The following is a 72,089-nucleotide window of genomic DNA, read 5'->3' on the forward strand; positions in this document are numbered from 1 at the left end:
TCACCGCTCATCAAAGGAACTTCCCTTTGCAACAGAGACCACTACAGGAAGACACATCCAACCAATATGCCAAATTGTGGAGCCCAGTACAAGTAGATACATCACCAAAACATTCCTGCACCCAAGGCTCAGGGAACATTACAGAAGAGCCAGAAAGATTGTAAGAGCCCGAGGACCAGGGTGTTAGCTGTGAGATTGTGTCTCCTAGTAACAACAGAAGCTACACCATCAAGTCTCCCCAACATGACTGTCCAAATGCAATGTAAACAAGGGGACAGCAATAAACATGCCAAAACAGATGAGGAAAAGCCCAGGAGGCCTCAGCCCTACACAAAGGACTACAGGCAACTGAGGAAAGCTGGGAGCCGAAGAGGTAGCCAGTGCCAAATGATCCTGAAAACATACATGCTAGCAACATTATACAGTCTTGGCCTTTGTATTTAAAAACATATACGTATACAAATACATAGACAAACAAAAGAACAATTAGTTTTTTTTTAAAAAAAGGCCATGAATTTGAAGGAGAGCAGGGGGTGTATAGGAAGGCTAGGAGAGAAATATTGTAATTAAATTATAATCAAAAATTTTAAATTTCAAAAGCAAATAACCTAGGATACGTTATGACCAGGTATGGCATCTCGCCAAACCATTTCAACAATGAGAAACATACGAGTTTCTCTTGAAGATTCTGCTATAACAAGTTACTACTTTAGAAGTAGTTACATCTGAGCAGAAAACAAAAATAACTCAAGCTGGCATCCTCTATTCCAGACGTAATCACACTTATGACCACCTTGTCTAAGGGGAAACAGCCATGAAACTCCCAAGTGTAGGGAACACCAAGTGCAGGACCCACACAACAGCAGGGTGTAGAGGCATGGTGGCTCTTTTCTTTAGTTTGGTGTCACTCAGAGTCAAGCAGGAGATAAAGCACCATCCAGTCCCTGGCCAGAGGAGCCACTGTGAAGGCAGATGACAACTTCTAAGCCTCCTCTCCTCTGCTTGGGAATGTGAAATCAAGCCAACACTTGCACAGCTGTGCACCAAAGAGCAAGCAAAAGTGACTTCGTTAAATTTGTGCCTTTAATATCCAGCAGAAATCGACTAGGGGAAGGGCTGGAGAGGTGACTCAGAGGTTAAAAGCACTGGCTGCGCTTTCCAGAGGTCCTGAGTTCAATTCCCAGCAACCACATGGCAACTGACGACCGTCTGTAATGAGATCCGGTGTCTTCTTCTGGCTGACAGGCATCGATGCAGACATGTATATGAAATAAATAAAAAACACCATGTACGTACTAAATAAAACAATCTTAAAAATACCTACTAGGGAGTCTTGCAGCAATTAGCTGGAGTCCTGATTATATAGGGAATTTTCTTCATGGATGAGTTGCCTGTCAGCTATTCCCAACACAGACATTTTTATACTGTGGAGTAAACTAGAGTGAACACTGTTGCAAGCCTTCTAGCTGCTCTCAGTGGCAGAGTGGTTTTAAGGCCCTGAGCTGTTTGCTGTTTACCTCTCTCCCTGGCTCAGTATTAGAGAACCAAAATGCTCCAGAACAAAGATTTTTGAATGATCTTTGAAATAAACACGATTGAGTAACTACAAGGGAAGTCCTCCTCATGCCCAGTGTACTTTTCACAAGCCTAAACAGCACCTAACAATTTACCAATATATTTAATGTTATGGTGTGGGTTTTTTAAAAATGTATTTAATATTTAGAGCTGTTTTTATAGAGTCATATTAAATATTTAAGTAGAAGTATGTTTTTTTTCCATTTTTTATTGAGAAAAGGAGAAAAAAAGAAACAAGTTTCCACCTCCTCCCAGCCTCCCATTTCCCTCCCCCTCCTCCCACCCTTCTCCCCCTCCTCCCACCCTTCTCCTCCTCCCCCCACTCCTCTCCCCCTCCCTCTCCAGTCCAAAGAGCAGTTAGGGTTCCCTGCCCTGTGGTAAGTCCTAGGTCCTCCCCTCTCCATCCATTTCTAGGAAGGTGAACATCCAAACTGGCTAGGCTCCCACAAAGCCAGCACATTACGTAGGTTCAAAACCCCGTTCCATTGTCCTTGGCTTCTCATCAGCCCTCATTGTTCGCCATGCTCAGAGAGTCCAGTTTTATCCCATGCTTTAAGTAGAAGTATGTTTTTTAACCCAAATGTTTCTAACTTACACACATAACCTCAATCACTATCAAATCCACCACCAAAGTTAATCCTTCGGTATAATCCATAAACCTACATTGATATACCACTATCAAAGTGCATGGTTTACATCATGGCATGTTCAAATATCATAACTTTGGGTTGGACAAAGAGACATAGTCAATACATGTATTCATCATTACAGTATCATGGAATTTCAACTACTCTTAAATTCCTTTGTTGTTGGTTGTTCTTTCCCCACATTTTTGGCAGCGGTTTGTATTCTGACCATTCTAAGAGGTGTGCAGTGGTTTCTCATTGATCATTTAAATGCCATTCCCCTAAAGGGGATATGGTGTGGAGTTACTCCTCACTGGCCTATTTCTCTTTGTCTGTGTGTCTGTTATTTCTGGTCTTGGATTCATTGTTTTGATTGGGGTTTACTGTTTTGTTTTGTTTTTTGAGATAGCGTCTCTGTGTGTAGCCATGGCTGCCCTGGAACTTGCTCTGTAGCCCATGCTGACCTTGAATGCAGTGATCTGCCTGTCTCTGTCTCTTGAATGCTGGGATTAAAGGTGTGTGCCACTACCACCTGGCTGGGTTTACTCTTTTGGTATGGCTTTATTTTAAATCCACTTGACAATTGTGTTCTTAAAGTTGTTTTATTAGATTCAACTTTTACAAATGTTCTCCCAGGCTTTGCCATGATTTTCGTTCTTGTATTAGTGTCTTTCACTGAGTTTGTAATTGAAAGTTGATTATACATCTGTTTAGTTAGAGTTTCTGTTGCTGTGATGAACACCATAACCCAAAGCAACATGGGGAGGAAAGAGATTATTTTATTTTACAGTTCTTAGGTCACACTCCATCTCTGAAGGAAGTCAGGACAGAAACTCAAAGCTGGAACCTGGAGGCAGGAGCTAATACAGAGGCCATGGAGGAACAAATGCTTACTGACTTGATTTATATGGCTTGCTCAGACTGCTTTCTTATAGAACCCAGGACTACCACCCACAATGGGCTGGGCCCTGCCACATTAATCACTAAGAAAATGCCCTACAGACTTCCCTACTAGTCAGTTTAAGGAGGTATTGTCTTAATTGATAGCCCCTCTTCTCAGATGACTCTAGCCTATGTCAAGTTGTCATAAATTAGCCAGCACATCACACCAACTGTTATTGTTATAAATATAACCTGCTGGGTCTGAGTTTGTTGTCTCTGTTTCAAGGACAACCACTCTGAATTGGGCAACCAGTAAGGGGACGCTAATTCTCCTTTGCACTGCAGTCAATAGCTGCTTGTAGTTCTTTGTTTAAGGGTCAGGTCTGGCAAAATCTCCCCCTTCCTTGTTAACATGTCCATTGATGTTGCTGTTGCTGCTGGTCTTGTTGATGCAGCCATTTCTAGGAGAGACTGTTTCACACTCGACTTTCTGGTATTCTGGCTAGTACAATTTTGTAGCCTTTCTTTCAGGATATTCTCTGAGCCATAGATGCAGGAGCTTTGACTTAGATGACCCATTGGGGGCTAGGTTCCCCACCATTCTTTGACTATATTTTCCAGGTCTATTAATGTCTTTATCTTAGTCCCATGACCTTGTTATCTCTCCCTTTGCAGATGCCCCATTATCTCGACTATAGTAATTTAAATTGAAGCTTAGACTGTAATTACCAAATTTTCAGTTAGCTCCTCTTGTTTTACTTGTTATGTTGAAATACTGTGGTGCTTGACAGCGTAACCCCTTCAACACTTTGTGGCGTGAAGGCATGAAAGAGTTTCCTCAGGAGAAGCTGGACCACAGTGCAAAGGGTCTCGCCATACCAGGCCTAAAACAAATTAAAATATCACCCATTCCCATATCTGAACAAAGAAGAGTGTCAAGACAAAGAAAGAGAAAGGACTAAAGATGACAGCTGTCAGGAGCCGTTTCCTCCTAAAATTATTACAGGAACCATCGTCCTGAGGAGTCTGCAGAGAACCCCACTTCCCAATTGTATTGAGAATCTTTCTATTGACAGAGCCTACCCCACACCCAATTAGCTGTTAATAGAGAGCTACCCGCCCCGACTGAACGTAACCTCCTGGCCTATGTGACGTGGACCACGCCGCAAGATTGGGTGGGTTACTCAGACAGCATCACAGGCCACCCCCTGTCCCTGATCTACAGGAGCCCTTTTGCACCTCCCTCCTTACCTACCCAAGACCGTGTGCTCTGTACCCATTTATAATGAGGCAATAGTGGGATAAAACTTCATGCTGGCAATTGACAGACGTAAACAGCCAAAACGTACCATGACATGTTCTTAATACTACAGATATCATGTAGGCAGGCACTATTTCTTCAACCTGACCAAAATAGTCAAATAGTCAAATACAATAACAGAATATATAATAAATAGGTATGCATATGGCTACTTTAATGTAAGTGTTTCAGATAGGAGTTTATTTGAAAGCTTATATTTTATATACTATTCCTTTTAATTTATATGTAAATAAATGCAATTAATAAAAATAATCAGAAACTTTCTGTGACATTAAGTAATTAATTGTGGAACAAATTGAATTATTGACCTGTAAAAAATATAATTTTGAGTTGTTTCCAAAGTGGTACAGAAAATCATTTTCTTTCTCATTTTTATTATATTACCATACAAAATATATATGATGTTTTCTTCAAAATATAAACATACAAAGATTATGAACCTCACATATATTTTGCTAAAATACAATGCCATATTTCTTTGATTTCAGAAGACTAAAAGATTGTCATCTGCTTTTTACATTTTTTTTTATTGAGAAAAGAAGAAAAAAACATAAACAAAAATCAAGTTTCCACCTCCTCCCAGCCTCCCATTTCCCTCCCCCTCCACCCACCCTTCTCCCCCTCCTCCCACCCTTCTCCTCCTCCCCCCACTCCTCTCCCCCTCCCTCTCCAGTCCACAGAGCAGTCCTGGTTCCCTGCCCTGTGGTAAGTCCTAGGTCCTCCCCCCTCCGTCCATATCTAGGAAGGTGAACATCCAAACTGGCTAGGCTCCCACAAAGCCAGCACATTAAGTAGGATCAAAACCCCGTGCCATTGTCCTTGGCATCTCATCAGCCCTCATTGTTCGCCATGTTCAGAGAGTCCGGTTTTATCCCATGCTTTTTCGGTCACAGTCCAGCTGGCCTTGGTGAGCTCCCCGTAGATCAGCTCCACTGTCTCAGTGGATGGGTGCACGCCTCATGGTCCCGACTTCTTTGCTCATGTTCTCCCTCCTTCTGCTCATCATTGGGACCTTGGGAGTTCAGTCCAGTGCTCCTGTGTGGGTCTCTGTCTCTACCTCTATCCATCACCAGATGAAGGTTCTATGATGATATGCAAGATATTCGTCAGTATTGCTCTAGGATAGGGTCATTTCAGGTTCCCAATCCTCAGCTGCCCAAGGAACTAACTGGGAACCTCATCTTGAGCACTTGGGAGCCCCTCTAGGGTCAAGTCTCTTGCCCACCCTAAAGTGGCTCCCTTACCTAAGAATTGTGGTTCCGTGCTCTCCTATCCACCTTTCCTTTATCCCAATTCTCCTGTTTCCCCAAGTCCCCCCTCCTTCCCTTCTACCTTTTCTCTTCCCATCTCCCCTTACCCCCATCAACCACACCACCAAGATCCCAATTTTCTCCCCGGCAATTTGGTCTACTTCCCTTAGCCAAGAGGATAACTATATGTTTTTCCTTGGGTTCACCTTCTTACTTAGCTTCTTTAGGTTCACCTATTGTAGACTCCGTGGCCCTTATTTATGGCTAGAAACCAATTATGAGCGAGTACATCCCATGTTCATCTTTTTGGGTCTGGGACACCTCACTCAGGATAGTGTTTTCTATTTCCATCCATTTGCATGCAAAATTCGAGAAGTCATTGTTTTTTACCGCAGCGTAGTACTCTAGCGTGTATATATTCCATACTTTCTTCATCCATTCTTCCATTGAAGGACATCTAGGTTGTTTCCAGGTTCTGGCTATTACAAATAGTACTGCTATGAACATAGTTGAACAAATACTTTTGTCATATGATAGAGAATCTCTTGGGTATATTCCCAGGAGTGGTATTGCTGGGTCCAAGGGTAAGTTGATCTCGAATTTACTGAGAAACCGAAACACTGACTTCCACAGTGGTTGCACAAGATTGCATTCCCACCAGCAATGGATGAGGGTACCCCTTCCTCCACAGCCTCTCCAGCAAAGGTTATCGTTGGTGTTTTTGATTTTATCCATTCTGACAGGTGTAAGATGATATCTCAAAGTTGTTTTGATTTGCATTTCCCTGATTGCTGAGGAAGTTGAGCACGACCTTAAGTGTCTTTTGGCCATTTGAACTTCTTCTGTTGAGAATTCTCTGTTCAGATCAGTGCCCCATTTTTTAATTGGGTTAATTAGCATTTTAAAGTCGAGTTTCTTGAGTTCTCTATATATTTTGGAGATCAGACCTTTGTCTGTTGCGGGGTTAATGAAGATCTTCTCCCAGTCAGTAGGTTGCCTTTGTGTCTTAGTGACAATGTCCTTTGCTTTACAGTAGCTTCTCAGTTTAAGTAGGTCCCATTTATTCAATGTTGCCCTTAATGTCTGTGCTTCTGGGGTTATACATAGGAAGCGATCTCCTGTGCCCATCTGTTGTAGGGTATTTCCCACTTTCTCTTCTATCAGGTTCAGTGTGTTCGGGCTGATATTGAGGTCTTTAATCCATTTGGACTTGAGTTTTACGCACGGTGATAGATATGGGTCTATTTTCATTCTTCTACAGGTTGACATCCAGTTGTGCCAGCACTATTTGTTGAAGATGCTTTCTTTCTTCCATTGTATACTTTTAGCTCCTTTATCAAAAATGAGGTGTTCATAGGTTTGTGGGATAAAATCCGGGTCTTCTATATGATTCCATTGGTCGACTTCTCTGTTTTTATGCCAGTACCACACTGTTTTCATTACTGTAGCTCTGTAATAGAGTTTGAAGTCAGGGACGGTAATGCCTCCAGAAGATCCTTTATTGTATAGGATTGTTTTGGCTATCCTGGGTTTTTTTGTTTTTCCATATAAAGTTGGTTATTGTCCTCTCCAGATCTGTGAAGAATTTTGATGGGATCTTGATGGGGATTGCATTGAATCTATAAATTGCCTTTGGTAGAATTGCCATTTTTACTATGTTGATCCTCCCAATCCAAGAGCAAGGGAGGTCCATCCATTTTTTGGTATCCTCTTCAATTTCTTTCTTCAATACCTTAAAGTTCTTGTCAAATAGATCTTTCACTTCCTTGGTTAGATTTACCCCAAGATATTTTATGCTGTTTGTGGCTATTGTGAATGGTGAAGCTTCTCTGATTTCCCTCTCTGCTTCCATATCCTTTGTGTATAAGAGGGCGACTGATTTTTTGGAGTTGATCTTGTATCCTGCCACATTACTAAAGCTGTTTATCAGCTGTAAAAGTTCTTTGGTGGAGTTTTGGGAGTCGCTTAAGTACACTGTCATATCATCTGCAAATAACGAAAGTTTAACTTCTTCCTTTCCAATTCGAATCCCCTTGATCCCATTATGTTGTCTTATTGCTATTGCTAGAACTTCAAGCACTATATTGAAGAGGTATGGCGAGAGTGGACAGCCTGTCGTGTTCCTGAGTTAAGTGGGATGGCTTTGAGTTTCTCTCCGTTTAATTTGATGTTAGCTGTCGGCTTGCTGTATATAGCTTTTATTATATTTAGGTATGGCCCTTGTATCCCTAATCTATCCAAGACTTTTAACATAAATGGATGTTGAATTTTGTCAAATCCTTTTACAGCATCTAATGAAATGATCATATGGTTATTTTCTTTCAGTTTATTTATATGCTGGATTACATTGATAGATTTTCGTATGTTGAACCAGCCCTGCATCTCAGGAATGACGCCTACTTGATCATAATGGATAATTTTTCTAATGTGTTCTTAGATTCGATTTGCCAGTATTTTGTTGAGGATTTTTGCGTCGATATTCATGAGTGAGAATGGCCTGTAGTTCTCTTTCCTGGTTGAGTCTTTGAGTGGTTTTGGTATCAGAGTAATTGTGGCTTCATAAAAGGAATTTGGTAATGACCCTTCTGTTTCTATATTGTGGAATACATTAAGGAGTATAGGTATTAGGTCTTCTTGGAAGTTCTGGTAGAATTCCGCATTGAAACCATCTGGTCCTGGGCTTTTTTTGGTAGGGAGGTTTTTGATAACAGCTTCTAATTCTTCGCGACTTACAGGTCTGTTTAGATTGTTCACCTGTTCCTGGTTTAGTATTGGTAAATGGTATTTATCTAAAAACGTGTCCATTTCTTTTACATTTTCCAGTTTTGTGGCATACAGGCTTTTGTAGTAAAATCTAATGACTCTCTGAATTTCCTCTGTGTCTGTGGTTATGTCCCCCTTTTCATTTCTGATCTTATTAATTTGCGTGTTCTCTCTTTGTCGTTTGATTAGTTTGGATAGGGGTTTATCAATCTTGATCATTTTCTCCAGGAACCAGCTTTTTGTTTCATTGATTCTTTGGATTGTTTTCTGTGTTTCTATTTTGTTGATTTCAGCCCTCAGTTTGATTATTTCCAGTCTTCTACTCCTCCTAGGTGAGTCTGCTTCTTTTTTTTCTAGAGCTTTCAAGTGGGCTGTTAAGTCTCCAATATGTGCTTTCTCTGTTTTCTTTAGGTGGGCACTTAGTGCTATGAACTTTCCTCTCAGGACTGCTTTCATAGTGTCCCATAAGTTCGAGTATGTTGTTTCTTTATTTTCATTGAATTCAAGGAAGACTTTAATTTCTTTCTTTATTTCTTCCTTAATCCAGGTATGGTTCAGTAGTTGACTGTTCAGTTTCCATGAGTTTGTAGGCTTTCTGGGGGTAGCATTGTTGTTGAATTCTAACTTTAATCCATGGTGATCTGATAAGACACAGGTGGTTACTAATATTTTTTTGTAACTGTGTAAGTTAGCTTTGTTACCGAGTATGTGGTCAATTTTCGAGAAGGTTCCATGAGCTGCAGAGAAGAAGGTATATTCTTCCCTCTTTGGGTGGAATAATCTATAGATGTCTGTTAAGTCCATTTGCTTCATTACCCCCATTAATTCTCTAATTTCTCTGTTAGGTTTCTGTCTGATTGACCTGTCCATTGGTGAGAGAGGAGTGTTGAAGTCTCCTACTATTAGTGTGTGTGGTTTGATGGCTGCCTTGAGTTTTAGTAATGTTTCTTTTACGTACGTGGGTGCTTTTATATTAGGGGCATAGATATTCAGGATTGAGACTTCTTCCTGATGAATTGTTCCTGTTATGAGTATAAAATGTCCCTCTCCATCTCTTCTCATTGATTTAAGTTTGAAGTCAACTTTGTTAGAAATTAGTATGGCCACACCTGCTTGTTTCTTAGGTCCATTTGCTTGATAAGCCTTTTCCCAGCCCTTTACTCTGAGTAGGTGCCTGTCTTTGTGGTTGAGGTGTGTTTCTTGTAGACAGCAGAATGTTGGATCCTGTTTTCGTATCCAATCTCTTAGCCTGTGCCTTTTTTATAGGTGAGTTGAGCCCATTGATATTAAGTGATATTAATGACCAGTGGTTGTTAACTCCGGTCACTTTTTTAGTAGTAGGGTTTGTGTGTTTTCCTTCTTTGATTTGCGCTGGTGAAGGGTCTCTAGATGTCTGAGTTATTGTATGCATTGTTGGACTCCTTGGTTAGTGATTTTCCTTCTATTATTTTCTTTAAGGCTGGATCTGTGGCTACGTATTGTTTAAATTTGTTTTTATCCTGGAAAATTTTGTTTTCTCCATTTATAGTGAACGAAAGCTTGGCTGGATATAGTAGTCTGGGCTTGCATCCATGGTCTCTTAGTTTTTGCAGTACATCTATCCAGGACCTTCTGGCTTTCATGGTTTCCATAGAGAAGTCAGGTGTAAGTCTGATAGGTTTTCCTCTATAAGTAACTTGCCTTTTTCCTTTACAGCTCTTAATGTTCTTTCTTTATATTGTATATTTTGTGTTTTGATTATTATATGGCGAGGGGATGTTTTTTATTGATCTAGCCTATTTGGTGTTCCGTATGCTTCTTGACCCTTCATAGGTACATCTTTCTTCAGGTTGGGAAAGTTTTCTTCTATAATTTTATTAAGTGTATTTTCCGGACCGTTGAGCTGCACTTCTCCTTCTTCTACTCCAATTATTCTTTGGTTTGGTCTTTTTATTGTGTCCTATATTTCCTGAATGTTTTGTGATGAGAGTTCTTTGTACTTGCTGTTTTCTTTGATCAGTGCGTTTATTTTCTCTATGTTATCTCAGAATCTGAGATTCTTTCTTCTATCTCTTGTATTCTGCTGGTTATGCTTGTTTATGTAGTCTCTATTTGTTTACCTAGATTTTCCATGTCCAGCCGGCCCTCTGTATGTGTTTTCTTCTTTTCCTCCATTTCAGTTTTCAAGTGTTGAACTGTTTCCATTATCTGCTTGATTGTTTTTCCTTGGTTTCCTAGGGTATCATTCACTGATTTACTCAATTCCTCAAACTTTCTGTTATACTTCTCATCCATTTCTATAAGGGCGTTTTTTACATGCTGTTTAAGGGTGTCAATTACTTTCATGAAGTCAGTTTTTTCTACTTCTTCTTGATTAAGCTGTTCATGTCCTCCTGTTGTGAGGTCACTGGCTTCTGGTGGTTTCGTGTTGTTTTTCAGATTGTTGGGAGAATTCCTGCATTGGCGTCTGCCCATCTCTTCCTCCCAATACTCCCCTTTGGATCTTCTTTAACAGGATCAGGTCTTCTTGCCGACTGATGTACCTTCCCAGTGATGTCACTCCTCAGAGATGTTTCTCCACAATGATGTTTCACTTGGGGCCCAGATCGAAACTCTGCTGCTTGGTTAGCTCGCGAACAAAGGGCCCACCCTGCTTGCTGCGGGCAGGCTATGGGAACAAAGGAGCTGCAGGCCACCCCTTTGTCCTCCCAGTTCGTGTTTGGTCCCAGCGCCCTAGCAGGCTTCTATGCGGCCAAAGAAGGGAGGGAGGGAGGGAGACAGGGGGTGGGGGGATCTGGATGTAAGCTGTATGGGATAGGAAGAGAGAGGCGGTTTGGGCAGTATAGCCCCTGTAGGATGGCCAGGAAGTGTGGGCAGGCTGAGGTATGTTCCCAGCTGCCACAACACTCACTCACCACAATGATGTTTCACTAGGTGCCCAGATCGAAACTCCACGCTGCTTGGTTAGCTCGCGAACAAAGGGCCCACCCTGCTCGCTGCGGGCAGGCTATGGGATCAAAGGAGCTACCGGCCACCCCTTTGTCCTCCCGGTTCGGGTTGGGTCCCAGCGCCCTAGCAGGCTGTGCAGGGAGGCGCTATGCCGCCAAGGAAGGGAGGAAGGGAGGGAGACAGGGGGTGGGGGGATCTGGATGTAAGCTGTATGGGATAGGAAGAGAGAGGAGGTATGGGCAGTATAGCCCCTGTAGGATGGCCAGGAAGTGTGGGCGGGCTGAGGTATGTTCCCAGCTGCCGCCTGCTTTTTACATTTTACAGTAATACTTGGACTAATTGCTAGCCTCTTCACAATATCTGTCTTTCCCTTTAGAAGCCAATAAAATGGATTCCATTCAATCTTCACAGTCATTTTTACCACAGACACTGTTTCCTGGTGTATCCTCACAACAAAAGGCTTTCAGCACTATTGGGATACAAAAAAGTTACACAATAGCCCAGAATGGAGTTTAACAAAGGTGTATTTATTTGGGGATAAACTCACAGAAAGAGTAGTGATTTGCAGCCCTCAGTATGCGCTGGGACCTGGAACTGAGTCCAGCGGCCAAGAAGCCTGCTCACGGTTTTCATCTGTATTCATAGTACATGAGACTCTGCCCAAAGTGGGCCAGTATCTTAAAGACTATTGGCTGGAGGAGTTCCCACAGCAGAGTGTGTAGTACTGAGAATTTTACTATGAAGCAGCATCATCAGACTGCATGATTCCCAGCTCTCCAGTACTTTCCATCACACGGAACCCACAGGATTGTCCTGCTAGACCAGTTATTTGTCACTCATATTCCATCACATTCAAGGGCATTGAAATTGTGGAGATGCCTATAAAGGGTGGAGGGGAACTAAGGAATCAGTATACCCACAACATTTAATCCGAGTTGGCCATGAGTATTAAATGTTTGCTATGGCTCCTATTTTATTTAATGAAAATATTCATGGCTAACAACAGAAAAATGTTCAAAGGTGCCAATAGACACAACTGACCTCCATGAAAATGGAGGACTCAGAAAGGAAGTGACCACACAGCATCTTGTTAATTCAGGAACACAGTTGATTCCTGGCCTGTACTCTTAGCAGATGCAACTCCTATTAAGTATTTTTCATGATTCTTCCTTTTCTCTAATATGTATCTGGGGAGGATGTCTTATGTGAAACCAACTGACCTATTCGTTCTCTTCCCACTGACTTGAACACGACCTCCCTGGTGTTGTAGGAGGAACGGCAGGCTGCATCCCGCCGCCCAGCTAGCTTAGCTCCCAAAATAAGCACACAGAAATTGTATTAATTAAATCACTGCCTAACCCATTATTTCTACCCTCTTATTGGCTAACTCATCTCCATTAATGTGTATCGCCACGTGACTGTGGCTTACCAGCATCAGCCTAGCCAGTGTCCATCCCAGGCAGGAGAACCATGGCGTCTGCCACACTGCCCTTCTTCCTCCAAGCACTCTGTTCTGTCTACTCCACCTATCTAAGTTCTGCCCTATCAAAAGGCCAAGGCAGTTTCTTTATTCAACCAATGAAAGCAACACAAAAACAGAAGAATCTACGTCACCCTGGGATTTGGGAACATTCATACAGGCCAGTAAAATAGCAGTGTTACATAAACTATTTCTACAAGATCCCTGTGTTAGTGTAATTGAATGAATATCTAAGTGTGTCATTTGTTACCTATGGACTGAAGAATTCCCCCAAAAGATTCTCAGCATCAAATCAAATAGAGACCATGAGGTTCTTTATTTCTTATTGATTTTTATTGAGCTCTACATTTTTCTCTGCTCCCTGCTCTGCCTCTCCCCTCCTCTCTCCACTTCAACCCTCCCCCAAGGTCCCCATGCTCCTAATTTACTCAGGAGATCTAATCTACATGGGAAGTAGAAAAGGACAAGGCCATGAGGTTCTTTACAGCACACCTTGCTCTAAAGAGCATCAGTTCACATTGACTCCTTGGCCCTCTTGTGTCCTGTCTCTGGAACTACAAGGAGGAAGTTCCAGTAGGCAAACTCAGAGTGCTTACTGTAGGACAGAGCCCAGAGTCAGCATCCTTTCAGTACCACTCTGTCTTCCCCACAGCAAACTCTTCCTCTCCAGTTCTCCATCTGCCATCTTCCTGTGCTTGGAAGTCCACTCACGTCCCAGGATCCTCTCCTGTGGGAACTCACCTTAAGATGGGACCTCCTATCACAAACTCAAGGAACCAGTGAGGAAGGATCCAATCCTGAGAAACAGTGAACGTCTCAGCAGACATTAAAGTCTTTGAGTGTGGTTCCTGGAAACAACACGACAATGACCTCAACTGCATGTAGCACTTTACTTGGAAGTAGTGGCTTCTATTGAAAAGAGATAGAAGAAACACTCAAGCAGGAGAAGAGCATCATCTTAACTGGGGATGTTTATTCCTTGGAAACAGGAGTAGAGGCCTGGGCAAGACTTAAGGCTTTTCTCAGCTGAGTCTGATGCCACTCATTTCCAACTACAGTGTTGTGGGAGGTCCTTCCTCTCCTCCAGCCTATAGCCGCTGAGATACCAGCCCATTGGGGCGTGGTCTCTCTCCCTTTAAAAAAGCGGCTCCTTCCCTTCTCGCTCTCTTTGCTTCCTGCTCCGGTTCCGGTGACTAGACTCCTTCCTGATTGCGCAGAGGGCTGTTGTCTGGGACGGTTATCTGTATGTTTTTTCCCCTTTAAATAAATACCACCCTATTAATCATAATTCCAAACTGCTGTGGCATTGTTTGCGACTTACGCCTTCACTACAGAAAAGTGATTCTCATGAGTCTCTTCCCAAACATCCATGGTTGTGGTTACTTACACCCATAAGTCTGCCTTAAAAAACTCAGGAAACATGAGAGCAAACTCCCTCCTGGGAGATTCATCCTAGTGGTCCAAATCAGAAGGAGGAGTTCAGATAGGCTTTGTGTCATCACCTCACCCCCTCCCCAGCTCTTAGTCTAGTTTTTACACTTCCCCATTTCTAGGCCTCAACATAGTCCTGACCTATCTAATAGCGTCTGGTTATTGGATGAAGGATTTGATCCTGGCCCTTTCTCATTACCTTCCGGACCTCTCATTCACATACATGCAGTATCCCATGCAAATGTGGGCCCCATTTGTTTCCTTTCTTTCAACTTGCAAAGTCCTCAGACAACGACACATTCATCAGTGAAGTCCTCACAGCAGCAAACAAATTTCATTCCACAGATAGTGTTCAATCTTGTGCACATATTCTCCATCCCCTGATCAGAACCACAGTCACCTCTGAGAAAGGTCACAGGTCACTAGGACACTCACAGTGTGGCTGCTTGACAATGTGACCTGGTCCCAGGAAGCCCTGAGACAATGGGGATGTGAGCCAAGTGTGAGGCAGAACGCTAGCCCAAGAGCCTGTCCCAATCACTCAAAAGTCGTTGAGCTACTAGGAAAATGTGATAGCATTATCAAGATGTAAGAAATCAGAAGTGAGCATTGTGACAGCGTCGGTCTGATGCATCTAACTGATAATCAGCTGCTGCATAGTAACGTTATAATCTAGCATCTTCAATATTCAATGTGTCTAAAGTCATGGATTTTGAGTAGATATATAGTACCTTACTAGACAGATATTTAACAATTATTCCAACATCACTAAAAGTGTTCATCATTTGTAAATTAGGGGGAAGAGGACTGAAGTAAATTAATGGAGGAACAATATGATGATAATCCCTCTTACATTTCTTAGGGCGAGGATGAAGACGAAGAGAATATGTTTGACGATTCCAGCTTTGCTGTGACTGATGAAAAGTGAGCATGAGGAGAGCTACATCAGAGCTCTCCTCATGTCTATACTAGATGACAAGATTGCCTAGAAAAGCAACATCAAATGACAGGAGGACTCTGGTGTTCTAAGAAGAAATGCACTTGAATTTTACATTCAAAAGTACGTGCATATGCAAGAGGAACTAGAGCTGATTCCTCAGGGGAGACAGAGAGAGATAGAGAAATTGGTTCTTCAGGGAGACAGACACAAGAGAGAAGGTGTTTACTTCGTGGAAACAGAGGAGTGAGCAGCATTAGGGCTTTGCCTACATCACGTTCTTCCCTGGGGACTAGATTGCCTGACAGTGTGGAACAAGAGCAACTGCAGACACTCAGCAGGAACAGCACAGATCTGTTTCTGCTCTTCATCTCTCCTTTCCTGCCGCTAACTACTTTGCTGATAAAATGATTTCATCGAATCTATAAATTGCCTTTGGTAGAATTGCCATTTTTACTATGTTGATCCTCCCAATCCAAGAGCAAGGGAGATCTTTCCACTTTCTGGTATCCTCTTCAATTTCTTTCTTCAATGCCTTAAAGTTCTTGTCAAATAGATCTTTCACTTCCTTGGTTAGAGTTACCCCAAGATATTTTATGCTATTTGTGGCTATCGTGAAAGGTGATGCTTCTCTGATTTCCCTCTCTGCTTCCATATCCTTTGTGTATAGGAGGGTGACTGATTTTTTGGAGTTGATCTTGTATCCTGCCACATTACTAAAGCTGTTTATCAGGTTTAGGAGTTCTTTGGTGGAGTTTTTGGGGTCGATTATGTACACTATCATATCATCTGCAAATAATGAAAGTTTAACCTCTTCCTTCCCAATTCGAATCACCTTGATCCCCTTATGTTGTCTTCAATGCAATCCCCATCAAGGTCCCATCAAAATTCTTCACAGATCTTGAGAGGACAATAATCAACTTTATATGGAAAAACAAAAAAACCCAGGATAGCCAAAACAGTCTTATATAATAAAGGAATTCTGGAGACATTACCATGCCTGACTTCAAACTCTACTACAGAGCTACAGTATTGAAAACAGCTTGGTATTGGTATAAAAACAGAGAAGCCGACCAATGGAATCGTATAGAAGACCTAGATTTTAACCCACAAACCTATGAACACCTCATTTTCGATAAAGGAGCTAAAAGTATACAATGGAAGAAAGAAAGCATCTTCAACAAATGGTGCTGGCACAACTGGATGTCAACTTGTAGAAGAATGAAAATAGACCCATATCTATCTCCATGCACAAAACTCAAGTCCAAATGGATCAAAGACCTCAATATCAGTCCAAGCACACTGAACCTGATAGAAGAGAAATTGGGAGGTACCCTACAACAGATGGGCACAGGCGATCGCTTCCTAGGTATAACCCCAGAAGCACAGACATTAAGGGCAACATTGAATAAATGGGACCTACTGAAACTGAGAAGCTTCTGTAAAGCAAAGGACACTGTCACTAGGACAAAAAGGCAACCCAACTGACTGGGAGAAGATCTTCACCAACCCTGCAACAGACAAAGGTCTGATCTCCAAAATATATAGAGAACTCAAGAAACTAGACTTTAAAATGCTAATTAACCCAATTAAAAAATGGGGCACTGATCTGAACAGAGAATTCTCAACAGAAGAAGTTCAAATGGCCAAAAGACACTTAAGGTCATGCTCAACCTCCTTAGCGACCAGGGAAATGCAAATCAAAACAACTTTGAGATATCATCTTACACCTGTCAGATTGGCTAAAATAAAAAACACCAATGATAGCCTCTGCTGGAGAGGTTGTGGAGGAAGGGGTTCCCTCATCCATTGCTGGTGGGAATGCAAACTTGTGCAACCACTTTGGAAATCAGTGTTTCAGTTTCTCAGGAAATTCGGGATCAACCTACCCATGGACTCAGCAATACCACTCTTGGGAATATACCCAAGAGATGCCCGATCATATGACAAGGGCATTTGTTCAACTATGTTCATAGCAGCATTATTTGTAATAGCCAGAACCTGGAAACAACCTAGATGTCCTTCAATGGAAGAATGGATGAAGAAAGTGTGGAATATATACACATTAGAGTACTACTCAGCGGTAAAAAACAACGACTTCTCAAATTTTGCATGCAAATGGATGGAAATAGAAAATACTATCCTGAGTGAGGTAACCCAGACCCAAAAAGATGAACATAATTGGTTTCTAGCCTTAAATAAATAAAGGTCACTGAGTCTATAATTGGATATCCTAAAGAAGCTAAATAAGAAGGTGAACCCAAAGAAAAACATATAGCTATCCTCCTGGGTAGGGGAAGTAGACAAGATTGCCAGGCATAAATCGGGATCTTAAGGGTGGGGGGGAGGGGGTAAGGGGAGATGGGGAGAGAAAAGTGAGAAGGGTAGGATGGGGAGAACTTGGGGCAACGGGATGATTGGGATAAAGGAAGGTTGGATAGGGGAGCACAGAAGCACAATTCTTAGTTAAGGGAGCCACCTTAGGGTTGGCAAGAGACTTGAACCTAGAGTGGCTCCCAGGAGCCCAAGCCGAGGTCCCCAGTTAGTTCCTGGGGCAGCTGAAGATAGGGAACCTGAAATGATCCTATCCTATAGCCATACTGATGAATATTTTGCATATCACCATAGAACCTTCATCTGGCGATGGATGGAGATAGAGACAGAGACCCACACTGGAGTGCTGGACTGAGCTCCCAAAGTCCCAATGAGGAACAGAAGGAGGGAGAAGACGAGCAAGGAAGTCAGGACCACGAGGGGTGCACCCACCCACGGAGACAGTGGGGCTGATCTATTGGGAGCTCACCAAGGCCAGCTGGACTGTGACTGAAAAAGCATGGGATAAAACCGGACTCGCTGAATATGGCGGAAAATGAGGGCTGCTGAGAAGCCAAGGACAATGGCACTGGGTTTTGATCCTACTTCATGTTCTGGCTGTGTGGGAGCCTAGCCAGTTTGGATGTTCACCTTCCTAGACCAGGATGGGGGGGAGGGAGGACTTTGGACTTTCCACAGGGCAAGGAACCCTGACTGCTCTTCAGACTTGAGAGGGAGGGGGAGAGGAGTGGGGGAGAGGGAGAGGAGTGGGGGGACGGGAGAGGAGTGGGGGGGGAGGGGGGGGGAGGCTGGGAGGAGGCGGAAATTGTTTTTTTCTCAATAAAACAAAAAGAAAGTTAAAAAAAATAATAACGGAGGAATCCCATCAGGACAGGTGAGTGTGTGCTATCCAGGGGCGGACTGTCCCGGAAGAGAGCACAAACCCCCCTCCCCCAGCTCCTTCTGCAGGGCTGTCTTTCTTTCCCACGACCCAGCCCCCCCAGCACCCCTCCCCAACCCTGCCCTGCTGTATGCTAGGACCAGTGCTCAAGTACAGTTTTAAGCTCCTATACTAAGGCTACCCACCCAGAGCGGTGAGTGCCTGCCTACTGGGCAGGCCTCAGGGTCCCCTCTAAGGGAGCCGGGCACCTTCAGCTCCGGCACCAGGCTTCCTGCGCGCTCCTGGATACCCCCCCCCCCCCTTGCTCCATTCATCCTGTTGGCCCTGGATCATTGGGCTATCGGCGGCCCTGTTTAGTTGCTTAGGAATCCCATCAGGACGGGCACGGTTCCTGCTTCTACACTGAAGAGATATACCCAGAAAGTCAATCACAGCAAAGACTGGACCAAGACACCAGGCCTCTCCTGGCTCCATTTGAAGGAAGAGATGGGAAGGCGCCAATGCAAGAATTCCTCCAACAATCTGAAAGGCAACATGACACCACCAGAACCCAGGGATCCCGAAATAGGAAGAATTGTACACCCTACTCCTGAAGAAATAGAAGATATCAAGTCAAAAGTGAACTATATGAAAATAATAGAGGACCTTAAACAGGAGGTGAAAAACTGCCATAACCAATTAGAGAACACAAACAAAAAGGTAGAGGAAATGAATAAATCGCTCAAAGACATGCAAGAAAACCAAGAGAAACAAGAAAAAGCAATCAAACAGGTTAGGGAAGCGGTTCAAGACATGAAGAATGAAATGGAAGCAATGAAGAAAGCACAAACCGAGGGAAGAATGGAGATGGAAAATCTGGGTAAACGAACAGGAACGACAGAAACAAGTACTAACAACAGATTACAAGAGATAGAAGAGAGAATATCAGACACTGAAGATACCATAGAGAAAATAAACACACTGATCAAAGAAAACAGCAAAACCAACAAATTCTCATCACAAAACATTCAGGAAATTTGGGACACAATAAAAAGACCAAACCTAAGAATAATTGGAGTAGAAGAAGGAGAAGTGCAGCTCAACGGTACAGAAAATATACTTAATAAAATTATAGAAGAAAACTTTCCCAACCTGAAGAAAGAGGTACCTATGAAGGTTCAAGAAGCATACAGAACACCAAATAGGCTGGATCAAAAAAAAAAAACACCCCCTCGCCATATAATAATCAAAACACAAAATATACAGAATAAAGAAAGAATATTAAGAGCCACAAAGGAAAAAGGCCAAGTTACTTATAAAGGTAAACCTATCAGACTTACACCTGACTTCTCTATGGAAACCATGAAAGCCAGAAGGTCCTGGATAGATGTACTGCAAAAACTAAGAGATCATGGATGCAAGCCCAGACTACTATATCCAGCCAAACTTTCATTCACTATAAATGGAGAAAACAAAATTTTCCAGGATAAAAACAAATTTAAACAATACGTAGCCACAAATCTAGCCTTACAGAAAATAATAGAAGGAAAATCACTAACCAAGGAGTCCAACAATGCATACAATAACTCAGTCATCTAGAGACCTTTCACCAGCGCAACTCAAAGAAGGGAAACACACAAACCCTACTACTAAAAAAGTGACTGGAGTTAACAACCACTGGTCATTAATATCACTTAATGTCAATGGGCTCAACTCACCTATAAAAAGGCACAGGCTAAGAGATTGGATACGAAAACAGGATCCAACATTCTGCTGTCTACAAGAAACACACCTCAACCACAAAGACAGGCACCTACTCAGAGTAAAGGGCTAGGAAAAGGCTTATCAAGCAAATGGACCTAAGAAACAAGCAGGTATGGCCATACTAATTTCTAACAAAGTTGACTTCAAACTTAAATCAATCAGAAGAGATGGAGAGGGACATTTTATACTCATAACAGGAACAGTTCATCAGAATGAAGTCTCAATCCTGAATATCTACGCCTCTAATATAAAAGCGCCCACATATATAAAAGAAACATTACTAAAACTCAAGGCAGCCATCAAACCACACACACTAATAGTAGGAGACTTCAACACTCCTCTCTCACCAATGGACAGGTCAATCAAACAGAAACCTAACAGAGAAATTAGAGAATAAATGGAGGTAATGAAGCAAATGGACTTAACAGACATCTATAGATTATTCCACCCAAAGAGGAAAGAATATACCTTCTCCTCTGCAGCTCATGGAACCTTCTCGAAAATTGACCACATACTCGGTAGCAAAGCTAACTTACACAGTTACAAAAAAAATATTAGTAACCACCTGTGTCTTATCAGATCACCATGGATTAAAGTTAGAATTCAACAACAATGCTACCCCCAGAAAGCCTACAAACTCATGGAAACTGAACAGTCAACTACTGAACCATACCTGGATTAAGGAAGAAATAAAGAAAGAAATTAAAGTCTTCCTGGAATTCAATGAAAATAAAGAAACAACATACTCGAACTTATGGGACACTATGAAAGCAGTCCTGAGAGGAAAGTTCATAGCACTAAGTGCCCACTTAAAGAAAACAGAGAAAGCACATATTGGAGACTTAACAGCCCACCTGAAAGGTCTAGAAAAAAAAAAAAGAAGCCGACTCACCTAGGAGGAGTAGAAGACTGGAAATAATCAAACTGAGGGCTGAAATCAACAAAAAAGAAACACAGAAAACAATCCAAAGAATCAATGAAACAAAAAGCTGGTTCCTGGAGAAAATCAACAAGATTAATAAACCTCTATCCAAAGTAATCAAACGGCAGAGAGAGAATATGCAAATTAATAAGATCAGAAATGAAAAGGGGGACATAACCACAGACACAGAGGAAATTCAGAGAATCATCAGATCTTATTACAAAAGCCTGTATGCCACAAAACTGGAAAACGTAAAAGAAATGAACACTTTTTTAGATAAATACCATACACCAAAGTTACACCAGGAGCAGGTGAACAATCTAAACAGACCTGTCAGTCACGAAGAATTAGAAGCTGTTATCAAAAACCTCCCTACCAAAAAAAGCCGAGGACCAGATGGTTTCAATGCGGAATTCTACCAGAACTTCCAAGAAGACCTAATACCTATACTCCTTAATGTATTCCACAATATAGAAACAGAAGGGTCATTACCTAATTCCTTTTATGAAGCTACAGTTACTCTGATACCAAAACCACTCAAAGACTCCACCAGGAAAGAGAACTACAGGCCAATCTCACTCATGAACATCGACGCAAAAATCCTCAACAAAATACTGGCAAACCGAATCCAAGAACACATCCGAAAAATTAGCCATTATGATCAAGTAGGCTTCATTCCTGAGATGCAGAGCTGGTTCAACATACGAAAATCTATCAATGTAATCCAGCATATAAATAAACTGAAAGAAAATAACCATATGATCATCTCATTAGATGCTGAAAAAGCATTCGACAAAATTCAACATTAATTTATGTTAAAAGTCTTGGAGAGATTAGGGATACAAGGGCCATACCTAAATATAATAAAAGCTATATACAGCAAGCCGACAGCTAACATCAAATTAAATGGAGAGAAACTCAAAGCCATCCCGCTTAACTCAGGAACACGACAAGGCTGTCCAATCTTGCCATACCTCTTCAATATAGTGCTTGAAGTTCTAGCAATAGCAATAAGACAACATAATGGGATCAAGGGGATTCGAAATGGAAAGGAAGAAGTTAAACTTTCGTTATTTGCAGATGATATGAGAGTGTACTTAAGCGATCCCCAAAACTCCACCAAAGAACTTTTACAGATGATAAACAGCTTTAGTAATGTGGCAGGATACAAGATCAACTCCAAAAAATCAGTCGCCCTCTTATACACAAAGGATATGGAAGCAGAGAGGGAAATCAGAGAAGCTTCACCATTCACAATAGCCACAAACAGCATAAAATATCTTGGGGTAACTCTAACCAAGGAAGTGAAAGATCTATTTGACAAAAACTTTAAGGCATTGAAGAAAGAAACTGAGGAGCATAACATAAAATGGAAGGAACTCCCTTGCTCTTGGATTGGGAGGATCAACATAGTAAAAATGGCAATTCTACCTAAGGCAATTTATAGATTCAATGCAATCCCCATCAAGATCCCATCAAAATTCTTCACAGATCAGGAGAGGACAATAATCAACTTTATATGGAAAAACAAAAAACCCAGGATAGCCAAAACAATCCTATACAATAAAGGATCTTCTGGAGGCATTACAATCCCTGACTTCAAACTCTATTACAGAGCTACAGTAATGAAAACAGTGTGGTACTGGCATAAAAACAGAGAAGTCGACCAATGGAATCGTATAGAAGACCCAGCTTTTAACCCACAAACCTATGAACACCTCATTTTTGATAAAGGAGCTAAAAGTATACAATGGAAGAAAGAAAGCATCTTCAACAAATGGTGCTGGCACAACTGGATGTCAACCTGTAGAAGAATGAAAATAGACCCATATCCTTAACTGTGCACAAAACTCAAGTCCAAATGGATTAAAGACCTCAATATCAGCCCGAACACACTGAACCTGATAGAAGAGAAAGTGGGAAATACCCTACAACAGATGGGCACAGGAGATCGCTTCCTAGGTATAACCCCAGAAGCACAGACATTAAGGGCAACATTGAATAAATGGGACCTACTAAAACTGAGAAGCTTCTGCAAAGCAAAGGACACTGTCACTAAGACACAAAGGCAACCTACTGACTGGGAGAAGATCTTCACCAACCCTGCCACAGACAAAGGTCTGATCTCCAAAATATATAGAGAACTCAAGAAACTAGACTTTAAAATGCTAATTAACCCAATTAAAAAATGGGGCACTGATCTGAACAGAGAATTCTCAACAGAAGAAGTTCAAATGGCCAAAAGACACTTAAGGTCATGCTCAACCTCCTTAGCAATCAGGGAAATGCAAATCAAAACAACTTTGAGATATCATCTTACACCTGTCAGAATGGCTAAAGTCAAAATCACCAATGATAACCTTTCCTGGAGAGGCTGTGGAGGAAGGGGTACCCTCATCCATTGCTGGTGGGAATGCAATCTTGTGCAACCACTATGGAAGTCAGTGTTTCGGTTTCTCAGGAAATTCGGGATCAACCTACCCCTGGACCCAGCAATACTACTCTTGGGAATATACCCAAGAGACGCCCTATCATATGACAAAAGCATTTGTTCAACTATGTTCTTAGCAGTATTATTTGTAATAGCCAGAACCTGGAAACAACCTAGATGTCCTTCAATGGAAGAATGGATGAAGAAAGTATGGAATATATACACATTAGAGTACTAAGCTGCGGTAAAAAACAATGACTTCTCGAATTTTGCATGCAAATGGATGGAAATAGAAAACAAACAGTGGAGCTGATCTATTGGGAGCTCACCAAGACCAGCTGGACTGTGACTGAAAAAGCATGGGATAAAACTGGACTCTCTGATCATGGCGAACAATGAGGGCTGATGAGACGCAAAGGACAATGGCACGGGGTTTTGATTCTACGTAATGTGATCCCAGACCCAAAAAGATGAACATGGGATGTACTCACTCATAATTGGTTTCTAGCCATAAATAAGGGTCACGGAGTCTACAATAGGTGACTCTAAAGAAGCTAAGTAAGAAGGGGAACCCAAGGAAAAACATATAGTTATCCTCTTGGCTAAGGGAAGTAGACAAAATTGCCGGGGAGAAAATTGGGATCTTGGGGGTGGGGTGGGATGGGGGTAAGAGGAGATGGGGAGAGAAAAGTTAGAAGGGAAGGAGGTCGGGCCTTGGGAAAACAGGAGGATTGGGATAAAGGAAGGTTGGACAGGGGAGCACGGAATCACAATTCTTAGTTAAGGGAGCCACTTTAGGGTTGGCAAGAGACCTGACCCTAGAGGGGCTCCCAGGTGCCCAAGCCGAGGTCCCCAGGTAGTTCCTTGGGCAGTTGAGGATAGGTAACCTGAAATGACCCCATCCTAGACCAATACTGACGAATATCTTGCATATCATCATAGAACCTTCATCTGGTGATGGATGGAGATAGAGACAGAGACCCACACTGGAGCACTGGACTGAGCTCCCAAGGTCCCAATGAGGAGCAGAAGGAGGGAGAACATGAGCAAAGAAGTCGGGACCACGAGGGATGCACCCAACCACTGAGACAGTGGAGCTGATCTATTGGGAGCTCACCAAGACCAGCTGGACTGTGACTGAAAAAGCATGGGATAAAACTGGACTCTCTGAATATGGCGAACAATGAGGGCTGATGAGACGCAAAGGACAATGGCACGGGGTTTTGATTCTATCTACTTCATGTTCTGGCTGTGTGGGAGTCTAGCCAGTTTGGATGTTCACCTTCCTAGATATGGACGGAGGGGGGAGGTCCTAGGTCTTACCACAGGGCAGAATACCCTGACTGCTCTTTGGACTGGAGAGGGAGGGGGAGAGGAGTTGGGGGAGGGGGAGAAGGGTGGGAGGAGGGGGCGTAGGGTGGGAGGAGGGGGAGGGAAATGGGAGGCTGGGAGGAGGTGGAAACTTGTTTTTTTTTCTCCTTTTCTCAATAAAAAAAATAGTAACAAAAAATTTTAAATGAATCTGCTTCCTTAAAGCAGGCAATGATTCCATCTCATAAAAAATCGGAAAATTGGTATGTAGACCTTTCAAAAGTGAAACAGCATAAAAATTGCCCTTCTGGTTAAAGACAAAAAAATGATTTCAATATTTGGAATGTCAAGAAGATGAGAACAGCAGTGTTTTTATAGAATGCCCGGGATCCTGAATATTTACCTGTCGAATCATTTCCACAATGCTCCCCTCTTCTTCCATTTTCTTCCCTCCTGACAGTGTCACCAACATCACACTAGCACTTCATCCAAGCTTTCCTCTTCATCCCAGCCCACAGTAATGTTCAAAGCCCTTGAGGAGTTAATAGGTGCTAAAGCTTTTCCCTAGGGTATTATCTTAGAATAGCACTTTCAAATCCGGATCAGAAGTCCTCATGCTCTTGAAAAAAAGGTAAAATAAGCCCCTCATAATATGGGTTGTAGAGATGTAATTTTTAGAGGAGACCAATTACCCTAATCACACATTTAAGGCACAGCAGCATCATACTGCAATTTCCTGATCACTGACATGAGAAGGGGGCTCCCTCTCTGCCCGATGTGGAAGGCCTCAGCAGGCTCTTCCTCCCTCCTCAGAGTCTAACATTCCTGTGGGGAGTGAGGTCATGCTCACCAGCACCTACTGACAAAGTGCTTCCTGCATGTTCACCACACAGATGGGGCAAGAACTCAGATTGTGAATATCACACAGGAAATTCGTGGCCACCGTCCATGACTCTCTTTCTACACAGCATGCTTAAAAGGTGTGAGGCAACAACAGGTGACAATTGAGAACTAGTCAGACCTGTGAGAAAGATGTTTCTGCTCCTGCTCCTCCTGGTGGCTGTCCTGCCATTCAGCACTGAAGGAGGTAAGCAACCATTTCCTTCCCTCTAACACTCCCACAGTGTTCCTGCCAGGCTCTGTCTAAGGTCTACTTCTCACTTTGTTAACCTCAAATTTTGCTTAGCCTAGCTCCAGCACTGGATAAAGAGGGTTCTGAAATCACAGTGAACTACTTGTAATGGCACCTGGTGAGTGAGATCTCAGTCATATAAAAGTGAGAAATTGTGAAAATATCATAGCACTCCCTTGGAAATATACAGTTGAAAACGACGTCTGAAAGTTCTAGTTGGCCAGACCTAAGAGTGGCCGCTTTATCCTGGAACTGCCACCTGGATCGAGCTTCTGGCACAGCAATTTGAAGTTTTCTCATGGTTTATAGAACAATCTTGTTGTTTCTGAGTGGTATAGTTACCATACTTCCTTAATCAGAATGGAGAAAGGCAGCCGGAGTTTCCTACCCCACTAGTGTATTATGCTAACATTAGGCAAAGCCCAGTACTTAACTGAGGAGGACTCCAGGTGAAGCATGAGACAGAGGAGCAACTGAAGTTGGGTTATTGGCTGTATTTTAGATCTTCTGGTCACTGTGTGCTGAATTCTTCCTTGATGGGTACTTGAGGTTGTATCTGACTCAGGGAGAAGTCTTGGCTCCATCATCACTACACGAAGAAATTGAAAACTAGTGAAAAGGTAGCATCATGCTTTAGCCCTGCGTGATCATCCACAGAAGCCTGGGACCCTTCCTATTTTAATTAATTAATTAATCAATTAATTGAATTTTTACATACTAATCCCAGTTCCCCTCCTTCCTCTTTTCCTTCTCCCCTTTACCCACCCCATTTCCTCATCTGCTCCTCAGAGGTTTTAAGGCCTCCACTAGGAAGTCAGGGACCCTTTATTGATGTGTGACAGATTCTACAAAAGGCTCTCTTCTCCACCAGGTTTGTTGCACAGTTTCCACAAGCACACAGGTGCAGAACAAATTTTCTCTTCTAGGGAAAATCTTTTGGGGTACAGAAGCCAAACGCCAGTCCCATCCCTACATGGCATTCTTAGAGATTTATAAAAGCGGATCACATTCAAAGACATGTGGTGGCTTCCTGGTCGAAAAAGACATCGTAATGACAGCAGCTCACTGTAATGGAAGGTAAGAAGAAGCAACCGGCTTTGTTGCCTGGGACTGACCAAATAACAACTGATACAGGTTGTCCCTAAACATAGGCTAAAGACAAAGATCAACCTCACTATTGTATTTGACCTAAACTGCTTGTGGGATATGGGACCAGATGGTGTAGGTGAAGGATCTGAATGGCTGGGGAGTTTTCTGAAGACCTAGAACACAATACTCCTCATTATTTTCTTGATCTTTACTCAGTCAAGCTTTGCCTTAGACTGAGCCCTCCACCTTCAATTTAGAGACTTATTGATTGTTCCTATGTTGTGCTTAATCCATTTTATTTTCAAGTGAAATAAATGTAACGTTGGGTGCCCACAATATTAAGCAACGGAAAAACACTCAGCGCATCCCTGTTGTTAAAGCCATATGGCACAATGGCTATAATCGTGATACAAACGTCAATGACATCATGCTACTGAAGGTACCATTTTACTGATTATTTTTGGTGTACTACTAGAGATTACTAGGTTATGCTTCCAGTCCTCTCTCTGGTCCCAGGCTATGGTCCCAGGCAATAGAATGGGTCTTTGGGCTCTCTGCAGGTGGGGAAGGTACAGGCAACCCCATGTGTGATTTAAGTTTGCTGAGATGCTGGATATGAACTATTCTTCATCTTTCTGACCAGCTGAAACACAAAGCTCAACTCAGTGATGCTGTGAAGACCATTGACCTTCCAAAGAGCCAGGACTTGGTGAAACCTGGGCAGGTGTGCACAGTGGCAGGCTGGGGACCACTGGCCAATTGTACTTTGCCTAACACACTTCAGGAAGTGAAGTTAGAAGTTCAAAAAAGTCAAAAGTGTAGAGAAATTTACAAAAACTACAACGACACCATCCAGCTCTGTGTGGGAAATCCCAAGGAGAAGAAAGCTACAGCTGAGGTAAGGACACGGCCATCTTCAATTGTTTGCGCAGGAGCAGTGCTGTAATGCAGGCACACAGCCATGTCTTCTCCCACTGGGACAAGTTCTGCTAGACTAGAGTTTATGCAGGGATCAACCTACAATGCTATACCATTTTCCATGAGTTAATCTATGTCCTTTCACTATGGGAAAATAGGAGAGTTAGAGTCCTAGTGAAACTGAAGAAAGGACACACAAGGCAGGGACACTCCAGTTAGTGAGGGACAGAGTTCATTGACCTCCATCCCATTCAGGACAGAGGTCAATCAATGGATGGCACTTTACCTTTCTATATGATATTCCAGGCATTAGTGAGAATGGAGAAGATTGTGGAGAAAATGAGTCTGGCAAGAGGTAATGATATTTACTAAGACTTCCCATTTTTCTGTTCACAGAGTGATTCCGGGGGACCCTTTGTGTGTCACAGTGTAGTCCAGGGCATTGTAAGCCAACACCATTGTACTGGGGATCTTCCCGAGGTATACACCAGAATCTCAAGCTTTATGCCTTGGATTCAGAAAGTGATGAAAATCCTTCAACAACCCTAGAAGATAAACCCTGTGTCTGGGCTGGTGTCCCACATCCTGGAGTACATCTATCCAAATCTTAATAAAGAAATCTGTCTTCACAAATGATCTCATTCTTTTCTGTGAATGCATATCTTAAGCAGTTTGTGCACCAATATTCTTCACCCTCACCTCATGGTTGTTATCCTTAAGTACTTCTCACATATATAGGCCAGTGCTGTCAGGCATGGCAAGTACTGACTTTGTCTAAGAAGGATGTCTTCTTTCTTTCCAATTTCTTCTTCAAATTTAACAGATTACAACATTGGGGGTGATAGTCAATCAAACGCCCTTAACTTATACTCCACCCTTTCCTCTAAGGAATTTCTACGGTTCTAGAAAGTCCACTGTTCTCTAAGGCTCCTCCCATGTCTCCAGATTCAGCACCTCAAGACCTCTCTAGCCAGCTGTCATCGCATCTCAGAACAGCAGCGACCTCTTTTTACATTCTCCAAAGTGACTCAGTATATGATACATGACAGCTCCAACATCAGGAATTTTAACATAGGATCAAATGTTTTGTGCCTAGACCTGTCACTTCCACTACCACAGGGTGAGCTCAGCACTTCTCATGTGTGTGAGGATGTGTGAGTGTGAGTATGTGTGTGCATCATGCTCCAGGACGCTGGTGTCAGCTGAGTCACGAGCATCCACTGAATAACTACTGTTACATTCAGCTTGTAAAATTAGTCATAGATGGCAGCCTGATAACTTTTTAAAAAAATTCTCACATGTATGTATTCTCAGCTTATTGAACATTCTAAAAACCTCTCTCTTCCCTAACATCCTTGTACACCCTAAACTCTTCTCACAAATTTCTCTCTCATGTTCATTCCTATGTATTTAGTTTTATGACCTCTGATATTAGCAAAGATCAACTGTGTCATTGTGGATTTGGGTCTCTCTATCAGAGCCTGGTAGTGGATACACACTGAAGACAGTGATTTCCTCCTCTCCCAGAATCTATGAATAGCCAATAGTTCACAGGTAAAGAGTGGGGCCCTGCAAACCCCTCCCCCTTCCTTGACTGATTGGTGATAGGGCTAGTCTTATGTGGGCACAGAGCTGGTAACTACAGTTGGTGTTAACTGATGGCAGCAATAATTGCATCAAGTCTAGAGAAAGGAATTTTGGAGACCATCATTCTATCTTCCGGGTCTTATATATTTTGTATGCCCTCTTCCATAATGTTTCCTGAGTCTTAAAGGCAGTGTTATAAGTTACTGAACTACAGATGGGCTCACAACCATCATGTATTTGTACATGTTAAGCAGCCATGATTCTCTACATTCACCACCATTCTTGGTAAGGAGAGGAGTCTCTGATTAAGGCTGGGATCTTCTTTTGTCGATGGGGAAAGCATAGGTATTTAGAAGGCAGTTTGTTGCTGTGTTGGTTTAGTCTACCATCAGAAATGCACCCTGCATGAGCCCACTGCCCCCTCTAGGTTATTAGCTAGGCTTATAGCACCAGGCCTGGGTCCCCTGTCGCCCATGGTGTGGGTCTTGAATCTTATCGGGGGCAGTTGGCTATCCTCAAAACAGTGAAGCTGCTATTGGATAGGTGGACACATCTGGTTTTCCAATAGTATCTTTGTACTTCCTTTATCTTAGTTAACTCTTCCCTCCATACAAACTTACAGCTCCTATTCTCTGCCTCATTTCCGGTCTATAACTTTCCACTTTAATATTCACCTCCTTTACTATCTACGTTTTCCTATTTGTGATTGGTAGAGTGTAATTGGCCTTCATAAGTTCATGGCAAGTGGCATTATTAGAAGTGGTCTTGTTAAAGGAAGCATTTCTCTTTGAGGGTCGTCTTTGAGTTCTCCTTTGTGCTAGCTATGTTCAGTGTGACAGGAGTGGGGTATCATTGTCATAGACTTGACTATGCTTTTGTTTGGAGAAGTCTGGGCTTTGGTACTTTGCATTAGGAAAGCAGTGTTTAATGGGCATTACTAGTAGTAGCATGGAAGATTTGAACTGTATGGGCCGGGCTCAAGGGGTTTCTAGAAGAATTTAGTGTGTCGCCTAGATCAAGGACACCAGAGGAGGGCTCACACAATTAACTAACCTGAGCTCATAGGGGCTCACAGAGACTGAATAGGCAACCAGCTTGCATGGGACTGACATAGGTACTCTGCATATATGTTATAGTTGTGGAGCTTGGTCCTCTTGTGGGACTCTTAACAGCAGGAACAGGGACTGTCTCTGAATCTTGTGCTGAGTTTGGGAACCTATTTATTATACTGCATTGCCTTGCCTAGCCTTTAGGTAAGGCAAAATGCTTAGTCTTACTGCAAATTGATATACCATGGTTCATAGATATCCATGGGAGACCTGATCTTTTCTGAATAGAAGCAGAAGAAGAGTGGGAATGGGTGCAGAGAGGAGGTGGGGGAGGGACTTAAAGGAGAGGAAGAAGTAGAAAGTATGATCCAGATGTAAGATCATCAATCAATAAATTATTAAACTTGAAAAAATGGATTCCGGCCCACCTTCACATTCATTCTTTTTTAACAGACAGTTCCCTGGTATATCCTCACCTAAAAGGCTTTGAGCACGTGGTATTGAGGATTCAACTATGAGGCGGCAGCAGCCTATTTGATTCCCAAGCATCAGTTCCCAGCTGTCCAGTACTTCCCATCACATGGAACCTACAGGATTGTCCTGCTATGCCAGTTATTTGTCACTTGGAGTCCACTCCACCACACCTAAGAACATTCAAATTGTGGAGATGCCTGTAAGGGTTAGAGGGGAAAAGGGAATCAAGACATATACCTTACACCATCTATTCTGAGAGGACTGAGTATGAAATACTTGCTATGGCTTTCCTTTCATTTCATGAAAATATTCATGGCGAGTAAAAAAATGTTTAAAGGTTCAAATATACACCCACCTCCATGAAAATGGATAGCTCAGAAAGGAAGTGACCACAATGCATCCTATTAAGTTAATTCAGGAATACAGTTGATTCCTGGTCTACACTCTTGGCTGATACTCCTCCACTTAAATCTTTTCATGATGCTTGCTTTGCTTGAATATGTATCTGGAGAGGATGTGTGATGTGAAACCAAATTCCTTTCTTTACACTAACTTGAAACCTATCTCCCTGGGGACTACAGATATCTGTTAGCCCAAAAAATAGTGGTATTGGATAACATATTTCTACAAGATTCTTGTGCTGATGTGACTTTTTAATTGAATAAATATCCAGGACATGTCATTTCTCATCTCTGGACCAAAGAATTCCCCAAGAAGATTCTCAGCATCAAATCAAACAGTGTCCATGAGGTTCTTTACAGCACGCCTTGCTCTAAAGAGCATCAGTTCACATAGACTCCTTGGCCCTCTTGTGTCCTGTCTCTGGAACTACAAGGAGGAAGTTCCAGTAGGCAAACTCAGAGTGCTTACTGTAGGACAGAGCCCAGAGTCAGCATCCTTTCAGTACCACTCTGTCTTCCCCACAGCAAACTCTTCCTCTCCAGTTCTCCATCTGCCATCTTCGTGTGCTTGGAAGTCCATTCACTTCCCAGGATCCTCTCCCGTGGGAACTCACCTTAAGATGGAACCTCCTATCACAGTCTCGATCTGAGTCAGCTCAGCATTCCCAAGAAAACTAAACCAGTAAGGAGGATACAATCCTCAGACACAGTGAGCAGCTCAGCAGACACTCAAGACTTTGAGTGAGGTTCCTGGAAGCAATGTAACAAATACGTCAACTGCATGTACCATTTTGCTTGCAGTAGTGGGTTCTATAAATAGAGGCGAAAGAAATACCCAAGCCAGGCAATAGTATCACCTTAACTGGGGGTGTTTATTCTTTAGAAACAAGAACAGAGGCCTGTGTAAGACTTCAGGCTTTTCTCAGATGAATCTGTTGACATCCATGTCCCACTTACAAAAATTCCCCACTAGCTTCTCATAATTTTCTTCCAAAATATCAAAAATTGTGGTAACCATGTAGTCTGCCTTAAAAATCTCTGGAGAATATGCGAGCAAACTCCCTCTGGGAAGAGACATCCTAGTGCTCTAGATAAGAGTTCAGGTAGACCTTCTGTCATCACCTCGTCCCTCCCCAGCTCTCACTCTGGTTTTAACACGTTCTCCATTTTCTGTGACTAAATATAGTCCTGAACTATCTAATAATGCTTGGTGCATGGTTATCAGATTAAAAAAATGACCATGTATGAAGCATGAGGTAGCATCATGCTCAGGATGCTGGTGTTTGTACAACAGTCTCTCACAGATGAACAGAGACAAACATAGAGTCAGGCAGTGGAGCAACAGGACAGCATTATCACACAGGCTCACTGTGTCCATACAGAAAGGTGAAAACCAACTAAGAAGAACATTGTTGATAGCTGTGCAAGGCTGTGGTAGGTCTACACAATGCCATTGCACTTCACTAGTGAAAACAGCTAAAAGGATCAAATGTGTTTTCTACACTTTGCAACAATGGCAATTGTTTGACTTTAAACATTCTGGGAGAATATAAGAAGATCAAATCTCTATGGAAGAAGATGTTGCTTAAAGATGTCGAGAGTCACCATCCCCTATTCAGATAAAGTATTGATGAGGCTTCTTTTCCCTGGAGCTTTCAGCTATCTGGACCCAGGAAGAAGGTTTCGGTGTAGCTGATATCACAGCCGGGCAGGGGCCCAGGTCTACCTTGCTTCTCTGTGATCATAAGACAGAAACAGAAGTTGTGGGTGGCAGGGACACAGAGGCACTATATAAGGAGAGGGCTTGACTGGAAGGGAAAGGCTGAGCAAAGACACAAGCGGAAAGGGCTCGCATGGCCTAGACCCTTGTCTGAATTCCTCTTACTTGGAGTTCACGGCACTCATTACAGGACCTCAGTGATTTTTCAAACATGAGAAATTTTCATCATTATTTTGATGATTTGATCCTGGCCCTTTCTCATTACCTTCCAGACCTCTCCCTCACATACATGCAGTATCCCATGCAAATGTTGACCCCATTTGTTTCCTTTCTTTCAATTCACAAAGTCCTCAGCAGTGAAGTCCTCACAGCAGCAAACAAATTTCATTCCACAGATAGTGTTCAATCTTGTGCACATATTCTCCATCCCCTGGTCAGAACCACAGTCACCTCTGAGAAAGGTCACAGGTCACTAGGACATTCACAGTGTGGCTGCTTGACAATGTGACCTGGTCCCAGGAAGCCCTGAGACAATGGGGATGTGAGCCAAGTGTGAGGCAGAACGGTAGCGAAGAGTCTGTCCTAATTGCTCAAAAGTCGTTTAACTACCAGGAAAATGAGATAGCATTATCAAGATGTAAGAAATCAGTGACAGCGTCGGTCTGATGCATCTAAATGATAATCAGCTGCTGCAGAGTAACGTTATAATCTAGCATCTTCAATATTCTATGTGTCTAAACTGATGGATTTTGTTTGAGTAGATATATAGTACCTTACTAGACAGATATTTAACAATTATTCCAACATCACTAAATGTGTTCATCATTTGTAAATTAGGGGAAGAAGATCAAAGTAAATTAATGGAGAAACAATATAATGATAATCTCTCTCACATTCCTTAGGGAGAGGTTGAAGATGAAGAGAATATGTTTGACGATTCCAGCTTTGCTGTGACTGATGAAAAGTCAGCATGAGGAGCATACACAGCTACATCAGAGCTCTCCTCATGTCTATACTAGATGACAAGATTGCCTAGAAAAGCAGTCTCAAATGCCAGGAGGATTCTGGTGTTCTAAGAAGAAATGCACTTGAATTTTCATTCAAAAGTACGTGCATATGCAGGAGGAACTAGAGCTGGCTCTTCAGAGGAGACAGAGACAGAGAGAAGCTGTTTCAGAGAGAGAGAGAGAGAGAGAGAGAGAGAGAGAGAGAGAGAGAGAGAGAGAGAGAGACAGCTAGATCCTCAGGGATGGAGAGAGAGATAGAGAAATTGCTTCTTCAGGGGAGAGAGATACTGGTTCCTCAGGGAGACAGACACAGAGAGAAGGTGTTTACTTCGTGGAAACAGAGAAGTGGGCAGCACCCTAGCTTTGCCTACATCACATTCTTCCCTGGGGACCAGATTGCCTGACAGTTTGGAACAAGAGCAACTGCAGACACTCAGCAGGAACAGCACAGATCTATTTCTGCTCTTCATCTCTCCTTTCCTGACGCTAACTACTTTGTTGATGAAATGATTTCAACATTTGAAATGTCAAGAAGATGAGAACATCAGTGTCCTTTTAGACTGCATTGGACCCTTAATATTTGCTGTGCAATCATTTCTATAAAGCTGCCTCTTCTGTCACCAACATCACACTAGCACTTCATCCCACCTCACAGTAGTGTTCACAGCTCATGAGATTTTCACAGGTGCTCCAGCTTTTCTTTAGGATTTCATTTTAAAAGAGGACTTTCAAGTGTGGAACAGAAGAAGTCCTCATGTTCCTCCAAAAAGCAGTTAGACATGAGCTCCTCCTAGAGAGTTTTACGGGATGTAGAGATGTTATTTTTAAAGGAGATAATTTCCTGATCACAAATTAAAGAGACAAAGCCATCATAGTGCAGCTCTCTGATCACTGACATAAGAAGGGGACTCCCTCTTTACTTGATGTGGAAGGCCTCAGCAGGCTCTTCCTCCCTCCTCAGAGTCCAATATTCCTGTGGAGAATGCGGTCATGCTCACCAGCAACTGACTGACAAAGTGCTTCCTGCGTGTCCACCACACAGATGGGGCAAGAACTCAGATTGTGAATATCACACAGGAAATTCGTGGCCACCGTCCATGACTCTCTTTCTACACAGCATGCTTAAAAGGTGTGAGGCAACAACAGGTGACAATTGAGAACTAGTCAGACCTGTGAGAAAGATGTTTCTGCTCCTGCTCCTCCTGGTGGCTGTCCTGCCATTCAGCACTGAAGGAGGTAAGCAACCATTTCCTTCCCTCTAACACTCCCACAGTGTTCCTGCCAGGCTCTGTCTAAGGTCTACTTCTCACTTTGTTAACCTCAAATTTTGCTCAGCCTAGCTCCAGCACTGGATAAAGAGGGTTCTGAAATCACAGTGAACTACTTGTAATGGCACCTGGTGAGTGAGATCTCAGTCATATAAAAGTGAGAAATTGTGAAAATATCATAGCACTCCCTTGGAAAGATACAGTTGAAAACGACGTCTGAAAGTTCTAGTTGGCCAGACCTAAGAGTGGCCGCTTTATCCTGGAACTGCCACCTGGATCGAGCTTCTGGCACAGCAATTTGAAGTTTTCTCATGGTTTATAGAACAATCTTGTTGTTTCTGAGTGGTATAGTTACCATACTTCCTTAATCAGAATGGAGAAAGGCAGCCGGAGTTTCCTACCCCACTAGTGTATTATGCTAACATTAGGCAAAGCCCAGTACTTAACTGAGGAGGACTCCAGGTGAAGCATGAGACAGAGGAGCAACTGAAGTTGGGTTATTGGCTGTATTTTAGATCTTCTGGTCACTGTGTGCTGAATTCTTCCTTGATGGGTACTTGAGGTTGTATCTGACTCAGGGAGAAGTCTTGGCTCCATCATCACTACACGAAGAAATTGAAAACTAGTGAAAAAGTAGCATCATGCTTTAGCCCTGCGTGATCATTCACAGAAGCCTGGGACCCTTCCTATTTTAATTAATTAATTAATCAATTAATTGAATTTTTACATACTAATCCCAGTTCCCCTCCTTCCTCTTTTCCTTCTCCCCTTTACCCACCCCATTTCCTCATCTGCTCCTCAGAAGTTTTAAGGCCTCCCCTAGGAAGTCAGGGACCCTTTATTGATGTGTGACAGATTCTACAAAAGGCTCTCTTCTCCACCAGGTTTGTTGCACAGTTTCCACAAGCACACAGGTGCAGAACAAATTTTCTCTTCTAGGGAAAATCTTTTGGGGTACAGAAGCCAAACGCCAGTCCCATCCCTACATGGCATTCTTAGAGATTTATAAAAGCGGATCACATTCAAAGACATGTGGTGGCTTCCTGGTCGAAAAAGACATCGTAATGACAGCAGCTCATTGTAATGGAAGGTAAGAAGAAGCAACCGGCTTTGTTGCCTGGGACTGACCAAATAACAACTGATACAGGTTGTCCCTAAACATAGGCTAAAGACAAAGATCAACCTCACTATTGTATCTGACCTAAACTGCTTGTGGGATATGGGACCAGATGGTGTAGGTGAAGGATCTGAATGGCTGGGGAGTTTTCTGAAGACATAGAACACAATACTCCTCATTATTTTCTTGATCTTTACTCAGTCAAGCTTTGCCTTAGACTGAGCCCTCCACCTTCAATTTAGAGACTTATTGATTGTTCCTATGTTGTGCTTAATCCATTTTATTTTCAAGTGAAATAAATGTAACGTTGGGTGCCCACAATATTAAGCAACGGAAAAACACTCAGCGCATCCCTGTTGTTAAAGCCATATGGCACATGGGCTATAATCGTGATACAAACGTCAATGACATCATGCTACTGAAGGTACCATTTTACTGATTATTTTTGGTGTACTACTAGAGATTACTAGGTTATGCTTCCAGTCCTCTCTCTGGGTGGCTAGACTATGGTCCCAGGCAATAGAATGGGTCTTTGGGCTCTCTGCAGGTGGGGAAGGTACAGGCAACCCCATGTGTGATTTAAGTTTGCTGAGATGCTGGATATGAACTATTCTTCATCTTTCTGACCAGCTGAAACACAAAGCTCAACTCAATAATGCTGTGAAGACCATTGACCTTCCAAAGAACCAGGACTGGGTGAAACCTGGGCAGGTGTGCACAGTGGCAGGCTGGGGACGACTGGCCGATTGTAGTCAACCTGACACACTTCAGGAAGTAAAACTAGAAGTTCAAAATAGCCAAGCATGCCAAGTAATGTCCAGATACTACAACAACTCCATCCAGCTCTGTGTGGGGAATCCCAAAGAGAAGAAGGCTACTGGTAAGGTAAGGACTCAGCTGTCTTCAAATGTTTGCCCAGGGACAGAGTTATAATGCAGACAGACAGCCATGTCTTCTCCCACTGTACAATTGCTGATAGTCTAGGGTTATGTAGGGATCAGCCTACAAGGATCTAACATTTTCCCTTAATCCTCTCTCCTTTCACTTTGGGAAAATAAGAGAACTACAATCTACTGAGACAGAAGAAAGGACACATTGCCCAGGGACACTACAGTTAGTGAGTGACAGAGTCCATGAACCTTCATCCCATTCAGGACAGAGGTCCATGGTGGCCCTTAATCTTTCCATCTGAAAACCCAGGACTCAGTGGGAACAGAGAAGAATGGGGAGAAATGAGTGTGACTTGAGGTGATAAGAGGATATTTACAGGGACTTCTCCTTTTTATGTCCACAGGGAGATTCTGGGGGACCTTTTGTATGTGACAATGTGGCCCAGGGTATTGTCAGTTATCAATTTTGTACCAAGAAACCTCCTCGGGTATTCACCAGAATCTCAAGCTTTATTCCTTGGATTCGGGAAACAATGAAAGTCCTGCAACAATCCTAGAAGACAGCTCTGTGTCTGGGCCAGTGTCCAACATCCTGGGGTACAGCTATTTGAATCTTAATAAAACAATCTGTCTTCAGAAAAGTGCTGAGATCATTTTCTTCTGTGAATTCATGTTTTAATCACTTTTGTGCACCAGCTTCTTCGCCCTCCCCTCGTCTCCTGGTTGCTGTCTTCAAATACTTCTCACTAAGCCTGCACATACCTGTGCACCAACTCCATTCTTACAGCACATATATGGGCCAGTGCTTCAGTCCTGAAGAGTACTGACTTAGTCTGAAAAGGATGCCGCCTTCATTTCTGAATTTCTTCAAATATACTAGACTACAAAGGGAAGGAAAGTTCACAAGCCCTTCCCTAGTACTCTACCCACCCCTCTAAGGAATATCTATGGTCCTAGGAAGTCCACTCTGAGGCTCCTCCCAGGTCTCCTGGTCCAGCGCCCCAATGCCTCTTTACCCAGCTGCCATCTCATCTCAGAACTGCATTCACCTCTCTTTACCTTGCCCCAAGTGACTCAGGAGATGACACAGGACAGCTCCAGTACCCAGATCAGGAACTTTAGCATAGGATCAAATGTTGTGTGCCTAGACCTGTAAAGTCACTTCCAGTGCATCAGGTCAACCCAGGGCTTCTCCTCGGGATATAATCTTTCTACAGAGCCCTAATGTGAGCTGAGTCATGAACATCCATAAATACAGCATTCAGCTTGTGTTCCTAGTCATAGATGGCAGCCTGATAACTTTTAAAAACAATTTCTTTTTTTTCAAGGCCCTCCAAGCATAGGACTTTTTATTTTTACAATCTGTGCCTAAATTGGGTGTTCATGCAGTTATAATATGCTAGGCAATCTGAAAGGATTTGTACCTTAACTAACTTACATGTAGAATCATTTGACATTTTCTCTTTTTTTGTTAGTAAAGACCATTTATTCTCCATTTCTTTTTGTTTATATTCTCACTCCTCCCACTCTTCAACTGCACTTGGGAGCTCAGCCCAGTGCTCTGCTCTTGGTCTCTGCCTCTATTTCCATCAGTTGCTGGATGAGGGTTCTATGGTGATATTTAAGTTATTCATCAGTCTGACTACAAGGCAAGGCCAGTTTGGGTACCCTCTTTTCTATTGCTTAGGGTCTTAGCTGGGGTCATCTTTTGAATTCCTGGGAATTTCTCTAGTGCTAGGCTTCTTCCTAGCCCCATAATGGCAAATGGATGGAACTAGAAAAAAAAAAACCTTCCTGAGTGAGGTAACCCAGACCCAGAAAGATGAACATGGTTTGTACTCACTCATAAGTGGATACTAGTTGTAAAGCAAAGGATATTGAACCTTTGGTTCATGATCCTAGAGAAGCTAAGGTACAAGGGAAATCCTAATAAAAACATACATAGATCCACCTGAGAAGGGGACATAGACAAAGTCGCCTGATAAAATTAGGAGCATTAGGGGTGGAGAGAGAAGGGAGGAAGTAAAGGGAAGAGAAGGATTGAAGGAGAGGATGGAGAAGAACTTGAGGGAATGGGATAGTCAAGATGGAGGAAGGACAGAGATGAGAGCAAGGAAAAAGATCTTTTGACTAAAAACAGTTCCTTACATGTACTCTATGCTTATTGAACACTCCCTAAAGGTCTCACCTCCCTAACATCCCTGTCCACCCTAGGCTCTCCTCACATATATGTGTTTAGTTTTATGACCCCTGAGATTAACAATGACCATCTGTGTCACTGTGGATTTGGAACAATGTATTGGAGCCTGGTAGACTCATCAATGGATACACACTAAGGACAGTGGTTTGCTCCTCTCCCAGAATCTATCCATAGCCCATAGTTCAGAGATGAAGAGTGGGGCCCTGTAAGCCCCTACATCTTCCTTGACTGGTTGTTGATAGGGTCTCCTGTGGGCCCAGTCCTGGTAACTACAGTTGGTGTGAACTGATGATGGCAATAATTGTATCGTCTAGTGAAAGATCTTTTGTAGCACGTCACCCTACCTCCCAGCTCTTATATGCTTCCCATGCCCTCTTCCATAATGCCTCCTTAGCCTTAGTGGGAGTCACATAAGCATCTTAACTAGGGGTGGACTCACAGCAGTCACTTATTTGTGCATCTTGGGCAGCAATGATTCTCTGAATTCATGGTAAGGAGAGGCATCTCTGATTAAGGCTGGGGTCCCCTTTTCTCTATGGGGGAAAGCACAGGAATTCGGAAGTCAATTTGCTGCTGTGGCAGTTCAGTCAACCATCAGAAAGGCACTCTCCTATGGTCTTACTGCGTCCTCTGTGGGGTATTAGCCACGATTGCAGCACCAGGCGTGGGCTTTCTGAAGCCCATGGTATGGGTCTTGAATCTGATCAGAGGTCAGTTAGGTACTCTCAAAACAATGGAGTTGTTATTGCACTGGGGGACACATCTGGTTTTCCACATAATTTCTTTATACTTTATCTCAGTTCTTCCTTCCAACCCAAACCTATAGTCCCATCCCCTGACCCTCTTCCAGCCTAAAACTTTCAATATTCCCTTTCTTTAAGACCTCCTTTAAGGTAAGTTCTCCCCCTTAATTATTTCAGGTTTTTCTGGCTTCTACAGTTACTCCATGTTAGATATGCAAAACCAAACATCCACAGAGCTAGGCTCCTCATATGAGAAAGAACATCCAGTTTTGGTCCTTTGAGGCCTGGGTTGGGCATTCAGAAAAAATTCCAAATTCCAACAATTTTTCTACAAATTTCATTCTTCTTATATGTACGCCTTTATTGTCTATTCATCAGATGACTGCTTCCATTTCCTAGTTAGTATTCATCAGTTAGACTGCTTCTATTTCCTCATTACTGTAAGTAGGGCAAGACAAGGCTTTGCATGACCAAGCATTATAACCACAGATCATAAGAGTATAAAGTGGTTAGCTCATTGTGTCTAAGTACTCAAGAACAGAGGCAAAGAAAATAAAGGGCTCTGAATGGTGTTTTTGTCTATATAAGGATGACTGGTATGTTGTGTATTCAGTATGCTCTTTCCATTCTTTCTTCTCTCTCAACCAAATTCTATCACCTGCTTCTTATTAGAATAAATCCATGATGCCCTCCCCATTGTCTACACTAATGATTGCCATCAGGCTCAATCAGTCTACCACTAGTTTTTGTAAATAAAACGGACACTCTCACACCCATATGTCCTGCCTCTGAAGATCATCTTTGGAGGGTGAAGTAGGCACCTCATCACGGCATCCAGTACTCTCAGGATCTGGTCACAAATTCAACACCAGCAGAGAACAGAGCCATGACAATTTCTGATTAGGAAAATAAAGCTTGACCAGGCCTGCTCAATGGTTTTCAACCCTCCCTTTCTCAGACTTTGAAACTATAAAAGTAGGGACCAAGCAGAAACACCCCAGAGGCTGATGACAGACTGCACTAGTGTAAAAATGCAGGCCCTACTCCTCCCGTTGGCCTTTGGAAGTGGAGCTAGTGTGCTTTCTCTCTCCCTACCCTCTGATAGACTGGAGCTTTTAAGTGCCACCCTGGGGAAATCTCTTAAGTCAAGTGAGAATGAAAAATTAACTCCCCTTCACATAATCTCATCAAAATACTATGTTCATAGAAGCATTCTTTGTAATAGCCCAAACATGGAAATAGCCTAGATGCCCCTCAACTGAATAATGGATGAAGAAAATGTGGTACATTTGCCATTTACACAATGGTTTTACTGCTAATTTACACATAGCAGTAAAAAATGACAACTTGAAATTTGCAGGCAAACAGATGGATTTAGAAAAACCATATTGAATGAGGTAACCCAGAGCCAGGAAGACAAAATATGTACTCACTTATAATTGGTTTTTCACGTAAAACATAGAAAAACCAGCCTAACACTCACAACTTCATTATTAACTTCAGTGCTCAACATATAACTTAAAGGAACCTAGACAACAAAGAGTACCTTAGGAGAGACATAAAGATCTACATAGGAAGGAGAAAAAGACAAGTTCCAGACGGGTGAGTGTGTGCCATCCCCGGGGTGGACTGTCCCTGAAGGACGCACAGACCACTCCTCCCAGCTCCTGCTGCAGGGGCTTCTTTGTTACACATGACCCTGCCTCCCCCAAGCCTGCCATATTGTCTGCAAGTTCCTTGGCCCAGCAACAGTTCCTGTTCCTGCACTAAGGCTATGCACCCAGAGGGGTGAGTGTCTGCTGGCCAGGCAGGCCAGAAGGTCTCCACAAAGGAGTGCAGGGCACCTTCAGCTTCTGCTGCAGGGTCTTCTGTGTTCCACTTAACCTTGTCCTCCGATGTTTGCCCTTTTGTCTGCGTAGTCCTTGGACTACCAGGAGACCCTGTGTCTGTGCTGAGGAGTTCCATCCAGACAGGAACAGTTCCTGCTTCTGCACTGAGGAGATCCACCAAGATAGTCAGTCACAGCAAAGATTGGACCAAGACACCAAGACTCTCCTGGCTCCATTTGAAGGAAGAGATGGGCAGGCACTAATTCAAGAATTCCTCCAACAACCTGAAAGGCAACATGACATCACCAGAATCCAGGGATCCTGAAACAAGAATAACTGAACACCTTACTTCAGAAGAACTAGAAGAAATCGACTTTAAACAGAACATTATGAAAATAATAGAGGACCTTATACAGGACATGAAAAACTGCCATAAAGAAATGGAGATGACAAACAAAAAGGTAGAGGAAATGAATAAATTTCTCAAAGATACCCAAGAAAAATAAGAAAAAGCAATCAAAGAGGTAAGAGAAACAGTTCAAGACTTGAAAAATGAAATGGAGGTAATGAAGAATACACAAACCAAGGGAAGGATGGATATGGAAATTCTGGGTAAACAAACAGGAACTACAGAGACAAATATTCCCAACAGAATATAAGAGATAGAAGAAAGAATCTCAGACACTGAAGATAGAGGAAATAAACACACTGATTAAAGAACAAAACAAATCCAACAAATTCTTAACACAAAACATCCAGAAAATCTGGGACACTGTGAAAAGACCAAACCTAAGAATAATAGAGGTAGACGAAGGAGAAGAATTACAGTTCAAAGGCCCAGAAAATATATTCAACAAAATTATAGAAGAAAACTTTCCCAACCTAAAGAAGGATATTCCTATGAAGGTACCAAGAAGCATACAGAACACCAAATAGACTGGATCAAAAGAAAGTATCCCCATACCATATAATAATCAAAACACAAAACATACAGAATAAAAAACAGATATTAAGAGCTGCAAAGGAAAAAGGTCAAGTAATGTATAAAGGGAAATCTATAAGAATTACACCTGACTTCTCAATGGAAACCGTGAAAGCCAGAAGGTCTTGGATAGGTGTGCTGCAGACACTAAGAGAACATGGATGCAAGCTCAGACTACTATACCCAGCAAAGCCTGCATTCACCATCGATGGAGAAAACAAGATATTCCAGGACAAAAACAGATTTAAACAATACATTGCCACAAACCCAGCCTTACAAAAAATACTAGAAGGAAAATCACAAACCAAGGAAGTCAACAACACCCATAATAGCACAAACATCTGACAACCCTCCACAAACACAACTCAAAGAAGGGAAACACACAAACTCTACCACCAAAAAAAAATAACCAGAGTTAACAACCACTGGTCATTAATATCACTTAATATCAATGGACTTAATTCACCTATAAAAAGGCACAGGTTAAGAGAATGGATATGAAATCAGGATCCAACATTCTGCTGTTTATAAGAAACACACCTCAAACTCAAAGACAGACACTACCTCAGAGTAAAAGGATGGGAAAATGCACCAAAAAAAAAAAACAAGCGGGTGTGGCTATACTAATATCTAACAAGATTGATTTCAATCTAAAATCAATCAGAAGAGATGGAAATGGGCATTTTATACTTATAACAGGAACAATTCATCAGGAGGAAGTCTCTATCCTGAATATCTATCTATGCCACTAATATAAAAACACCCACATATGTAAAAGAATTATTTCTTGAACTCAAAGCATACATCAAACCTCACACTCTAATAGTAGGAGATTTCAACACTCCGCTCTCACCAATGGACAGGTCAACCAGACAGAAACTTAACAGAGAAATAAGAGAACTATCAGATGTAATGAACCAAATGTACTTAACAAACATCTATAGAACATTCCACCCAAATAGAAAAGGATATACCTTCATCTCAGCATCGCATGGAACCTTCTCAAAAATTGATCACATAACTGGTAACAAAGCAAACATCCATAAATACAAAGAAACTGTAGTAACCACCTGGTTCCTGGAGAAAATCAACAAGATTGACAAACCCCTATCCAAACTAATCAAACAGCAGAGGGAGAACATGCAAAGTAACAAGATCAGAAATGAAAAGGGGGACATAACCACAGACACAGAGGAAATTCAGAGAATCATTAGGTCTTACTACAAAAGCCTGAATGCCACTAAATTGGAAAATGTGAAAGAAATGGACACTTTTTAAGATAAGTACCATATACCAAAATTAAATCAAGACCAGGTGAACAATTTAAATAGAACTGTAGGTGGCGAGGAATTAAAAGCTGTCGTCAGAAACCTCCCTACCAAAAAAGCCAAGGACCAGATGGTTTCAATGCAGAATTCTACCAGAACTTCCAAGAAGAGCAAATACCTATACTCCTTAATGTATTTCACAATATAGAAACAGAAGAGTCATTGCCAAATTCCTTTTATGAAGCTACAGTCACCATGATACCAAAACCACACAAAGACTTTTCCAAGAAAGAGAATTACAGACCAATCTCACTCATGAACATCGATGCAAAAATTCTCAATAAAATACTGGCAAACTGAATTCAAGAACACATCCAAAAAAATATACATTATGATCACGTAGGCTTCATCCCAGAGAGATAGGGCTGGTTCAACATATGAAAATCTATCAATATAATCATCGTATAAACAAACTGAAGGAAAAAAAAACCCATATGATCATTTCATTAGATGTGGAAAAAGCATTTGACAAAATTCAACACCCCTTTATGATAAAGGTCTTGGAGAGATTAGGGGTACAAGGGTCATACCTAAATATAATAAAAGCAATATACAACAAGCCGACAGCTAATATTAAATTAAATGAGGAGAAACTCAAAGCCATCCCACTAAAATGAGGAACAAGACAAGGCTGTCCACTCTCTCCATACCTCTTCAATATAGTGCTTGAAGTTCTAGCAATAGCAATAAGAGAGCATAAGGAGATCAAGGGGATTCCAATTTGAAAGGAAGAAGTCAGACTTTCATTATTTGCAGATGATATGATAGTGTATATAAAAATTCTGCCAAAGAACTCCTACAAGCTGATAAACACCTTTAGTAACGTGGCTGGATACAATACCAACTCCAAAAAATCAGTTGCCCTTCTATACACAAAGAACAAAGAAGCAGTGAGGGAAATCAGAGAAACATCACCTTTCAGGATAGCCACAAATAGCATAAAGTATCTTGAGGTAACTCTAACCAAGGAAGTGAAGGATCTATTTGGCAAGAACTTTAAGTCTTTGAAGAAAGAAATTGAAGAGGATACCAGAAAATGGAAGGATCTCCCATGCTCTTGGATGGGTAGGATCAACATAGTAAAAATGTCAATTCTTCCAAAAGTAATCTATAGATTCAATGCAATCCCCATCAAAATCCCAACAAAATTCTTTACAGACCTTGAAAGAACAATAATCAACTTTATATGGAAAAACAAAAAACCTAGGATAGCTGAAACAATTCTATACAATAAAAGTACTTCCGGAGGCATTACCATCCCTGACTTCAAAATCTATTACAGAGCTACAGTAATGAAAACAGCTTGGTATTGGCACAAAAACAGAAATATTGACCAATGGAATCGAATCGAAGACCCAGATATTAATCCACAAACCTATGAACACCTGATTTTTCACAAAGAAGCTAAAATTATACAATGGAAAAAAGAGTGCATCTTCAACAAATGGTGCTGGCATAACTGGATGCCAACCTTTAGAAGAATGAAAATAGATTCATATCTATTGCCATGCACAAAACTCAAGTCCAAATGGATCAAAGGCCTCAATATAAATCTGACCACTCTGAACCCGATAGAGGAGAAAGTGGGAAGTAGCCTTCAATGCATTGGCATAAGAGACTATTTCTTAAATATAACCCCAGTAGCACAGACACTGAGAGCAACAATAAATTAATGGGACCTCCTGAAACTGAGAAGCTTCTGTAAAGCAAAGGGCACAGGCAGTAAGACAAAAAGGCAGACAATTGAATGGGAAAAGATTTTCACCAACCCCACATCAGACAAAGGCCTCATCTCCAAAATATATAAAGAACTCAAGAAATTAGACCTTAAAATTCTAAATAACCCAATTAAAATGGTGTAATGAACTAAACGGAGAATTCTCAATAGAAGAATTTCGAATGGCCAAAAGATACGTAAAGACATGTTCAACTTCCTTGGCTATCAGGGAAATGCAAATCAAAACAACTCTGAGATACCTGTCAGAAAGGCTAAGATCAAAAACACTAATGATAGCTTATGCTGGAGAGGATGTGGAGTAAGGGGAACACTTATCCATTGATGGTGGGGAATGCAAACTTGTGCAACCACTTTGGAAATCAGTGTGGTGGTTTCTCAGAAAACTGGAATCAACCTACCTCAGGATCCATAAATACCATTCTTGGGAATATACCCAAAAGATGCTCAATCATACTACTAAAGTATTTGTTCATTTATGTTCATAGTAGCACTATTTGTAATAGCCAGAACCTGGAAACAACCTAGATGCCCCTCAACTGAAGAATGGATAAAGAAAGTGTGTCACATATATACACATTAGAGTACTACTCAGCAGTAAAAAACAATGACATCTTGAATTTTGTATGCAAATGGATGGAATTAGAAAACACTATCCTGAGTGAGGTAACCCAGACCCAAAAAATTGAATATGGTATGTATTCACTCATTAGTGGATACTAGCCATAAACAAAAGATATAGAGCCTATAGTTCATGATCCTAGAGAAGCTAAGTAATAATGTGAACCGAAAGAAAAATATATATAGACTCACCTCGAAACTGGAAACAGACAAGATCTTTGGACAAAATTTGGGAGCATGGGGGCAAGGGGTAGAAGGAAGGGGAGAAGGGGAGGGTTGAGGAGAACTTGAGGGAATGGGATAGTCTCAATGGAGGAAGAACAGATATAAGAACAAGGAAAGAGATATCTTTTTTGAGGGAGTCATTATGGAGTTAGCAAGAACCCTGGCTTCAGAAAAATGCCCAGCAATCCAGAAATATGACCCCTGCTATGACCCTAAACAATACAGTAGAGGGTGTCTGAACTGGTTTTACCCTGTCGTCAGACTGATGATTATCTTAAATATCACCATAGAACCTTTGTCCAACAACAGATGGAAACAGAGCAAAGACCCACATTGGCACACTGGACTGAGCTCTCAATTCCAGTTATAGAATGGAAGGAGTGAGAGTATAAGCAAGCAAGACAAGATCATGAGTGGTTCATCCACTGAGACAGGTTGCCTGAGCTAAAGGTAGCTCACCAACTCCAATTGGGCTAGGAGTGAACGAGCATGGGAACAAACTAGTCCCTCTGAATGTGCTTGACAGCTGTGGAAGACTGAGGGGCCACTGATAGTGATTTGTCTCTACTGCTTGTACTGGCTTCTTGGGATCCTATTCTATTTGGATGTATACTTTCTCAACCTCGATGCCGTAGGGAGGGCCTTGGACTTTCCATAGGACAGGTGAATTGCCCTCTCTTAGGATTGGCGGGGTTGGGGTGGAAGGGTATGTGGAGGAACTAGGAGGAGGGGAAGGAGTGGAAATTTGGAATGGTAATTTTTTAAAGTAATAAAATAAAAAAGAAATAAATAAATTGGTGCTTCCATGAAAAAAAAGGAAAAAAGATCATATACCTGAAAAGCACTGCCAACCTGAGTCAGAGAGTCCAATTCAGACCTCTTCTGGTTCTGCTTGGGATCTAAAATCTAGTCCCTAGCTTGTCCCAGCCTACCCTCAGACTGTCCCAAACTTTTCCCAGCCTATCTCCAGACTGCCCCTACCCTGTCCCAAGCATATCCCCAGACTGTCTCCAGTCTGTCCCAGTCTGCCCCAAGTTTGCTCCCAGCCAGTCTTCAGCCTGCCCTGAGCCTGTGCCCAGCCTGTCCAAGCCTACTCATAAGAGGATCTCAGGGCAAGACAATTAAGGCTCTGGTTACTGGGTTTTCCCTGTAATGCGCTGCAATAAAGATGTGACCTTAAGCAGCTATGAGACTCCACTCCGTCCTCTAAACTGAGTCAAACCTAGACCCTCTCTAAGCTAAATAAAGAATTGCTTGTGGATACTCTCGGGTCAAGTTAAAAATCTTGACCACTGGTTTCCTGTCACAGGTTGTGTGACTGGGGATTACTGAATATTATCTCGCATACACATGAGTGTCCTGTAAGGTTCCACATCCAGAATAAATTGCACTGCTCTGCTGTTTTCCTCCACCATCCTTCCTTCTCCTCGTCTCTCTCCTTGTCCTCATCTCATCTTTCCACAACTCCCAATGCTTTGCCATTGAATCTCTGCCACACGTCATAGCAAATTCCCATGTCTAGCTCAGAGATGGCTGTTGAGAGCTTGTGTCCCCAACACCTGATCCACTGACATCATCCTCCCAATATTACACCTGCAGCTAGAAGAAAAGCTGACCTCAGAAGTCTCTGGAAGGTGTGTGGCTGCAGCAGTCACAACAGGGGAGCACCAGCTCTTTCTGGACCAGGCAGAACTAGCCATTGGTGGGAAGAGGTCTTCAAGAACTGAAGTGTGGATATGGCTCTAGAGCTGTTTCTGAGCCACCCTAATACATCTTCCTCAAAGATGACACAGTGACTTCTAGCCTTTCAGAAGAAGAATGCCTGAGTTATGTGCACTTCTAAGTGGCCTGCTCTAGTCTAAGACTTAAAGCTCCCATTGTCCTCAGTCAAGGGAAATAGGGAATTAGCCGCAGGGTGCTGTGGAATCTGAAATTGAGGAGACCTTACATGAGGTCTACTATACCTCAGAGGGATCTGCCATGATGGGCTTGACTCTTGGCTTCTGTACCATGAGATATTGCTGGTAAGCCCTGGTCAGGAAATGAGCACCTCTACCTTCCTCACTGCCCACACATGTGGCTTCCTGCTTCATCACTGATCAGTCTCAGTATAGATTTCAAAGTACAAAGCTTTCTATAAACTTTAACTCTATGAGGAAAAAGACCATGTGTGGATTAAACAACCTGGAAGGATCTTTAAAAAATTAAAGAATTTGTGTTGGATTATAATTACAAGAGTGACTTTATTTGTTTGTTTGTTATGTTCTTAACTCTTCTTTATAATTGTATTGTTAGATGGTAGGGTCTTTTTTTATTTTGATTGAAATTGGTTTGGTTTGAGCATAGCCTCACTCCATAGCTCAGACTGACCTCCAATTCATAATCCTTCTGCCTAAGTCTCCCTAGTGCTGGGACTATAAGCAATCTCCATTACCCTTGGCTTATACAAAAGCCTCAAAGAGTGAAATAGAGAGCAGAGACAATAGCTGTGGCTTTTCTTATGGGATGTGAACACTTGGCAACCTGCAGCTAAGTCAACACTGTGTCTTTACCTTCATAGTCTAAGAACAATATGGACTTCGAACAACTCTTTTTCCTTGGAGCTAGGCAACTGGATGTGGGAGAGAGTAATTGCTTCACCCTGCAGCCTGGCTCACAGTAGTAGTGTGTCAGATGGAAACTCCTGAGAGCTGGGCTGAGGTCACAGTTGAAAATCTGAAAGGCTTCCAGAATGGACACCACCACAGAACAAATCGCATCACATGGGCCTCTGGTGTCATAGAAGCAGTTGGTGGTGGCTCAGCAGCTCCAAAATCAAGTACCTGATCACAACCACATTTACAGTTTTGGTGGATGAGGACAATAGTGGTCTGTCTGATAATCCCTGGGAATGAGAGAACCACCACCATCTCATGAGATCAGCAAGGGAAACATGCAGATAAGGTTTTGCCTGTGGTGGCTGCTGTAGGAGTGATGTGCAGACCAGCTTAATGAAACCTCTCTGTGCATCCTTAGCAGCAGACACCCACTGAGGTGGTCAAAGCAAGCTCAGTCAACAGCATCTGAAGGATTCAACCAAAAGGAAGTCATCAGCTTCTCACCCTAACAAAAGTGGAAACAAAATCCAAGAGTCAGCAAAAAAGGTGAATCTTCAGACCAAAGTAAATGCAAGTGAGAAGCATTTGCAGGTGACCAAAGAAGATTTATCTTCAGAGGAAAAAGAAGCTAGCAGTGAGGAGAATCCAGTCTCTTGTTATGTGGGAAAATAAAGAAGCCAGACTTGATGAATGTCCTGCAGCCGGTCTCATCATCTGTCCCTATCTGTTCACTTACCAATCAAAGGCATACTTTATCAATTATTTTGTAAATAAAACTTTTTGTAGCTCTGAAAATATTTTTTTAAGTAGGAAGAATGTTAGGACATATTTTTTTTTACACTGTGATATATGTCTTTGCCAAAGTATCTTCTGATTGGAAGAGATGAAAGGCCAATATCTAGTCAGAAAGAGGTTGTGTGTGACTCTTGGGACAGAGCAGACTCTGGGAAGAAGAAAGTCAGACTCACCAACCAGACTTAAGGAGGAAAGAAAAGATGCAACATTGAAGAAAGATAATACCATGTGGCAGAACCCAGATTAATATAAATGGTATAATTTCAGTTATAAGAGCTAGTTGGACAGGCCTACGCTAAGGCCGAGGTTTCACAATCAATAAGAAGTCTCCATGTCATTATTTGGGAGCTGGATGGAAGGACAGATTAAGACTTGCTACAGAAGTAATATGACTTCGTGTCATTTTTTAAGCATAACCAAGTTTTGGGTTTTACTCTGCTCAGTACTATTTTATATAAGATCCTACTATTAAGTGTAGGCTAGCCAGGGAAAAGTGCTATAATCTTGCCTTAGTCTTCCAAGTACTGAGATTGCAATGTGTATCACTATGCCCAGATTTTTATCCTATAATGCAAATCCACTAAATGCTATCTTGGAGTCATCTTTGTGTACTGAATATATCTTGAACATCTATATTACATCTAGTGTTATATTACAAAATTATTTCCTAACAAACAAATCATAAACCGGACATAGTAGCATACAAACATAACCCTAGCACTTGAGAGGCAAAGACAGGAAGATTAGGATCCAAGGCCATGGTCTCAGTTACATGCAGAGTTCAAGGCCAACCTGGACTACATGGAAATCTATCTCAAAATGTAAAATGAGAGAAGAGGAGTAGAAGAGAAGGGAAGAAGGAAGGGACAAAAGAAAGGGAGGGAGAGAAGAGTGCTGGAGGAATCACTTGTTCATCCCAGCTGCCCAGAACTGAAATAATAACACAGAAACTGTATTCATTAAATCACTGCTTGGCCCCTTAGCTCTAGTGTCTTACTGGCTAACTCTTACATCTTAATTTAATCTATTTTTATTAATCTGTGTATCACCATGAGGTTGTGGCCTACCAGCAAAGTTTTAGCACATCTATCTCTGGTGGCGAATCATGGCATCTCTGACTCTGCTCTTTCTCCCAGCATTCAGTCCAGTCTTCCCACCTACCTAAGTTCTGAGCTATCAACAGGCCAAGGCAGTTTCTTTTTCATTAATGGTAACTACAGCACACAGAAGGGAATCCCACATCAGAGGAGGAAAGAAAAAAGGAAGAAAGAAAGAAAGAAAAGTACATAGGAAGGAAGAAAGGAAAGAAGGAAGAAAATCAACCACTTCTGGGTGATAGCTGTCCCTGCCAAAGCTGGGTACACTTTATAACATATTCTGTGTCATAGTCCACTTTCATTAACAGCTTTATAGTGTTGTAGATAATTCAAAATTTGAGTATATACTTCATTAAATATTATATTGTGACATGATCAAACCTTTTCAACAGCTTATTATGGCTCATGTCTTTGAACACTAGGTCTTCAGGTAATCATATCTTTTATAATCTTTTTTTCTGAAGAAACATAAGAAGAAAATAAGGAAGGAAGGAGGGAATGGGTATGGAGGGCAGAAGAGAGGAAGAGCGAACGAAAGAAAGGAAGAAGGAAGGAAAGCACTTATTATGCTTCATCACCCTCCTTCCCATCTCCCTTAAGGTGAGAACATGGTCTGTCACCTCATTTTAAGAAAGAACTGATCAGCCGGGCGATGGTGGCGCACGCCTTTAATCCCAGCACTCGGGAGGCAGAGGCAGGCGGATCTCTGTGAGTTCGAGACCAGCCTGGTCTACAGAGCTAGTTCCAGGACAGGCTCCAAAGCCACAGAGAAACCCTGTCTCGCAAAACAAAACAAAAAAAACCCAAAAAAAGAAAGAACTGATCAAAAGTCCTATACAACTGTAAAACTTCGGAATCACAGCAATGGCAGCCTGGCAAGACATTCACAGTGGTGCAATAATGGCACTTTTATCTTCATAGTAACCAGCAAGTGTTCAATTGGATTTAAGGCTCTCTCCATAGAAGGAAACCCATATCTGGTGCTGGAAAGATAGAAGAGAGGCTACTACTATTTTCTTAAACAGATATAAGTTCTATTGTATTCTTTACACTTATGGTTAGACCCATAGTTAAGTGTGACTTTCACCTTTCATCAAAAAAGCAACATCTTGTGCAACAGATGGAGAGTGTATAGAGACCCACAAATGGGAAAATGCAGAGAATAAGTTACTATGGGGTGCCCAGCCCCAAAGGATACACATAAAATGTAATCTCTACAAATGAGGCTCATGAAACATTACAGAAGAAGGGGCAAAGGACCAAGATGCCTGCTGAAAATTAGTGTCTTCTAGACACTAGGCCAAGCTGTGCCTAAGACTTTCAGCAAAATGTTGTCTTAAAAAGAATGACCAAGTGACACCAACAGTGGACTTGCAAAGGTGGATGGGAAAGACTCACAAGACCTCACCACTAGATGAAGAAGGAGAACTAGTTTTCTCTGTAGACCAGTGCCCTGATAAGTTCTCCAATCTGAAGTGATCAACACTAAACATATGCACATACCAGTGACACTAAGTGGACTCAGTAGTATGTGCAAACACACACACACCACCACCACCACCACCACCACCACCACCACCACCACCATCAAGAACAACAATAAGAACAACAATGATTCTGTAATCTTATAGGAACTCTGAAGCACACAGTTGACCAAGAGGTGAGTGATCACCCACCCAGCTGGACACCTCACTCCATAGCCTCTAGGTAATGGAGAAAAACCCTAGGCTCCTCTCCCACCTGCCTCAGTTTCTCTAGCCAGCAGTAGGCAAGCTTCCTGCAAGTACATTGCTCCAATACCCCCAACCCATCCATAAAACCCTGTAAATTACAAGTCCCACTCTGCCCCCAAATCCTCCTATGACCCATGACCTCAGAGGAACAGGCTGTGACTGCACACAGTGTACCAAGAGAGCATGCCAAGAGACCTCAGTGGGTCCCTGAGACACAGATGATGACAGTACAGAGCAAACCAAGTAAAGCTCCCAAAGACATAGACAACTACTGCAAGGATTGGACCAAGAGGCAAAGACACTGCTGGCATCAATTGGAGCTACCAATGCAAGAATTCATTCAACAACCTAAAAAGTAACATGGTAATACCAGAATCCAATGGTCATAAAACAGGAAGAAGTGATCAGTCTAACCTAGAAGAAGCAGAAGAAAATGATTTTAAATGTAACTTTATGAGGATAATGGAGACCTTTAAAGAGGAAATGAAAAATTACCTTAAAGAAATGGAGGTAAAGACAAACAAAAAATGGAAGAAGTCAATAAATCTCTGAAAGAAACCCAAGAAACCCAGGAAAAAGCAATCAAACAGGTGAAGGAAGCAGTTCAAACAGTTCAAGACTTGAAAGCTGAAATAAATGTAATAAAGAAAACACAAACTGAGAGAATTCTACATATGAAAAATATGGGTAAATGAACAGGAGCTACAGAGCAAGCATACCCAACAGAATACAAGATATGGAAGAGAGAATCTCAGGTTTGAAGATACTGTAGAGGAAATTGATTCATTGGTCAAAGAAAATGTTAAATACAACAAATTATTAACAAAAAACATTCAGGAAATCTGGGACACCATGAAAAGACCAAATCTAGCTGGGCGATGGTGGCGCACGCCTTTAATCCCAGCACTCAGGAGGCAGAGGCAGGCGGATCTCAGTGAGTTCGAGACCAGCCTGGTCTACAGAGCTAGTTCCAGGACAGGCTCCAAATCCACAGAGAAACCCTGTCTCGAAAAACCAGAAAAAAAAAGAAAAGACCAAACCTAAGAATAATATGGGTAGAAGAAGGAGAAGAAGAACTCCAGCTCAAATGCACAGAAAATGTATTTAATAAAATCATAGAAGAAAACTTTTCCAGCCTAAAGAAGCATATTTTTATGAAGGTACAAGAAGCTTACAGAACACCAAATATACTGAACTGAAATAAAAGATCCCCTCACCATATAATAATAAAAACACTAAACATACAGGATAAAGAAAGAATATTAAGAGGTACACAGGAAAAAGAACAAGTAATACATAAAGGCAGACTTATCAGAATTACATCCGACTTCCCAATGGAAACCATGAAAGTCATAAATTCCTGGGCAGATGTCCTGCAGACACTAAGAAACCAAGGATACAATCCCAGACTACTATACCCAGCAAAGTTTTCAATCACCATTTATGAAGAAAACAAAATATTCAATGACAAAACCAGATTTAAACAATACCTTTCCACAAAGCCAGCCTTTCAAAGAGGACTAGAATGAAAACTCCAGCCTTAGGAAGTTAGCTGCACCCTCAAAAATACAGGCAATAGATGGCCTCCCACCAGCAAACTCAAAAGAAGGGAAATACAAAACACTACCACCAAAAAATAACAGGAACTAACAATCACTGGTCATTAATATCTCCTAATCTCAATGGACTCAGTCGACCTATAAAAAGACACAGGCTAAGCTATGGATACAAAACCAGGATTCATCCTTTTGCTGTATACAAAAAACACACCTCAACCTAAAAGACAGACATTAATTACCTCAGAGTAAAGGGTTGGGAAAAGATTTTCTAATCAAATGGACCTAAGAAACAAGTGGGTATACCTATTCTAATATATAACAAAATATACTTCACACTAAAATCAATAAGAAGAGATGAAGAACGACACTTCATAATCACTGAAGGAAAAGCTCCATCAAGATGAAGTCTCAATCCTAAACATCTATTCTCAAATACAAGAGCATCCACGTATGTAAAATAAACATTACTAAAGCTTAAATTGCACATTAAACCCCACACACTAATAGTCAGAGATTTCAACACCCTACTGTCCCCAATGGTCAGGTCAAACAGACAGAAACTTAACAGAGAAATAAGACAATTAACAGATGTCATGACTCAAATGGATTTAACAGACATCTATAGAACATTTTGCCCAAATACCTCACAGAAGCTTCTCTAAAACTGACCACATACTTTGTAAGAAAAAAAAACCCTCAACAGACATAAATATTTTTTATAAATTTGTTATAACTCCCTGTATTTTATTGAATCACCATGGTTTAACATTAGAATTCAATAACAACACTAATTGCAGAAGGCCTACAAACTCATGGAAATTGAACTCAGTTGAATCTCCCCCAGAAGAAATAAATAAATTAAAGACTTCCTAGAATTCAATGAAATGAAGGCATAATGTATCCAAACCTATAGGCCACTATGAAGGCAGTGCGAAGAGGAAAGGTCATAGCACTAAGTGGAGAGATAAAGAAAGTGGAGAAAACTCACAGCAGCAATTTAACAGCACACTTGAAAGCACTAGAACAAAAAGAAACAAACTCACTCAGGAGGAGCAGACAGCAGGAAATTGAGGGCTGAAATCAATAAAACAGAAAAAAGAGAACGATACAATGAATCAGTGAAACAAAAGCTTGTTCTTTGAGAAAATCAACAAAATAGACAAACAGTCATCCAAACTAATCTAAAGGCAGAGAGAGAATACCCAATTTTAACAAAATCAGAAGTGAAAAGGGGACATAACAGCAGAAAACAGGGAAATCCAGAGAATCATTGGGTCATACTACAAAATCCCGTACTCCACCAAGTTGGAAAATGTAAAAGAAATGGACAATTTTCTGGATAAGTATCACATACCAAAATTAAATCAAGAACAGGTAAACAATGTAAATAGATCTATAAGCTGCAATGAAATAGAAGCAGTCATCAGAAGATTCCCAACCCCAAAAAGCCCAGGGGCCGATGGCTTCAGTGAAGAATTCTACCAGAACGTCAAAGAAGAGTTAACAATTATACTCTTCAAATTGTTCCACATAATAGAAAAAGCAATGCCACTTTTGGGTTTATATCCAAAGGATGCTCAATTGTACGACAAAGACATGTGCTCACCTATGTTCATAGCAGCATTATTTGTCATATCCAGAACCTGGAAATGACCTAAATGCCCCTAGACTGAAGAATGGATAAGGAAAACAGAGTACACTTACACAATACAGCAGAAAGAATAATGACATCTTGAAAATTGTGAACAAATGGATGGATCTAGTAAACATCATATTGATTGACATAAAGCAGACCCAGAAAAACAAATACCATATTTACTCACTCATAAGTGGCTTTTGGACATAAAGCAAAGAAAAACCAGCCTATAATTCACAATCCCATAAAACCTAGACAACAATAAGGACCCTAAGAGAGACATACATAGATCTAATCTACATGGAAAGAAGAAAAAGACAAGAACCCCTGAGTAAATTGAGAGCATGGGGACCATGGGAGAGGGTAGAAGGGGAGGGAAAAGGAAGGGAGGGAAATGGGGAAAATATATATAACTCAATAAAAACAATAAATAAAGAAAAACAGACAAGTTGACTAATGGAATTGAATCGAAAACCTGTATAATTAATCCACACAACAATGAACACCTTATTTATTTATTTTTTTTTACAAAGAAGCTAAAATTACACAGTGGAAAAAGAAAGCATCTTCAACAAATGGTGCTAGAATAACTGGATGTCACATGTAGAAGACTAAAAATAGATCCATATCTATCACCATGTACAAAACTCACTCAAGTCCAAATGGATTAAAGATCTCAATATAAATCTGACTACACTGAACCTGATAGAAGAGAAAGTGGTAAGTAGCATTCAATGCATCAGTAAAGGAGACTACTTCCTAAAGACAACACTATTAGCACAGACACTGAGAACAATTAATAAATGAGATGTCCTGAAGCTGAGAAGCTTCTGTAAAGCAAAGGGCAGAGTCAGTAAGACAAAAAGGCAGCCTACTTAATGGAAAAAGATTTTCACCAACCCCACATCAAAAAGAGGTGTTTATATATGAATACCAACATATATAAAGAACTCAAGAAACTAGACATCAAAATACCAAATAATCCAATTTAAAATGAGGTCCATATCTAAATAGAGAATTCTCAACAGAAGAATCTCAAATGGCCAAAAGACACTTAAGGAAATATTCAATATCCTTAGCCAGCTGGCAATGCAAATCAAAACAACTCTGAGATACCATCTTATACAAGTCAGAATGGCTAATATCAAAACACCAATGAAGCTTATGCTTGAGAGGATGCTGAGTATGGGGAACAGTCCTCCATTGCTGGTGAGAATGCAAAATGTAAACCACTTCTGAAATCAGTATGGCAGTTTCTCAGAAAATTGGGTATCCACCTACCTAAAGACCCAGCAATACCACTCTTGGGCCTATATCCAAAGGATGCTCAATCAAACTACAATGACATTTATTAAACTCTGCTCATGGCAGCATTATTTGTAATACCCAGAACCTAGAAATAACCTAGATGCCCCTCAACCAAAGAATGAATAAGGAAAATATGGTACATTTACACAATGGGGTACTATTCAGCAATAAAAAATAATGACATCTTGAAATTTGAATGTAAATGGATGGAACCAGAAAAAAACATCCTAAGTGAGGTGCCTATCATCTGTTGTTTATCCACTGATGAGTCAGCTCTTTTTAAACAAATCAGAAGGAGCCTTGGCAGCGACACATCTTCACAGTATACAAAAAGCTTATTCCACAATATTTTAGATTTATTTTCTACTTTGAGGTAAGAATCTTTCTTCCCTAGGTGTCTATAGTAGTTTCTACCTCCTTCACTCCATGTCCAATGAGCATGATAGCATCAGTGTCACATGACTGGTCTCTCTGCAATAGATGTTACTGCTCCTACAGATGCATACTGATGTTTTCCTCAAAGTGATAGCTGCAATGGATGCATCATTTGCAGCAATAATGAAACTTACACTAAAAGTAACTACAGCTGGTGTTGCCACCTGGAGACGTTTATAATAATTCATTGTAGTTCTGCAAGATGCAAAAGGATATGTTAGAAGGACCTATAGCAGGAATCACCTTTTCTTCTGTGTTCAATAACGTGTTATTTCACTGACCTCCAGATAATTCCTTGTTTAATATTTACCTGGTTGGCTTTTGGTAGGTAGAGGCAGATGTGATGTTTTCCATGTGTCTCTAAGGTCACTTCCTGAATCAGGCCACCACTACAGGGATAATGACAATTGGGGACTATTTCTCTCCTAACTCTGATCAGGAACTAGAGAGAAAGATAGACTTCATTTGGGACCTAGTGAGTGAGCCATCTCCAAAGCCAATTCCCTAACTAGGGATTCACAGAATAATTTGGGGGGAGGGTTACAAAGTATTTTCCAGACAGATCCTGTCTGGAGTAATAAACAATAATAAAAAACATGATCTTCTATTTTTTTCTATAATCCATATAAATCTGCTTAGACAGCCCCTTGTAGCTCTAAGGGAGCAGCACAGGAAGGAAACACAAGCTGGGTCCAGGACTTTCTTCAAGGGCACCAGTCTCTATCATGCATGGAGATCTGATGTTCAGGCCCAATCCTGGGAACTAGTTGAGGCTCTGTACGATAATCAATAACTCTTTTTATTCCAGATCTAGAATTTTTCTTCCAAGCTCTAAGATTTCAGAATGTCAATGCCACTGTATAGTTGATTGAAACATATAGTCTTCACGTCTGGACAAGTGCTTGTTTGAGATGCTACGTTAATCCAATTCCATGATATTTTATTCTTTGAAAATTCCTCAAAAGAAATTACCTTTATCTTTAAAAAATTCCTCATTTTTATTTAGACAAAACACCATTCAAATCCCTTTTGCTTTGCCTATGTTCTTGAGTACTTAGACACAATGAACTAACCACTTTATACTCTTAAGATCTGAGGTTATACTGCTTGGTCACGCAAAGCCTTATCTTTCAATGTAGATAACCATGTCTGACATTGGTTAAGTGGCAACAATACTCTGCATGCCATAAATAATCACACCATGCCTACAGCTACTCCTCTTTTCATTTACAATAGCATCTGTGAGATCTTTAACTATGTCTAGACTGGTGAACAGGAAAGGCCCCCTGTTCTTATGTTCAGTGAGGATCTCTATTCTTCAGGGTCCAATCCAGAGGGGAAGCCTACATGACAGTGATAGCACACGTTTGTGGTGTAATGTATGTGAGCAGTGTACCATATATGAGTGATGTAACACATTTGGGCTGTGCATTAGAGGTGAGCAATACAACATACATAAGCAACATAAGACATGTGAGCAGTGCTTCCCATGTAAGTAGATCAACATGCAGGAAAAGTGTACCATACATGCATGGTGTAACCCATGTGAGCAACCTAACACACGTGAGCAGTGCAACATATGTGAGCAGTATAACATATGTGTGCAGTGTAACACATGGGCTCTGTTCAAAGGTCATCACTGATGAGCTTGAGGAGAGGTGAACTGAACCCCTCAGGGTCCTTCTGTTTGCTTGCTCTTGCTTTGTTTTTGCAATCAAGCAAAGCAGGCTGGCATGAAGAACAGTTATTGGAATGGAGTTAAGCAGCTACTGAATTCAGATCAACTTTTGGTATTTAATGACTATGACATTTTGTCAAGGCTCAATTTTCTCATCTGTAAAATGGAAACACTTATACTTAGGGTGGATGGGATCTAAAGAAAGCTCAGACCAGAGATATAATGATATGTCATTTGTTCCAAGATGCACAGCATTTCAGCTTGTAATCAAATAAGCAAGAATAAAATTTCTAATCAAGAATATGTTCCTGTTTATCTGAGAGCACTGTTTGATTTCCAGTGATGCATGAAATAATGAAAGCACAAGTACGGCCTCAAATACTGATCTGCACACATGCTATGTTGTTATCAAGCCCATATGGCTCTCAGTGTATAGACAAAAACCCTGAGATCCCATACAGAGCATAGATGTGGTACTTTCTGTCTTTGGAGGTGTTTTCTGTTCATCCCACTGGAACTGAAATTCATAAGATTCTGAAACTAACTAATTAAGTGTAGCAACAACAATAATTTATGGTTGGAGTTCGTCACTCCACAAGGAGCAGCATTAAATGCTCAGGGCATTAGGAAGGGTGAGACCTACCATCTGAAGGTGTCCATCATACCTGATATCTGTGTATTCAATACACTCTCCCCATTCTTTCTTCCCTCTCAACCACTTTCTATCATCTACTACTCATTAAAATAAATCAGAGATTCCATCCCCCTTGACAACACATATGAAGTCTGTCAGGCTCAATGAGCCCACCACAGGCTTTGTAAGTAAAATGTACACACTCACACCAGAGATGCCTGTGTTTGTGCAAGCACGACAGAGGAGGATCACTACACATACACTACAGGGACCTCAAAGCTGACAATAAACTGGCTGATTCCTGAACAAGTCCCCCAGGATATGTGTTCCTGTCTGCCTCTGAGGATAAGTTTTGGAGGGTGGAGTAGGCACCTCATCATGGGATCCAGGACTCTCAGGATCTGGTCACAGATTCAACACCAGCAGAGAGCAGAGTCATGAGAATTTCTGATTAGGAAGATAAAGCTTGACCAGGCCAGCTTGGTGGTTTCCTGCCCTCCCTTTCTCCTGGTTTGGAACTATAAAAGCAGGGACCAGGTAAGCACACAGCAGAGAACGGGGAATAGACTGCACCAGTGGGAAAATGCAGGCCATACTTTTCCTGTTGGCCCTTCTCTTGCCTCCTGGAGCTGGAGCCGGTGAGTTTGGTCTGTTCCTTCATATCCTTTGATAAGCATGATCTTCCTTGTGTCATCCAGAAATTCTCTTCAGTCAAGTAGGGATGAATAATTAATTTCCTTTCACATTGTTTCATCAAAATACATGTTGTTCTGATAGGCAGCTCTTCGCTGTCCTTCCATCAGTGTTGAGGAAGAAAGGATGTAGGTGAAGAACTATCTAAATGAACTGGCATCAGAAACATGATTGACCACTGTGTTCTGAAATGTAGGATGATGGTGGATAGGGAGGTCTGGAGAGAAAAGAACCACAGGGAGGAAAGATCAGAGGATGCTTGGAGGGTCCTGACCCCATGAGAGGTGGGGTGGGATGGGGAGAAGTCACTCAGCTTTAGCCCCATTTCATCTGCTGCCACTGCTTTGGGGTGTCCTGCAAATATGTGACCAGCGACACTGCGTTCTTTGTTTCAGAGGAGATTGTTGGTGGTGTGGAGTCAAGACCACACTCCCGCCCTTACCTGGCCCATCTGGAGATCATCATTGACAGAGTTACCACTAGCAACTGTGGAGGGTTTCTCATAAGTGAAGAATTTGTGATGACGGCTGCGCACTGTAAAGGCAGGTAGGTGATTCTCTTTGTATGAAGAAATGCATGAACCAGAGTCACAGAGGGGCAGGGGCCTGAGGAAAGGTCCTATCCCTGCTCACCTCCAGATGGACTCTTACTTATAATGTGAAGACAAAGGGAATGCAAAGCCATTCATTGCACAATTTTCTTTGTTATCTCCATTTTCAAAGGACAGAGCTTTAAGCAGAGCTCTGGGAGGACAAAGGGCTACTTTCCTTTTGTCACAGGAGCACTTAGATATGGCTGGTGTGGAACTTCATTGAGTGCCTGTCTACCTCATTCAAAGCCATGGGTTCAGTCCAAATATGAGAAGGCAGAGCCAGTTCTCAGCACTGTGTTTTCCTGAGCTCATAGCTTCTGGGAAGTCTGTGGTCCTGAAACTTCATCTCAACTACAATTGGGGTCTTTCTTCTGTGGGGCAGAGAAGACCTGGTGTCCCTCTGCTTGAAATGAGTTCTTCTTTTGATATCAGCATTTTTACTGCCTCTTTTTCTCTTTCAACAGAGAAATTATTGTCACTCTTGGGGCTCATGATGTGAGCAAGACAGAACCCACACAGCAGAAGATAAAAGTCGAAAAACAAATCATTCACCCACATTACAACGTCTACCCCCACCTGCATGACATCATGTTGCTGAAGGTGCCATTATTTTTCCTGCCCTTTTAAATCTCCTTCTTTAACTCTTTTTTTTTGGCTCATGCCTTTGAATTTTCTCTTGTTCAACCCATTTCCTCAGAACCTACCCCGAATTCCTTGTCTTTACCACCACAATGGGAAAGAACCCATGCCAAAGACATCATCCTTCTCTGGGTTACCATGTCTTCTCTCCTTCCTCCTCACAGCTTCAAAGAAAAGCTAAGATCACTCCTGCCGTGGCTAAAATTCTCCTGCCTAGTCCACGCGACTCTATTAAACCTGGACATATGTGCCTGGCAGCTGGATGGGGCAAAACTGGAGTGAATGACCCATTGTCAGCCAAACTGAGGGAGGTGACACTAAGAATCATGGAAAAAGAGGCTTGTAACCACTACTCGAATTACAGAGACGATGTCCAGGTCTGTGTGGGCCGTCCAGGAAACATACAATCAGTGTTTAAGGTGAGTACCAACATATTTTCTCTCCCCACATCAGGAGACAATGTTAGAGAAGGGAGTGGGTCAATCATCTCTCCACTGCCTTGACCTATACCTGTGTTCTTTGGCTGCTAGTCTTCTGGGAAATGCAGTTTTCCCTCTAGTTCTCATACCCCATCCAAGCCCTTCCTGTAATTTTCCCCCAGGGTTCTAGAATGCAATAGAAGGGAGTGAGGGGGATACAACCTAAACAATGTGTCAAGACAGTAGAAAAATTTCAAGCCCTAACTCATTGCTCACAGGGAGCCAGAACTCCTTACTTCACTCTGGGTTTAGCTATGGTGAGGGGTCTGTAGTTGGGGAAAGTGATCTGTTCTCATTCTCTGCTTTTTTTGCAACCTATAGGGAGACTCCGGGGGACCTCTAGTCTGTGCTGGGGTGGCCCATGGTATTGTATCATATGGACGTAATGATGCAAAACCCCCTGCAGTCTTCACCAGAACCTCTGGATATGTGTCCTGGGTTAATGCAGTCATAAGGGAACATAGCTGAAAAGCTGTCAGCCTGAGTCAGATTCTTCAAGTCAGAGCTTTTCTGTTACCTCCTGAATGAAAGAAAAACCTGTCTCCAGACTTGCCCTTAGTCTAACTCAGCCTGTTCCAGCCTAACAGCAGCCTGTGTCCACCCTGTATGATCCTGACACCAGCCTGTCCTCAGCTTGTTCCATCCTGTCCCCAGACTGTCCCAACTTGTACCCCAACTGCCCCAGCCCATCCCAACCTGTCTCCAGCCTGTTCCAGCATGCCTCCAATGTATCTCCAGACTGTCCCCACCCTGTCATAGCATGTCTCTGAGAGGACCTTAAGGATACTCAAGGTTCTGGTGATTAACTGTTCTCTGTAATGCAGCTCAATAAAGATGATATCTCCATTAGCTCTGAGACTCCACCCTGTGCATAAACTAACTCAGTCCCTCACACACAGGTAGAACTTCTCTAAGCTGAGTTTAGAGTTGTCAGGTGATATTCTCTGGCCATGTTTGTAAACTTGACCAGTGGTTTCCTGGCACAGGGTGTGCCACTGTGGATTACTGGATAATCCCTCACATATACACGTGTGTACTGTGAGATTTCACATCCAGCACAATTTGCACTGTTCTGCTGTTTCTTTCACTGTCCTTCCTTTTCCTATTCTCTCTCCTTGTCCTCATCTCTTCTTTCCACAAATCACAATGCCTTAGCCACGAAATTTCTTCCACACATCATAACAAATTGCCATGTCTAGCTCAGAGATGGCTGTTGAGAGCTTGTGTCCCCCAACACCTGACCCACCATCACCATCCTCCCAGTATTGCACCTGTAGCTAGAGGAAAGGCTGACCTCAGAAGTACCTGGAAGGTGTGTGTGCCTTCAGCAGTCACAACAGGGGAGTATCAAACCTTTCTGGAGCCTATGGTGAGGAAGAACTAGCCATCAGTGAAAAGAAGTCTTCAAGAACTGAAGTGTGGATGTGGCTCTAGACCAGTTTCTAAGGCATCAAAATACAACTGTCATCTTCCTCAAAGAGGGCATAGTGACTTCTTGCCTTTCAGAAGCAGAATGTCTGTGTTATGTCAACTTCGAAGTTGCCTGCCCTCGTCTTAGATGTAAAGCCCCCATTGTCTTTAGCTAAGGGTAACAGTTCATTAATTGGGGTGCTGTGGAGTCTGAAACTGAGATCTCACATGAGGTCTGTTATTCCCCAGTTGTACGAATATGATGGGCTTGCCCCTTGGGAAAGTAAATTTGTACATTCACTCTGGAAATCAGTATGGTGGGTTCTCAGAAAAATGGGAATCAACCTACCTCAGGACCCAGCAATACCACTCTTGGTCATATTCTCAAAGGATGCTCCATGATACTACAAGGACATCTGTTCAGCTATGCTCATAACATATGCTCATAACAGCATTATTTGTAGTAGCCCGAACATAGTAACAACAGAAATGCTCCTTAAGGGAAGAATGGATAAAGAAAATAGTGTACATTTAGACAATGGAGTACTACTTAGTAGTGAAAAACAATGACATGTTGAAATTTGCATGTAAATGGATGGAATGAGAAAAAACATCCTGAGTGAGGTAACCCCGACCCAGAAATAAGAACATAGTATGTACTCACTCATAAGTAAAGCAAAGGATAATAAGCCTATAGTTCATGCCCCTAGAGAAGCTAAGTAACAAGGTGAACCCTAATAGAAATATATACAGATAACCCTGGTAAGGGGTAAAGAGACAACATCTCCTGACAAAATTGGGAGCATGGGAGTGAGGGAGAAGGGAGATCCCAGGGGAAGAGGGGGTAAAAAGGGGAAGGGGGAGGAGAACTTGAGGGAATGGGATAGTTGAGATGTGGGAAGGAGAGAGACAGAGAATGAAAATGGATATGTTGATTGAGAGATCCATTGTGGGGCTATCAAGAAACATGGCACTAGAGAAATTCCCAGGATTCCACAAAGATGACCCAGCGAAGACCATATACAATACTGGGGAGGGTACCGGAGCTGGCCTTGCTCAGCAGTCAGATTGATGACTACCTTAAATGTCACCATAGAACCTTCATTAAGCAACTAATGGAGACAGGAGCAGACACCTGCAGGGGAGCACTGGACTGAGCTCCCAAAGTCCAGTTGAAGAGTGGGAGGAGTGAGAATATAAACAAATATGTCAGGACCATAGTGTGGATACCTGGTGTAGGAGTTCCTTCTGCCCATCATCCTTTTGAAGTAGCTTTGTGCCGCCAGGAGAAGATGTGTTTCACTGTCATGAAAAGTTCTAAGTTCTTAAAACATTTTAAATGTCATATTCTGAAGGTCTCTGAAAGATCTGAAGAATACCTATCTAACTGAAATATATCTCTATATATCTAGAAACTCTAACTAACATGACTACAAGCTTGACTATTAAAGAAGAATATATATTATCCTATATTTCTTAATTATACATTACATTTCCTAAATAAACTATACAATCATAATACATTGATCAAGAGCAGAAATATACATACAACAAGATTGACCTTAAAATTGTATCAATAAACCAAGATCTATACTAAAGCAAATTATTCATCTCTGTAGTATATCCCCCTTTAAATGTAAACAAACAATTATAAACAATATTTGGGAATATGGGCATAGATTTGTCCATACTGCTTCCTGATGTTTGGGAGCACTGTTAATCAGGTCTTTCATGGTGTATTCTATGTGCTAGGTTCATTTCAGTAAGCAGTTGGGCAAAGAAATTTTTTGAGGGTGTTTATGGCAACCTTTCAGGAGACCTTGGTCCATGAACAGACTCTGCGAATTTTCCATTTTTTTTTTTTTGGTTTTTCGAGACAGGGTTTCTCTGTAGCTTTGGTGCCTATCCCGGAACTGAATTTTCCATTTTTATGTGGCTTATTTTTCTTTACTCCTTTAAATCTATGGCTATCTGTCTTCTATCGCTTTAAAGATTTTACTTTTTTTATAAAAAGCATTAACTTTATTTTATGACTCTCTATACTTTTTTTCTTCTCTCTTCCAAGCCTACGTATGTTTATCCAACACTGTGACCGATTTAGAGGTCTTTTATGTCTGAATATGTTCTATTATGAACCTGTAATTCTTTATTGTCCAGGAGCACTTCTTAAAATGCTAAGCGCTTCTTAAAAAGTTAAGTTGTGTCATTAGTAGGGGTAATATGGTACTTCCTGTTTGCCTGCCCAGTATAAAACTTAAGCTGTGCTATTATAATGATAAATACAGTAGTTCCTGCCTGAGCTCTGCACAGTTCAGCATGGCAGATCCACTTGTGCCTCTGAGCCACACTCATTGCCCCACTTCCGGGCACACAGCAAATCCATGTTTCCATCAAGTAAGCAGCAGCACTTTAATCACAAACTCCATTCAAATGCTCTGTCCCCTTCAAGAGACAGAGGTTGTATTAGCAGCATAGCCCAGAAAGCCAGCATTTTAAAACTGCCACATTTTTTATGCTGTGGCTGCTGAGTCAGGAAAATCTCTCTTAAAGGAGTTGCGGCACACTACCAGCAAACAACAAAAAGCTGTGTTAAACTACTTCCCTCCCTCTCCCTCTCTCTCTCTCTCTTTCTCTCTCTCTCTCTCTCTCTCTCTCTCTATATATATATATATATATATATACATATACATATGTATATATATGCATATATATGTATGTATTATCCAGAATTTCTTTTTAAGCCTTCTCAGGTTTTTCAAGGAGTTCATTGACTACGTTGGAATGCCAATTGTTGTATGGGAGAGAGCCTGCTTGTTCTTCCTGGCTGTCCAGCTAGCTTTGCACTGAAAAACCACACAGAAATTGTATTAATTAGATCACTGCTTAGCCCATTATCTCTAGCCTCTTATTGGATAACTCTCACATCTTGATTTAACCCAATTCTATTAATCTGTATATTGCCACATGGCTGTGGCTTACCAGGAAAGATTTGGCATGTCTGTCCCTGGTGGCTCCATGGCAGCTCCCTCTTACTCTGCCTCTCTCCCTCCCAGCATTCAGTTCTGTCTTCTCCACCTACCTAAGTTCTGCCCTATCAACTAGGCCAAGGCAGTTTCTTTATTTATTAACCAATGAAAGCAACACATAAAGAGAAAGACCTCCTACACCACTTAGCCACTGAATCTCTGCCACACATCATAGCAAATTTTCATGTCTAGCACAGAGATGGCTGTTGATAGCTTGTGTCCCCAATGCCTGACCCAACATTACTATCTCCCCAGTATTACACCTGCATCTAGAGGAGAGGTTGACCCCAGAAGTCCCTGGAAAGTGTCTATTGATGCAGCAGTCTCAACAGGGGCATACAAATCCTTTATAGGGGCTATGTAACAGGAGAACTAGCTGCTGGGAAGAGGTCCTCAAGAACTTAAGTGTGGAGCTGGCTCTAGACCTACTTCTGAGCCATCTGAATTCAACTTTCATCTTCCTCAAAGATGGCATAGTGACTTCTAGCCTTTCACAAGTAGAATACCTGTATTAGATCAACTTCTAAGTGCCCTGCCATCCTCTTAGAAGCCAAAGCCCTCATTGACCTTAGTCAATGGAAATGGTGTTTTAGCTGAGGGGTGCTGTGGAGTCTGAAATTGAGATCTCATAAGAGGTCTATTATGTCCCCAAATGGTACTAAATATGATGGGCTTGACCCTTGATTGCTGGACCATGAGAAAATGCAACCACTACCAACCACAACCAGGAACTCAGCACCTCTGCCTTCCTCGCTGCCTGCCAGTCCACACATGTAGGTTCCTGCTTCTAGCTTTCCAGCACCACTGATCAGTATCAGTATAGATTTTAAAGTACCAGACTTACTATAAACTTTAACTGTATGGAAAAAGAAGAATTGTGAATTAAACAACCTGGAAGGATCTTTAAAAAAATCAAAGAAGAGACGCGGCGGGCACCGGCACGCAGACACGCAGCGGACACCGGCACGCAAACGCGGCGGATGTGGGATAGTCCAAGCATGAAACAGTGAAGCCCACACTGAGAGCAGATCGCCACACTACAACTAAATCAAGTAGGTTTTTGGGGGCCTGGCCTGCAGAGTGGTAGATCTTTTATTGGCGAGGTCCACGGGCGAACGGGGAGCCTGGTCCTGTCCCTGAAGTCCACCCTGAGTGGCGAGAATGTTCTTGGCCACGGCAGGACACAGGAAATGGAGCGGGGGCATTCCCCGACCACCTTGACCGCCCGGTTAGACTGCTAGAGCTGGTACCCTCTGCTGGGGCTGCTCCTCCTCTACTGCGACCTCTCTCTTCCTGGCATATCCCAGCTTGCGTCCAGGGAACTCCTGCACTCCTCCTCCCTTCTGCGGGGCCGCCGGATCACCCAGTTTAGCCTGTTTGGGCGCTGGATAGGGAGCTCTGGGCAGAAATCAACAAAATAGAGAAAACAGTCCAAAGAATCAATGAAACAAAAAGTTGGTTCTTGGAGAAAATCAACAAGATCGACAAACCCCTATCCAAACTAATTAAACGACAGAGAGAGAACACGCAAATAAATAAGATCAGAAATGAAAAGGGAGACATAACCACAGACACAGAGGAAATTCAGGGAATCATTAGATCTTACTACAAAAGCCTGTATGCCACAAAACTGGATGATGCAAAAGAAATGGACATTTTTTTAAATAAGTACCATATACCAAAGCTAAACCAAGATCAGGTGAACGATCTAAATAGACCTGTTAGTCACGAAGAATTAGAAACTGTTATCAAAAATCTCCCTTCGAAAAAAAGCCCAGGACCAGATGGTTTCAATGCAGAATTCTACCAGAACTTCCAAGAAGAGCTAATACCTATACTCCTAAATGTATTTCACAATATAGAAACAGAAGAGTCCCTGCCAAATTCCTTTTATGAAGCTACAGTTACCCTGATACCAAAACCACACAAAGACCCAACCAAGAAAGAGAACTACAGGCCTATTTCACTCATGAACATCGACACAAAAATTCTCAATAAAATACTGGCAAACCGAATCCAAGAACACATCCGAAAAATTATCCATTATGATCAAGTAGGCTTCATCCCAGAGATGCAGGGCTGGTTCAACATACGCAAATCTATCAATGTAATCCATATAAATAAACTAAAAGAAAAAAACCATATGATCATTTCATTAGATGCTGAAAAAGCATTCGACAAAATTCAACACCCCTTTATGATAAAGGTCTTGGAGAGATTAGGGATACAAAGGTCATACCTAAATATAATAAAAGCTATTTACAGCAAGCCTACAGCTAACATTAATTTAAAAGGAGAAAAACTCAAAGCCATCCCACTAAAATCAGGAACACGACAAGGATGTCCACTCTCTCCATATCTCTTCAATATAGTGCTTGAAGTTCTAGCAATAGCAATAAGACAACAGAAGGGGTCAGGGGGATTCGTATTGGAAAGGAAGAAGTTAAGCTTTCGTTATTAGCAGATGATATGATAGTATACATAAGTGACCCCAAAAACTCTACCAAAGAACTCTTACAGCTGATAAACACGTTTAGTAATGTGGCAGGATACAACATCAACTCCAAAAAATCAGTTGCCTTCCTATACATTAAGGATAAGGAAGCAGAGAGGGAAATCAGAGAAGCCTCACCTTTCACGATAGCCACAAATAGCATAAAATATCTTGGGATAACTCTGACCAAGGAAGTGAAAGATCTATTTGACAACGACTTTAAGTCTTTGAAGAAAGAAATTGAGGAGGATACCAGAAAATGGAAGGATCTCCCATGCTCTTGGATTGGGAGGATCACCATAGTAAAAATGGCAATTCTACCAAAAGCAATCCATAGATTCAATGCAATCCCCATCAAGGTCCCATCAAAATTCTTCACAGATCTTGAGAGGACAATAATCAACTTTATATGGAAAACCAAAAAAACCACCCAGGATAGCCAAAACAATCCTATACAATAAAGGATCTTCTGGAGGCATTACCATCCCTGACTTCAAACTCTATTACAGAGCTACAGTAACGAAAACAGTGTGGTACTGGCATAAAAACAGAGAAGTCAACCAATAGAATTGTATAGAAGACCGGATTTTAACCCACAACCTATGAACACCTCATTTTCGATAAAGGAGCTAAAAGTATACATTGGAAGAAAGAAAGCATCTTTAACAAATTGTGCAGGCACAACTGGATGTCAACCTGCAGAGGAATGAAAATAGACCCATATCTATCACCATGCACAAAACTCAAGTCCAAATGGATTAATGACCTCAATATCAGTCTGAACACACTGAACCTGATAGAAGAGAAAGTGGGAAGTACCCTACAACAGATGGGCACAGGAGATCGCTTCCTAGGTATAACCCCAGCAGCACAGACAGTAAGGACAACATTAAATAAATGGGACCTACTAAAACTGAGAAGCTTCTGTAAAGCAAAGGACACTGTCACCAAGACAAAAAGGCAACCTACTGACTGGGAGAAGATCTTCACCAACCCCGCAACAGACAAAGGTCTGACCTCCAAAATATATAGAGAACTCAGGAAACTAGACCGTAAAAGGCTAATCAACCCAATTATAAAGTGGGGCACTGAGCTGAACAGAGAATTCTCAACAAAAGAAGTTCAAATGGCCAAAAGACACTTAAGGTCATGCTCAACTTCCTTAGCCATCAGGGAAATGCAAATCAAGACAACTTTAAGATACCATCTTACACCTGTCAGAATGGCTAAAATCAAAAACACCAATGATAGCCTTTGCTGGAGAGGATGTGGAGAAAGGGGTACACTCATCCATTGCTGGTGGGAATGCAAACTTGTGCATCCACTCTGGAAAGCAGTGTGGTGGTTTCTCAGGAAATTCGGGATCAACCTACCCCTGGACCCAGCAATACCACTCTTGGGAATATACCCAAGAGAGGCCTTAACATACAACAAAAGTATTTGCTCAACTATGTTCATAGCAGCATTGTTTGTAATAGCCAGAACCTGGAAACAATCTAGATGTCCTTCAATGGAAGAATGGATTAAGAAAGTATGGAATATATACATATTAGAGTACTACTCAGCAGTAAAAAACAAGGACTTGTTGAATTTTGCACACAAATGGATGGAAATAGAAACACTATCCTGAGTGAGGTAAGCCAAACCCAAGAAGATCAACATGGGATGTACTCACTCATATTTGGTTTCTAGCCATAAATAAAGGACATTGAGCCTATAATTCGTGATCCTAGAGAAGGTAAATAAGAAGGTATACCCAAAGAAAAACATATAGGCATCCTCCTGAATATTAACCTTCATCAGGCGATGAAAGGAGACAGAGACAGAGACCCACATTGGAGCACCGGACTGAAATCTCAAGGTCCAAATCAGGAGCAGAAGGAGAGAGAGCACGAGCAAGGAACTCAGGACCATGAGGGGTGCACCCACACACTGAGACAATGGGGATGTTCTATGGGGAACTCACCATGGCCAGCTGGCCTGGCTCTGAAAAAGCATGGGATAAAACCGGACTTGCTGAACATAGGGGACAATGAAGACTACTGAGAACTCAAGAACAATGGCAATGGGTTTTTGATCCTGCTGCACGTACTGGCTTTGTGGGAGCCTAGGAAGTTGGGATGCTCACCTTACTAGACCTGGATGGAGGTGGGTG

At 41.8% G+C, this 72,089-nt stretch overlaps 3 protein-coding genes across 3 annotated transcripts; all 3 read left to right on the forward strand.

The window, feature by feature from the left end:
- The first annotated feature begins 25,846 nt into the window (after positions 1 to 25,846).
- LOC121435106 (granzyme-like protein 2) lies at positions 25,847 to 28,502 on the forward strand. Its single transcript, XM_041634191.1, has 5 exons — positions 25,847 to 25,901; positions 26,873 to 27,023; positions 27,342 to 27,474; positions 27,679 to 27,933; positions 28,350 to 28,502. The coding sequence occupies exons 1-5, from the start codon at positions 25,847 to 25,849 to the stop codon at positions 28,500 to 28,502; spliced, it is 747 nt and encodes a 248-aa protein (XP_041490125.1).
- A 6,870-nt stretch (positions 28,503 to 35,372) lies between these two features.
- Positions 35,373 to 38,023, forward strand: LOC121435108 (granzyme-like protein 2). Its single transcript, XM_041634192.1, has 5 exons — positions 35,373 to 35,427; positions 36,399 to 36,549; positions 36,868 to 37,000; positions 37,207 to 37,461; positions 37,871 to 38,023. The coding sequence occupies exons 1-5, from the start codon at positions 35,373 to 35,375 to the stop codon at positions 38,021 to 38,023; spliced, it is 747 nt and encodes a 248-aa protein (XP_041490126.1).
- A 23,140-nt stretch (positions 38,024 to 61,163) lies between these two features.
- LOC121435061 (mast cell protease 4-like) lies at positions 61,164 to 63,843 on the forward strand. The gene is made up of 5 exons (XM_041634128.1): positions 61,164 to 61,239; positions 61,690 to 61,840; positions 62,351 to 62,486; positions 62,690 to 62,944; positions 63,326 to 63,843. Exons 1-5 carry the CDS (start codon positions 61,185 to 61,187, stop codon positions 63,470 to 63,472), a joined length of 744 nt encoding a protein of 247 aa, XP_041490062.1. The 5' UTR covers positions 61,164 to 61,184; the 3' UTR covers positions 63,473 to 63,843.
- Positions 63,844 to 72,089: the final 8,246 nt, after the last annotated feature.

The sequence above is a fragment of the Microtus oregoni genome, unplaced genomic scaffold, assembly GCF_018167655.1.
Source record: "Microtus oregoni isolate MIOR12 unplaced genomic scaffold, Mior012 000045F_ref0000178, whole genome shotgun sequence".
NCBI lineage: Eukaryota > Metazoa > Chordata > Mammalia > Rodentia > Cricetidae > Microtus > Microtus oregoni.

What these genes read in the sequence shown, in the direction of transcription:
- LOC121435108 (XM_041634192.1), top strand. Translation starts at nt 35,373, where the DNA reads ATGTTTCTGCTCCTGCTCCTCCTGGTGGCTGTCCTGCCATTCAGCACT. An exon ending in GCCATTCAGCACTGAAGGAG is followed by an intron (nt 35,428 to 36,398) that starts GTAAGCAACCAT and finishes TTTCTCTTCTAG; the next exon opens with GGAAAATCTTTTGGGGTACA. An exon ending in AGAAGAAGGCTACTGGTAAG is followed by an intron (nt 37,462 to 37,870) that starts GTAAGGACTCAG and finishes TTATGTCCACAG; the next exon opens with GGAGATTCTGGGGGACCTTT.
- LOC121435106 (XM_041634191.1), top strand. Translation starts at nt 25,847, where the DNA reads ATGTTTCTGCTCCTGCTCCTCCTGGTGGCTGTCCTGCCATTCAGCACT. An exon ending in ATGACATCATGCTACTGAAG is followed by an intron (nt 27,475 to 27,678) that starts GTACCATTTTAC and finishes CTTTCTGACCAG; the next exon opens with CTGAAACACAAAGCTCAACT. An exon ending in AGAAGAAAGCTACAGCTGAG is followed by an intron (nt 27,934 to 28,349) that starts GTAAGGACACGG and finishes TTCTGTTCACAG; the next exon opens with AGTGATTCCGGGGGACCCTT.
- LOC121435061 (XM_041634128.1), top strand. Translation starts at nt 61,185, where the DNA reads ATGCAGGCCATACTTTTCCTGTTGGCCCTTCTCTTGCCTCCTGGAGCT. An exon ending in GCTGCGCACTGTAAAGGCAG is followed by an intron (nt 61,841 to 62,350) that starts GTAGGTGATTCT and finishes CTCTTTCAACAG; the next exon opens with AGAAATTATTGTCACTCTTG. An exon ending in ATGACATCATGTTGCTGAAG is followed by an intron (nt 62,487 to 62,689) that starts GTGCCATTATTT and finishes TCCTCCTCACAG; the next exon opens with CTTCAAAGAAAAGCTAAGAT.